Consider the following 72,089-nt stretch of genomic DNA (forward strand, 5'->3'; position numbering starts at 1 on the left):
ACCAGTTGTCGTGTTTTTCATGGGTTAGGTAAACCACAAAATTTGGTTTACAGCGAAAAATAAAATTCAAATTATTCTGTATGGTAGAGTTGTCAAATCCACGTATTCTAGAATCTATAAACTTATAATTTTCCCTTAAACCACGAGAATTGGTACAACGAATAAAAACATTTTCCACAGCAAAACAATTTGCAGCAGTTAATAATGAAGATTAATGATTTACTGATACCTACATATATTAATAAGCGAACCCCTCCCCCCAAAAAAAAGCATTTTTGAAAATAAAATTTGCGACATTTTTTCCTCGATATACAATTATATTATTATATATATATATTATATATATATAATAGTAAATATCATTCCATTACTGTTTTACTTCATCCTAAGTCAGTCTATATACTACTCAGTTTGTTGAATTAAGATAAGGAATCATACAGAAATCTGATGTTTAAAACACTTCGAAGTCATCAATACATTAGTTTAATGGTCGTTATAATGAATTCGTGGGTAATTACGGTGTTTCAATCTACACCATAAAAACCGATTTGTCCAATGTCCAGAGTTTTTCTGCCCTCTTACAAAGGTTAAAAAGATTGAATACTTAGTTGATCCTGAACCATATTTAAAACATATGATTAACTACAGTAAGACACCATCCATTTTGTAAGGTGAAAATAATATCTTTGGCTAGTTGTTAGTGATTTATGATGCATAGTTTGGTCATGATATTGACCGGAATTATCATCTATTATCATTTAGTATAAAATGTAGAAACAAACTGTGACTTGATTAACAAAATAATACTGATAATCTGACATCCGTTTCTATTAGGACAACTTAACTATTATCTCTAGAACGAAATATGAAATTGATTTTTCCATATACTGCTATAAGATAAGTACTGCTCTTCTGGAAACATTGATCATGAAACACATTTACATTACTCATAGTTTCACGATTTCCTTTTGTCCTCTTTTGTTACAATATGCACTCTAATATTAGAATTTTTAACCATTAGTACGAAGACAATATACTACTCTGTAATTCTAGATGTTGTTTAACAAGACGTAAAAAAAACAATTTCTTAATAAGAGTTCAATTATAAATAACGTACATTGCCGAATAGACTCTCATTATAACTGTGCGCATTTCACTCACTATAAGAATGATAAAATGGAAAATATTGTATAAATATGATCTAACAAAAGATGATTCAAAATGTACACTCAATTGCATTGAATTATACTTTTTATATACAAAGAGTCATGAATGACAAGTTCTTAGGAAAAGGGCAATTACTGCTGTAGTTTGTGGTTAATGCACTTTTAAAACAGTTTTCACTAAAGCCCTTATTACCTGTATAGAAAGGGTCAACATGATTATCGTCAGAATGATTACGTCCACTGTAAACACATTGATCCGGTATCTGTCCTGTGTCAATAAACGGAAATCATACATCGTGAATAACTATTAGTTCATGCTTTTATATTGATTTAGATGTGTCGGATTACGAGAGCACGAACCGGTTTTTGTTTTGATTTTAGAAAATTAAAATTTTGCACAGTTTGATGCAAGTTATACACCATGAATTTATAATGGCCATCTATAATTCATTAAAAAATCATATATCATCCTTTTGATTTTGACTTTTGTATTTACCACACACACACACACACACACACACACACACAAACACACACAAATATCAAAACAAAAACAAATGTATGGAAGGATAATATACAGCTGTTAAGTTTTTTAAATTGTTATTAACTATACACAGTAGTTATACCGAAATAGCAAACGGAGTATATTGCTTGAAATTACAATACAGGGGTAACCTAAAAACCTTAAATACAGTTGTAAAAGTATTCCAGGCGACAGTAAATGTACTTTTTACCTTTGTTTAGTAGTAGTCGTTATAAATTACTAGTCGGACAATATTCTAATAAGATAATTCTATTTTTTGTTTATCAAAGCATTGAGTCTCAAGCAAACAAGTGTTTTATAGGAAACTCGTTTAAAGCTTAATAAACTTATCTGGTCCCAACCGAAACACGGAAGTTGATACTGCATCAAACTTTTGAAAATGGTTTACATAAACGACTTCTCGTATGTGTTTTTCCCATTAAGTTACTACTTACATGGCATTGTAATTGGTAAACTATATTTCAAGTATGTTCTGTGTAGGGTTGTGATAAGGTTATACGGTATTGGTAATGAGATGTGATATAGGGTTAAAGATAAAGGATTTAAGCAAGCACTTATAATGCTTATAAAATGTATTTTAATCTACATAATTTACATGATATATATTAATTTAGTTGCATGTACAATTCTGCCTTCTTGGATACATGCCGTCCTACTAACATGTACAATTCTGCCTTCTTGGATACATGCCGTCCTACTAACATGTACAATTCTACCTTCTTAGATACATGCCGTCCTACTAACATGTACAATTCTGCCTTCTTGGATACATGCCGTCCTACTAACATGTGAAAATAATATAATAGCCGTCAACAAAGTGTAAAAAAAGGTTAGCATTTCTATAAACTACAATTTGTTCCATTTACAATAAAATAGTAACAAACTTCATTAAAATACCAGTTAAAAGTACTGAGAAAACGGCATTAAGGAAATGTAGTTTTGGACTAATATTATGTTGTGTCATCTGCACCTGTAAGAACGGTTTGAACCAATAACGATCATTGTTCAAGTGAATTGAAAACAAAGAAAATACTAGACTAGAAAGTCACAAGTGAAGTTTTTCATTTGTTTCTTTCAGATTTGTACATAATGATCTTTGGAGAATTATTTTCAATTAGACCTATAGAATTGTTATTGCATCAGATCTGTAGTCAAATCAATATCACTGCTTCTGTTGACATTGATAACAAAATTGAATTGCATAATCTTAACATGGAATACACAATATAAATAAACTATAAACTGATCCTTACATTGGTATATAAATGAATAGCTTGTACGAAATAACAACGACATTTAAGTTGTTAACACTGTAGAAACTTTATTACTATAAATCTTGAAGTAATTTGCTCATTAATGTTCTTTCTGGTGAACGAAAAAAATATAATGAACGAGTAAATCAATCATTTTAAAAGTCGCTAATGACGTCATTAGTTATCAATTATAAACGTATAGTGTACGGATTCAAGATATACACTGCTGTTTTGTAACGTCTATCGGATACTTAATGTAAAGTCTTTGTTAGTATGTTGCGTCCTTCGATTTTCTCAAAAATAAACAAATAAATAAATAAGATAAAAAAAAAACAGTGATGGCGCCCATATCAAATGTATTTTTCTCTTTTCATCAGCATAATTATTTAAATTCATTTTACTCATAAGAATAAAAAAATGTATTTATACTTTTTTGAAAAGAAAATATCTCGGAATGATGAGTTAAAAGATTTAATATATTACAAAGCTCTACATATGTACTATAGAAAGGACATAAATTGACTTAAGAAAGGATAATAAAAGTAATTGCTTCTTTGGTTCTGTTTTCATATGTTGTTTTTTTTTGTTTTGTTTTCTTGTGGCGAAAAGGGTGTGTGTTTTTGTTGTTTTTTTTAAATATTTATTTTAATATGAAATAACTTTTAAAAAAATTCACTTAATGCAATATTGCTCATAAGTCAGCTAATTAAATGTGAAATTAAAGTTTAGACTGTACAGTGTATTGCCAGTTAAGTTAAACATGGTCATAAAGACAAGATACATTAACACGTTTGTTCAATTTAAATCAGAAAAAAATACAGATAATAAAATTAAGACTTTCAAAGAGAAAATAATATTCTTTGCTGCAATTGGTATCGTACCATTTTGCAAAATCTTGTAAAAAAAAGAAAAAAAAAAGACTGTAGTTGAGACAGTGTTCATTTCCTTCACAATTGTTTGGTTCGTAGTTTCCCCAGTGGGGACTGTCAGGTGGAACCACTTCTGATGTCCCATCCCATACAAACGTACCCTCCGTTTGCAAGTCTGTCGCTCCAATCCAAATGCTTGACATGTATATGCTATCTGCAAGTTCTCCTAAAAGCAAAGAAAAAATGGATAAAGTGTACTTTTCCTACTACTTAAGGAGGTAGACCTAAGGTAAGGGACATTACTCCTGAAATCAGTGATATGTTTGTACCATATTCAATTTCAAAGCCTGTCAAGTTTCCATTTGAAACAGAATGCAATCAGTCCATTACTTTGATGCTTACATGAGATTGATGTAAAATTCTAATTACAAACGTTCCAATGATTTGTAACGTTTGTGTCCATTACCCCAAGTCTACCTATTATGTTAGTTCTATTAAAAAAATAAAAATAGATATCACTCAACAATGCTACTACAGGTTATCAACGACAATAATCTATTTTGTTTTAAACCGTTTTCCTTGTCTGCGATTTCAAAGTTCACATATGAAGGAGGTAGACCTAGGGTAAGGGACATAACTGTTGGAATCAATGAAATGTTTGTTTCATATTCAATTGCACCAAATACTATGACGCTTTCATTTGAAACAGAATGAAATCTTTCCAAGTTATTTGATTCTACATTAGATTGACAAAAACAGTCATAATACAAACGCTCCAAAAATTGTAAGAGTTGTGTTCCTTATCTTAGGTATATCTCCTGAAACTGCTAGAAGTCAGAATGATTCAAAAAACACCGACACAACAGTAATACAGAGAACCGAATCGTAGGTCTCTGACACTTTTTTCCGAGGTTTTACCTGTATAGCGTAAAGTGAACTATATTTGTGATGTTTCGCCATTTTAGGAGGTAGACTTCAGGTAAGGAACATAACTCATACAAACCATTGGAACGCTGGCATTCAGCATTTTACATCAATGTCATGTAAGCATCAAAGTAATTTAGATTGATTTATTTCTGTTTTAAATTAAAGCTTGATTGAATATGATGCAAACACATCACTGATTTTAAGAGTTATATCCCTTATTCTTGATTTACCTTCTTAATTAGAAACTAAACTGTATAACTGTATTTGTCGAGTCAACAAAACCACGAATGTCGGTACACTGTGTACAACATTGCCTTCACAGTAAAATCTACCACAAACTAAAATATCGTGTAATCAAATACTCACGTTTGCATCTGTCCAAGTCTTTTTCATCCCGTAATATTTTCTGTAGCTTATATATTATATATGTCAAATCAACTGTTGTAAAGAGACAAACAATCTCAGATCATTGAATAAATTTGGATATCACAACGAGAGAAATTCGACTATCACAAAATTTCAAGTCAGGTAATATAATTTCAAATTTATAGCAAACAAGCCTCGGCGAGTTTGACATGCTACATAAAATGAAAAAAGCTAGTTGATATTATGCAATATTCGAATTTCACATGGATTCTATCAATCATTTATCTAAGACATCGACAGTTGTTACTCGAGGGAACTTTAGAATAGTCAAAGCATAGCTTTTGATTTGTTTGTTTGTTTGTTGGGGTTTAACGTCCGAGCAGCAATATTTCAGCTATATTCAGACAATGAACATGAAATGGATGATTAAATGAACATGAAATGAAAAAAAAAAAGGATCGGACACAAGGATAATAGGATCGACAAATTTTGATTGCCACTGGAAAAAGGGGGGATGGGTAAGGTCGGGCAATATAGCCTCCTGTGGCGGAGCGCAAAGGTTCCTACTCCTATCGAATACCACAGCAGGGTTCTTTAACGTGCGAGGAATGTGGCATCTTTCCCAACACGGTGCACCACTATGGTTTGCTGTCAGGTTTTCCGTATTATAGCCTGACAACCCCAGCATGTAACACGCCAGGGGTACCCCATTCCACCACCTGGGGCACACATCCCAGTTGCTCTGTGGGCAAAGCGTCCTAGCCCCCGGCTAAGGTTCTGAGCACTATTTAGTCGCCTCTTACGACAAGCTTAGCGATGCTGCAGGCCTATTCTTTTAACACCCGGACCTGCACGGGGACATAGCTTTTGAACAAACAGCTTGTTTTAGACAACTCACTTGTCCGTATGGTTTGTCCGCTAGAGTGAAATCACTAAAAAAGTAAGCCGCCAAAAATTGGTTTAATCGACCGAATCTTAGGGTAAAAGATAATTCATAATGATGGAACATAAATAAAATACAATAGTAAATAAATTGTGTGGCATAAAATATCACATTTAATTTGTTAGTAATAAAGATTGTTTTTTTATAGCATATGCTAGGAAAATTGTTTAATAGCATATTAAAATTTACCATCGATATAAATCAAAGAAAAACTAAATGATACACATGTAATTGATTGTTTCTAGAAAATGGTCGGAATGGAAATACCGATTGTAAATCCAATAGAGTTTTTCTACTGCAAAATTCACATCCAATCCTAATGTCGCTTAAAAAGTATTTATTCAAACTTATCAAACTAAATCTAATACATACGAAACAATATGAAGGAAATACCAGTGTTTTCCGATACTAAGGCACTGAATGATGTTTGATTGTTTCTAGAAAGAATCCAGAATGTAAATACCAATTGTAAATCAACGTATTTTGCCACTGTAATTTGTACATCATACGGATCCTTATGTCATTTAAAAAAGCTTGAATTCATTTAAAATTGTCAAAGTAAAACGTATACTTACAAAACATTCTGACGCAAATCCCAGCATTTTTTCAGACACTAATTATATAATTGAACACAGACTTTTCGGTGTCAAAACACCAAGTTGATTACTCTTTGGAAAGGAGGCCTTACAGCAGTCCTTGATAACACACAACGAAGCACACTTTATTTTTGATTGACAATGCATCCTCACTGAACTAATATTAGCGCTTGTGTTATATAGCAAAGTAAATTTTCTATCATTAACGTTTAAAAGGAAGACGTGTCCATGATTAAGAATATTAAACAAAACAAAACATCTTAAAGAAACCATTTCTTATGTTCTACACTGGAAACTAGAGTCTCTTAAAACGTTAATGATTTAACTACAAATGGAAACAATGTAATAATAATAGGACATATATCACACGTAATAAAGGCAATATGTGCAACAACTTGTTTCTTATATCATCGATTTGTTGTATCACATCGTCCAATGATGTAACATCGCAAATATCCAGCTGTCTAGGAAGGAAGTAGATAACACAACCAATTCATAGGTAATTGTTTTTTTTTATATTTTATTTTTTTTCCAAAATGGTTTCAAATTTTAACTTGACTGAGGACAAAATCTACTAGGTTAACTACATGAATGCACTCACACTTTCATTTTAACGGGATTTTCGGTAGATAAAATTTTCGCAAGTAGCTCAGCTTTTACTACATTGTACATGCACCTAATCAGGACGAGAGGAAAATAGATGCCAGAAGAAAACAAATATGTCTAGGAAAGTGCATCGATATACGGCAGACTCATGATGTTAATTCAAATCAAGTTGATACGTTTGTTTATCATACCTCCTTTCCCCGATATACGCGAGTGTATCCCCAGGTTATGCTCCACATAGCACCTCGCGTTTCAAACAAATGTTCAATTTGGGCTGACTTTCTCACAAATTAATTTCTCATTCAAATTAATATTTTATGCATAAATTTGGCAAAAAAGACAAATATATTTAGAGAAATAATGGCCGATTTTTAATTTATATTTTGGAGGTCGATAGCAACCCATCTTAAAAAATGTTTTCGTTTAAATTCAAGATAATTAGTTGAAAATAGAGCAAATGTATAAATATTTCCGATTTAAATGGAACCTTATTATTCGTAAAACTTTTATTAAAATTTAAAAAATGCAAATGTACATTATAATCCATTTCATATATATTTACATACTACCCTTTCATTTTAATAAACGTTTGGTGTTACGTTTTAGAATGATTTTATTTTCAGAATTTTGCGAAAAAGCAACTTCTGAATTATTTCTATTGTTCGGATATAGATTTTATTTTACGAATATTTCCAACGGTTGGCATTTTAATTTTTTTCCTTTATCACAATTGTTAGTTTCATAATTTAGTCTTTATTTATGCCTAAATTTCAATTTTCATCACTTCATTACTCATAAATAGTATAAAATGTAAATAAGTTTTCCTTCATTTATTTATTTAACTTATAATTATCTTATTATATAAAAAAAAAACATAAATATCAAATTAAAGTCCACCAAATTGGGCCGTCTGTGCGAGACCCGACATGGATAGTCAATGATGTTAAAAAAAATACTTCACTTTAATTGTGTGCTTTAAAACAAATATTAATTAAGGGAGGTAACTCAATCTGATTTTATGTCTAATTCGGGTACTATAGATACCAATTCGTATTATTTTCAAACCGTTTCTTTTGTAGTTTTAGCATCACCAGTTACAAGTTTGATTTGTAATGTGCATAACATACACCAGTTTTGTTTTGTTCTGTTTTGTTTTTTTGTTCATATTTTTGTAAATGCATATTGATCTTGTGAATTGATAGTTTTTACTAGTATCTGATGACGTATCAAACGTATAAAGATACCATACTGAATTATCTTTATAATATGTATCATATTAGACTACGTCAAAAATAAGTTATTTTCTTATATTACATTTGATATTTCTTCTCAAATTAAGTGGAATGTACCAATTATTTATTAATCTATGTATTTTTAATGTATGTTGGACTATTCCAAGAGAGAATTGCATGTATTACTGAATGAATTTTTCGGTGTGATTGTTTTGTTTTATTTCCTTTTTTATAATTAGGATAGGGGGCATATAAACCTTTACCAAACTGGTGCATGCGCCTGTCCACAGTCAGGAAATGTTGGAAAGTAATACGTCGTAGTCTTGCTTTTTTAATTTTGTATTTTAGGTTTGTTTAGATGTAGGTGTACTCCTTTCGTTCTGTTTTGTGTTTTTTTGTTTGTTATTGTTTTGTTGTTTTTGTTGTTGATTTTCGTTGTTTTTGTGTTTTTTTTGTGTTTTGTTTTGTGTTTTTGCCGTTAACAGCTTTGCACAAATACTAACATCAGAATTATTTTTTTTACAATATGTTAAATTTCAAAATCATTTTGAAGAATTCAGAAAAAAAGTAGCACTGTAAGAATAAAGAAAAATCAATGAAACCATAGTAAGAACAGAGATTGCGATTTTTATGAATATGACATGAAAACAATGAAAACAGACAAGACATCATAGATATCATACAAAGTTAGAAATCCAGACCCCACAAAGGTCTATAGATAAATACATATATAAAACACCTCTCTATCAGATTACATTTGTAATTTTCTAATACATGTATGGTCAAACAGATGTTGTAAATACAAATTTACTAAATGCATAAAAAACTACTATTCAATCTAGATATCATCTATAACGATCGCAATTACAGATATAACAAATAGGGTTTCCCCATCAGTTACCATTCATCAGCAGTGAAGGTAAGGTTTCCTTGACAAAAAGCGAACTACAGTCTAGATTTGGACGTTTATAAAAACTCCACAGTTTTTATCATGCATTTTATGATGTATAAATTGAAGTATGAAAAATAAAGTTTTTGTGGAGTGTCCATAATCGCTGTTTTCGTCGTTAAGTTTTTCAAGAAAGACAAACATTTACACTACTAGACAAACTAATGACTGACATGACCATTCATAGTCGTTTTTTGACTGAAATAAACAAAAAATGTCTCTATCACTGCATTATTTGTCTATACGAAATACATTTTGTCTACCACAACTGTAAAAATGTTGCATCAGTAATTTTTTTTGTCAATCTAAACTAAATAGAATGTTTATGCAGACACGTTTTATCTATGTCAACACTTTTTTGCGTTGTTGTAGACAAAATGTGTCCATCTAAACGCACAAAAACGTTATGATAGACATTTTGTGTCGTCCTCAACACTAAATTAACTTTGCTTTTTAGTGGAGTCCGATTTGCTCATTTACGTTTGTTACTTTGTATGTATTTTATTGTTATTTTATGTTCTATGTTATGTACGTCTGTTTTCCATGTCTGGTCTTTGTACCTTGGTAAGGGTTACATTCTTTTGATGCTCGGTAGAATCTTCGTTCCCTTGATAGCGCTTCCGTCCTATTTCGAGTTTTTCTCTGCACTTCATTTGAATTATTTCTTACTGTACAATTCACCTTCTTAACTGTTTATTAAAAATGTGCTTATGGCCGTAACAAAATCGTTTTTTTGTTTTTGTTTCGCCAAAATTGAATTTTATTCATTATTTGCAGATCGAAACGCCCCACACTTATACACTGGACATGAAATCAAGAATGATATATTACATCTTCCTAATTATTACAACTGTTTCGGCAAATAAAGAAATTGATTTATGTGAAGTTTGTGAATGCAAACAAAACTTTGCAGTGATCCGTTGTACTGGAAGTGGACAAACCAGCTTGCCGATTGGATATACTTCAGCTCCTATGTCAAAAACCATGTGAGTGTTTCGTTTAAGATATAAAAAATACCGGCATTTTATGCTTATATGGTTCATTTGTTTATTTGTGGTTCTTGAATTTTTACCAAGCTCCAAGCAGCGGCAGACGTTCGTTTTCTTATTTATAAACCGCTAGAAACAGGCTTTCAGAAATTCTCGAGCGTTATTCAAATCATACCTCGTTTGACATATTAGATAACGTCGCGTTAAATCAATCACTTCATCCCGGCTTTGCAAGATTCTTGCATTTTCTGAGAGGGCTGGCTGCAATGTATAGAATTTCGAATGTCAGACGCTGTTCGAAGCTTGGTTATTCACTATGCTTATCGCAATAAAGGTTTTTTGTACCAAAATATAACACAAACATGTCTTTCCCTGTTGAAAAAATTGTGTAAAATTATAAAAAATGACATTTTTATCATATATTGCAGAACTTATAAAAGATATAATATTCAAAAGATATCTGCCGAAAACTTTAAAGGTCTTACAAAGTCATCAGTAGAGAATTTGTAAGTATATATCGAGATGTTACAATCAAAATGCTGTAGAGAACAGCGTTTGTTTCAGTGTTTTTAATTAAAGCTAATAGATTAGTTAGAGGTTGACAACTTTATCAAAAACAACGTGTATTCGAATATTAAAGAAAATAATCCAACAGATTTTGCTTTGATATAAACTGCTTAAGGAGGTAGACCTAGGGTAAGGGACATAACACATGAAATCAGTGATATGTTTGTATCATATTCAATTCCATCAAAGTCTCTCAAGCTTTCGTTTGAAGCAGAATAAAATGAATCCAAGTTAATTAGATGCTTACATAAGATTGATGTAAAATGCCGAATACAAACGTTCCAATGATTCTTAAGGCACATGAATGCAAAACAAAAGCATCTGCAAAATAAGCACGCTATCAATCGTCAAATACAACGAATACTCCTCCATTTGAATGGTCCTTAGTACATTCGATAGTATAGAAACAGAACCATGTATATAGGGTATTGTCTAATTGTTTGGAAATTGCAATGCATTAGTTTGCAGCCATTGTTTATTTTTCCTTCAAATATGCATAATTAATCAATATGCCAGTATTATATATTGAACATGAACTGTTTTATTATAATTATTTTTTTTGAAAATCAATACAAATCATTCAATAAATGCAGATTTTTACATGCATTTAATTATTGTGGTTATAAGTTCTATGAAAAAACAAAACCACCACCTTTCATTGATTTTGAAGAAAAGAAACTTAAATACTACTATAATCTTTAAATACTTTACTGAAACGATGAATGCGTATTTATATTTCAGAATTCTAGCAAGAAATAATATAAGAGATATAGAACAATTAGCTTTTTCATCGATTGGCAAAACTCTCAAAACGCTGTGAGTTTACCCTTGCTAATTACTATTAAGAGGCGTAATTTGTATTCTGAATCTTTCTTGGTCTTGTTTAAGTTAAAGTATCCATTGTCAAGTCTGCTAGAACCTTGGTTACTTTTCTTTTTATATTTCTATTTTCTGAAGATATGTAAAGGTTAAAATGCAATGAAAATAATATATGTTGTTAAGTGGCTTATATTAAACACATATGAGAATAATGAAGTGAACAATAGCCAAGTTTAAAGGGTAAAAAGGGAATTAAAAACAATTAAAATACAAATAAAACTAAAAGATGAAAAGAATACGGGCCCAAATGTGTGTCAGGAGAAAAAGTATTCAAAGGAAGACTTACAACTGCCGACTGACACCACAGAGACATGGTGCCGTTGAAAATTGTATGTATTTATAACACTTTTTTCACTTTTATTTATTTCGTTTCTTTTTGTTAATCGTCTTATGTTTCGTCGTACTTGTCATCATTACCAATGTTTTCCCTTCTGAAACCAGCGAGTGAAATAAAGCACGGCGACAGAAGAAAGAAATGCATGGTTTGGCTATGGTGATGATACATTAATATGGTTGAATCGAGAAGTTTATAACAAGAAGTTTTAGAACTCTAACAAATAGGCTTCTGGAACAGGATTATGTTGCTACAAGATTGAAGTCATCACTACAGAAGTTATATGGTCGTCATCATGAACTCGTGGATCGTCATCTGCACCATGAAAACTGATTTATTCAACGGGTCATAGTTTTTCTTTCCTCGTTTGTCTACCCCGGACTTGACTTTTTATGAGCAACTCGGCGGGTGTTTCTAGAAAAGCAGAGGACGCTTACCCTACCGGTGCACCTGGTCCGTGCTCTCAGTTTTTAGTGGAGTCAAAGTTGCTCATTTGCTTTTGTTACTTTGTATGCATGATTTTAGCTACTTTATGTTCTTTTATGTGTATGTCTGTGTTCCATGTCTGGTCTTTGTCCCTTGATTACATTCTTTTGATTACCGCTATAACCTTGGTTCCCTTGATTACTCTTTGATTACCGCTGTAACCTTGGTTCCCTTGATTACTCTTTGATTTCCACTGTAACCTTGGTTCTCTTGATTACTCTTATATTACTAAACACCTATATCTTACAATCAATCAAAAACTAACCATTATTACAAAGATTCGTTAAAAGTTATCAAAGTTAAAGTTTGCTTTTCAGATCTTTGGGTAGAAACAAGCTAACTGATATCAACAAAGGTGTATTCAACGGTCTTGACAAACTAGAAAAATTGTGAGTAAAACCATAATATGCTTTATTTTTCATATTTGATTATACACGTATTCATGTGAACCTTTTGTCAGAACTTCCATGGAATGCCAACGGGGTCAAAATTCTTAATCCGTAAATTGTTAATTTGTAACTTCTTGATTTGTAAATTGTCAATTTGAAATTCGTAAATTGCCTATTTGAATGTCGTAAATTGTCTATTTGAAATTCGTAAATTGTCAATTTGTAACTTTCCATTTTGTACATTGAAAATTGTATATGCAACTTTGAAATACAATTTTTCTAACTTTGAAATTTTTCATTTGAAACTTCTCACTTCGTAATGCGTTTTCCGAGACTGGTAAATCATCAAAATATTCTTTCTTTGTAACTTTCTTTGAAATGGCGGACAATTTGACAATGTAATAAACCACGTAAGCTTGATATGTCCTAATTGGTAGTTCGTCCTCTGAGGTTTTGTGGCTTGAAACATGTCGATTCGTGGAATGTTAAATTATGCTTAGTTGCATTATATGCTAACGATCATTATGACGACAGATGGCGCTCGGGATTGGAAGACAAAATGCGGCACTGCTGTCCAGAACGGAAATTATACCGGTTGGCCTTAAAAAACAGGACGGGCATTTTTGATACATTTTTGGCTATAACTTTAGTTTCACTCAGTGGAATTAAAACAAATCAAAGTGATTTCTAAAGAATAATGAAAGTGCTTTAAATTGGTTGAAAGTTTTTTTTTCTTTTTTTGAAAATATTAACAAAAAAAAAAAGAAATAAAAGCGAAAATCTTGACAAGACGAACTTTATCTGACAAGAAAATGGCGACAAAAAGGGGGACATGTCGATGAATAAAGTTCATTATTGATGAATTGTGTCGTGTCACGTTTGTCCAAAAATGTCTACTTATTCTTAAAGCTTATAGTAAGAGGCACAATTTAATTGGAAATTATTTCATTTGGAGACGAACTGATTCTGTTACGTGATTTGTGTCGTTTTTTACGGGGGGTGCGAAAACAAAATACCAAAAACTTGAAAATTAATTCATGTCTGTCAAACGTCCTTAACATATTCTTAAGCTAAACTTGTTGCTTCATTTTGATAAATATGTTTTTGAAATATGTCCAGAAATAACTTCAAAATTTTGACAGGACGAACTTTTTCCAACATGAAATTTTCAATTGGGTATTAGATGTGGGAAAAAACTAGGATGTTTTTTTTCTAAGTTATAAATGTCTAAAAACATATTTACATATTCTTAAAGTCTATATTCAACAGTATATTTAAATATTTAATTTTGAGAACGTTAAAATGAGAAAATCTTGACAGGGCGGACTCTTTCTGTTTCGTGATTTCTGCCGTTTTTTTTACGGGGATATGGTAACAAAAAAATAAAATATCTGAAACTTATTCAATGTTCATCAAAAATATTTATCATATTCTTAAAAGTCATACATTTTGTGCTACATTTTGGTGTATAGATATTTGAAATTAATGTAGAGTTAAATCCATAAATAAAACTTAAAGATAAAATAATAAAATAAAGATAAAACTTTTTTTCGGGTGCAAAAATCAGTTATCAACATAATTAGGAGTAGAAATATAATACATAGATCTTAGTTCTAATCATCATTAACTGGTTTGTAAAACTTTTACACCTTGTTTATCTAATTTAGAGATGATTACACACACATTTCATTTCAATTAAACAGTTTCCACATATATCGGATTTTCAAGACACTTTCCTGGTATCGGTGTTTAACAATGAAAACCAATAGAGGTCATTGCACAGAAAATATTTGAAAGAGTCAGGCAAATCAGGTTCATTTGGTTGAATTTTGCCTTTCAAAGGCAATAAATTTAACAAGAAGTTGCCCAAAAATTTTGACTCAAGAAGACTTTGGTAGGACTTATCATCAGGATCATTTCACTAATTGAAAGTTTCTTTCAATCTACTATAGTTTTCAAGATATTGGTTGAAAACTGAATAAAAAATGTCAACATTCCCCCTTTCAAGGGCAATAACTCTCACAACTCTTACTCTTATTGACGAATGCCTAAAATATGAGTTCTACATTATTGGTATGGTGTGAATGTGAGTTCTGTTTGATACTGTGACCAGTTTTCTAGGGGTATGGATAATATTTTTACCCTTTTTTGAAAAATCTTTCTTGAAACGTAGTTTATTTTGTGGTTTATTTATGTAGAAAAAAAATTATCTATCGAATGATACCAAATTGTGGACGTTTCAGTTGAGCAATAACTTGAAGAGTAGAAGTTATGTGACTTTTACGGAAAATTCGAAAATTCCATTTTTTTCATTTTTGAATAAACTCTGACTACGAAAATCAGCAAAATTCATCAAAGAACTCCGGGTTATAAATTATGATAATACTAAACAGAAAATACTAAATATGCCATTTTTTACTGAAGCATAAATACTCTAGGGGTTTTGACATTGAAAAAATTTTACCCATAAACGCTAAGAGTTACCCCAACTCTTTGGATATCACTGGAAAACGGAGACATTTGGCTACATGATAATACCTAACTATGTTTAGTTTGTTCACACATGCTATCCAAGGAAGACTTAGATGGTCAAACAATTGAGTCACAAAAATCTTGGCTTTTTGACCCAGTAGGGTACAAATATTCGGTAATTGGAGGTATAAGAGTATCTAAAAATCACCATGAAGTTGATGAGTGGAGGGGGGGGGTACACAGTGGACCCTCCCAGCCCATGGACTAAAAGTCTATACAAAAATTTATATATTATATCATTTGGTTCACAAATGTTAAGTTTACAAATGGTTCGCAAACGTAGGACCAAAAAGTTCGCGAATGTAATATATGCTCCCCAAACCAAAACAGTTAAAACACAATTGACAATGGCCAATGTCATAATAGTAAATAAAAAATAAAAACAAAATTTAAATAAATGAAAATAATGAAAATAATTAAAGCAAGTTCAAAGGAAAGTTAAAACTGACATAATTTATTTTAGAAAGGAATACATAGCAAGTACGTATAATATAGTTCTAGGTCTATTTATGACGATAAATGAAGATTTTTCTGAAAAAGTTCGTACTGTCAATTTAACTCTAATTCAATTTCAAATATCTATACATCAAAATGTAGGAAAAAGTAAACGTTTTACGAACATGATGAATATTTTTGACAGACATTAAACAAATTTCAGATATTTTATGTATTGTTGCCGCACCCCGTATAAAACGACACATATCATGTAACAGAATAAGTCCGTCCTGGCAAGATTTTCCCATCTAACTAACTCAAAATGAAATAATATTTATATCGAAATGTGCCTATTACTATAAGCTTTAAGAATAAGTAAACATTATTTGACAGACGTAACACATTTTATCAATAATTAACTTTATTCATCGGCGTGTTCCCCTTTTTATCGCCATTTTCTTGTCAGAAAAAAGTTCGTCCTGTCAAGATTTTCGCTTTATTGTCTTGATATTTAAAAAGGACTTACAACCAATTTAAAGCACTTTTATTATTCTTTAGAAATCACTTTAAAGTTTTGAATTTCACAGAGTTAATTAATGTTATAGCCAAAAAAGTATAAAAAAAATGCCCGTCTGGTTTTAAGACCAAACCGTTCAATTTCCGTTCTGGACAGCAGCGCCGCATTTTTGTCTTCCAATCCCTAGCGCCATATGTTGTTATAATGATCGTTAACATATAATGCAACTAAGCATAATTTAACATTTCACGAATTGACATGTTTCACGGCACAAAACTTTACAGGACGAACTAGAAATTGTCAATCTGACGTGGTTTATTACATTGTCAAATGAAGAATGACAAAGGATGATTTGTCTGCTATTTCAAAGAAGGTTTAAAATGACAACTTACAAATTAAGAATATTTGATGATTGATAAGTCTCGAAAAACGCATTACGAAATGAGAAGTTGCAAATGAAGAATATACAGATTTTCAATGTACAAAATGGAAAGTTACACACTTACAAGGTACAAATTGACAATTTACGAATTTCAAATTGACAATTTACAAATCCAGAAGTTACAAATTAACAATTTACGGATTAAGAATTTTGACCCCGTTGGCATTCCATAGAACTTCCAGATACATTCAAACGAAAGTGCCATGATTAAATTTAACAAGAGAAGTACTTAGACTGGTGAGCATGCGCGATATACAAAAGGCTAAATTGAAATATAACGCGAATGGATATGGTGAATATGTCAAAGAGACTACTACCCAACCGGGCGAACAATGTCAGCTTAACAATGTCAGCTGAACAATGTCAGCTCAACAATCTCAGTTGAATAATGTCAGCTCAACAATGTCAGCTCAATGCCATCAATGAAGAACGGGGAAACCTTCACAGGCTGCAGCTGCTCCAACACAACATTATACACAAGTACAACAAAACAGTATATTCCAGCAATATAATACTAACACAGTTATTATACTTGATGCAGACAGAATTTCAATTGTTAATTCGCATTTAACCACATCCTCTTTTTAAAGATTATTTGCAGGGAAAATGTACAAAATACGTTTTTGATATGTTTATATACCAATTTGCGGTTCTTCTTTGAATCCAATATTCTTTTAGAAAAAAATACAAACATGAATCCTTGAAATCAACAGTATTTAAATGTCATTTGTTACTGAGTCGTCCAATATCGTATTCTCATATTGGGACTTATACATATTAAGTGTAAGTTTTTTTAGAATCTTGTAGATTGATAAAAATCAGGTTTTTGACAGTTCTTAGCCCTTGTAATGCTCATTTGCAGTGCATTTCATGAAATTATAACTCAATTTAAAAAAAAAATGATATGATAAATCTTGTCTTTATTCTCGATTCTGAGGGTGCAAATAGTCAAAATCAATTGTCACAATGAATGCATTTTTCATTCCACATTTCCACCACTGCATGATTGTTAGAGAAACTAACACTTAACGACCGGAATTTCTAGATAGTGTAAGGCTAGCGGTTACATATAACAATACCAAAAATACTAATATTGATGAATTTATTAAAACTTGCACTAAACATTTTGGATTCCAAAGGCAAATTTACTTGTAATTTGTTTCTTTTTTAGATATTTGATTGGATTTTGTTTTCCATTATCTAATTTGTGCGTGTTAGTAATGCTAACAAGACAGAAAATAAAGAATATTAAACATTATTGCACTTTTGCTACAGTGTCGTTTTCCTGCAACTGTGTAACGTAGACCGCTGTAAGAGGTACCGATAGAAAAGTTTTATTTATTGGTCCCATAATATTTAGTAAATATTCAATATTCCTCTGCCTCAGTACGCAAAGAAAGATGAACGTTGCAATGATATTCTTTCTAAAACTGTTATACAATTTATTCAAGCCAGTTTGCAAAAAGTGGCCACCTCCAACCCCTTATTTTTTCATAACTGCAGGTAAGCATGCACTTTGATGTTAATGGGCTCCTATTTTCAGGGACTTAAGAGGAAATGATCTTCGACTGGTTAAAGGTGAAGTCTATGCAGATCTGTTTAATCTTGGGACATTGTAAGTTAATTGTTTTTTGTAATGAGGAAAATTAATGTTGTAACGTTTTTTGAACGCCTTGTAATTTAAATCCGGCTTACTTTGCTATTCTTTGTTGGAAAAGAATGCTTCACCGAATAATGTCTGTTTTAAATGTCAGTGAAGTAAATTCGGTAATATCAGTCGTAGACTTTCTCCCCCCAAAAACGTTACATGTTGAATATCAATCCGCATATCACAAAATTTTAAAATTCATGTTGAAAATGTGGAAAAATTATTACGAAAATCTAATCATAAATAGGATAATCAATTGGTTATCGTGAATAACCAATATATTATCACGAGTGCCGAAGAACTCCTAGATTTTGGCACTCGTGATATTATTTTTGTTATTCACGATACCCCATTGATTATTATGTTTTTGACATAGGCTTTCTTCATAATTTATCGATATTTTCAGCATGAATTGTTTATTCAAAACTTTAATTTTGACAGGAAAATGACGGTTTTATAGATTTAATTAAAGCTGAAAAAAAAGATCCCTTAATTATTACTGACTGAGGATTCATGATAGTTATTCTTATTACCTCCAATCAATCGTCGTAGTCAAATGTCGTTAAATGTCTTTAATGTCTTCTTCCGTGTATATTTTTATAAATTATTACCAAATTTTCACCAGTATTCTTGGGGTATTTACTTGTCTGTAAAAATGTGTCAATTATATAGAACACAAGTAAAACATGGCCACAAAATTCTACAAATGCCAAAAGGAGTCTCCATATGATAAATGTTATACGACTTCTTGAAAAAAAATATAACTTGAAATCCGTAACTGATAAATAGAAACAATCATTTGATGACATTTTCGGTATGACAAGTCCTGAGCAGGTCACTTAGATCAAAGTCGTATGGAGACTCACTGTTTTAATTCATCGCTTACAAATTATAAAAAAAAATACTGGGAGTAAAAAATGTATATCAGGTCTCTATCATAGTATTTTCATTTAAAATGCAAACACATTTGATATTGTGATTAATAACTGATAGTTTGAAAATTCAAATAAAATACAAAAAAGAAGCTTTACCAAGGACGATGATTGTGATTCACTGTCTATGTACTGGATTCCTGAACTCCTCAAGAATCCATGTAAACAATGTTACATAGTTGAATCTGCAAAATGTACCACCAAACCTCTTTCAAAACTTTTAACTCACAACTGTCAAAGAGGGTCTGCAGTCCTACCACAATGCTTGTTACTCCCGTTGTGGTATTAATTCAATGTGGATTCTTCAAAAATCAAAAGATCATTTGGAGACATTCAGTTCAAGACTATTATCAGAATGGTAACAAGTCAAGTCGCCTCCGAGACAAGTCGTCCCCCGAGACAACTCGCCCACTATATAACTTCAAGTTATGTTATCTTGTTGGTTTAAAAAGTTTACTCAAAATATGAAATGAAGGAATATTTCAAGTCTATAGATCTCTAATTTTTCACATCATTATGTGGTTATTTTATGCAATTGTCCTAGATTGTATCGTGTTATAATGTCATACGTGTAATCATGTTCATATGCTTCATTGTAATTCTTATCTACAGTGGTTGACGGCAATTTTGTTTGTGCCGATCTGTTCTATTTTCTATTTTTTCATTATTTGTCTTTTTGTTCATAGAATAAGGATTGATAAATCATTAGTTTTCCTTTATTTTCCCGATTAAATTTAGAAATACCCCGAAAGTCAAATCTCTGGACGGTCGGCTTTGCGGCGTCGGTTTACTGTTCGGACGACGTTGTTGTAGTTAGGTCGGGCATACTCTGGTTCTCTTGGATCTGCTTCTTCTTCGAGTACCTGATCCACGAGAGTTGGTGCTGGAGTAAAGATGTCATTCTTTGCGGTTTCGATGATCTTCTTTGTCATGTGCATTGCAAACAGAATACCTTGTTTCGAGTCTTGTGTGTGCTGTTTCCCATTGGTGATAAGGGAGTCTCCTCTCTGGGTTACTGTTAACTATTAATCAACATATCAACATATAGATGGACATAAACAAAAAAAAATCAACTATTTATCAACATTCCAATACAAAAAAAAATTTGGAAAATAAGGACACAATAATTATTATATCCAAATCATGCGAAAATAATAAGTTTAAATTACTTATTGTAACATAAAATGCATTTATATTTTGATAGGGCGACTTGTCATTAATGAGGGGGGCGACTTGTCTTTATGAAGTGGACGACTTGTCTTAATTAGGAGTGGGCGACTTGTCTTGAGGACGACTTGACTCGCATTCATCAGAATATAAGACTATTATGATAATATGATAGTATTAAAACCTATGATTTTTCAACACTGTATACTTCTATTCCCCATACTCAGTTAAAATCCCGACTTAAAAACATTATACATCGTTGTGTTTGCAAAGAAAGATGGTACACTTTGATATAAATATATAGTTCTTGGTAGATATTCCTCATACTTTGTAAGAAATAATTCCTAATCATCTTCCAAATATATAAAGGAAGATGTTTACAAAATGCTGGAACTTTTAATCGACAACATATTTGTCCAGTGTGGTGGCCTTTTTTTAACAACAAACGGTCGCATTGCAATGGGAACTTCTGGAACAGGGTTATGTTGTACAAGATTGAAGTCATCACTACAGAAGTTTTATTGTCGTCATCATGAATTCGTGGATATAATGTTCTCAAGAGTACAGATCAGAATACAGAAATAATATCCGTTATGTGAAAAAAAAATAGCATATGTAAACAGAAAAAAGTGTCATTTATTAGGTGGGTTTTTCTACGCTATTAATGACTTTTCCATTTGTATATGAACTGTTACTGATATTGATTACGACGAACATTTTATAGGGTCCTTGTTTAATGGTATATTTGTCTTTTTTAATGCATTTGAAAGGTAAAAAAAGACTATTTTTAACCAGTTGATTGAGCCAGGCTCTCTTTAGTATCTAGTATACATTGTAAGGAAAAACAGATAAAATTTGAACCGTATAATAAGGTGAAAATATAATTTTAATGTTCACATTGAAAACGGAATTCGCTTATTCAAATAAACATCTTTAATTCTTTGACTTCATATGTATCTCTTTTTTTCAGATTGTTAGAAAATAATCAGATTATAGGCATCGACGCTTTTCCTCCACTACTTAATCTAACATACTTGTGAGTAAATCTGTCTTTTCAAATTAAATTCTAGACGTATTGACCTACGTTGTGGTTCATATTTCTTTTAATATTTAAACGTATCAAATGTAAGAGAGCTTAGACATTGTAGGATCTGGGATATAGAAAAGCAATTTCAAAAACCATTTTAATAAATTAAAAATTAATAATCAAGACGAAATTATAAAATCCAGTTGGCATAACCACTATTTCATGTAAAAAACCCAAAACATAAAATATTGTAATATTTTATTGTTTTTTTTTGTTTTTGTTTTATTTATCCTCAGCACTGTTAGATAAATCCTCATTTGAAACAATATGAATTTTTAAGTACCAACACTGCTTTAAAACCAGACAGAAGTCTGTAATTAGTGACTTATGCATTTCCTTATCTCAAATTTTGTTTGTTTATCGTAAATCTTTCAGTGGGTCAAATAGAAACTGTATTTAAATATAAAAGTGTAAATGAAAAACAATCAGAAAAATAATATAACAGTCATTCCGTATAACCAGAAAAAAATGATAGAACAGTCATTCCTTATAATCAGAAAAATAATATAACAGTCATTCCTTATAATCAGGAAAAAAACGGTTGATAATCTAGCAATCACATTACAAAACTTGTTTATGCAATGATGGCCATTTTTTTTTATCCAATTATAAAGGATGTAACATCTGGAATTAAACTATTTCACAATATATAGCAGATTCGCCATATTGGACATGGGAAGCAAATGTATTTGAACATTATATTTCTTTTCATACCGCAATCATTATTGGAGCAACCAAAATGTGTTGACTGTGTATCTGTTATTGATATACGGTCACTGATAGTATATAACACTTAGGCCCTGCCTACCTTCCTACTCCTGCATGAACTTCCTGTTGATCGTAGCGTCACTATCGCAGGCCACATGTAGGAAAGAAATGTAAGACAAAACACATCGTATAGAATAACACTCGCCATAAAAAGAATATAGGGATTGTGGTATAAAAAATAAATACATATTGACTGGAAATTAAAACGACGTACGAATTCGAAACAAATTGGAAAAGAACGCTCGACGAGCCTTGCGTTTTACACCAATTCTAAACCTCATCCTATATTGTCTTTATTGTTTTTATTTCTAGTCAATATCCAGTTATTTGCTCTATCTAGAGATATATTATATCATTCCCTGCCTCAAGTTCGAACAGACAAATACTTAACTTTTCGATTCGAGAATATCGGCTTATTAGAAGCTTGCTCAATCGTATCTTACAATGACAAATGACCTTTGAACCAAGTGTAATGCAAGTAGCTATTGCTGTTTTCATTCAATATGGAATAACGCCTTAGTCATGTTAGTAGTGAATGATTTCTTTTTAACTTGCAGGGACTTAGATATTAACGAATTGAAGACCATAAATAACAATAACTTCAAATATCTACAAGGTCTTACAACACTGTAAGTTACAATAATGTTTTAGGAGAGCTTCCTATTAAAATTTAATTTGATAAAGTACATATTTGATACGAAATATGCAATGGAAATTCTATATCGGAATTGGGGGGGGGGGGTTTAATTGTTAAAGGAGATGGGAATGCAGACAATTGGGGATTGCGAAGGGAGGGTTGTGATAAATTGTGTGAATGGGTAATTTACACTATTCAAAACCTGTAAGTGCTGATTAAGTCCCTTTAAGACCTACACGAATGTGCTATCATATTTCTCAATAGGTTAAGGGTCTGAAAAATTCCAAACGATGTTAGAACTGTCAAATTTGCGGTTCAAATGTTTGGTCGTTCCCTCAACAGGACTTGAATTTATACCGCTGTGACATCTATGGCAACACCGCCTGCACAAGTCCAGCGTCCTAGACCACTCGGTCAGGTAGGATATATAACAAATATAGCTTTTGTTGGCCGGTTATTTCCCCTTGTAGGATTAATCTAGGGCTGTAACTAAGTACATGATGTCTGGTAGTACGGGACAGCTCATTTTGGTGTTATTATACAGGATAGAGGATCAAATTAATGATACATGTCACAACAAATCAATATTATACAAACGTCTCAGAATGTGACGACTCTATTCGCTTCACTGCTGCATCGGATCAAATTGATACAGGGTAGATATTGTAAACTTATAGAAGGGTCTGAAAAAATTCAATGCAAATTTCTAGTCGTTTCCTCCGCGGGCCTCGAACTCATACCGCTGTGACATCTATGGCAACACCGCCTGCACAAAATATATTTTTCTTTCTTTATAATTGTGTTTTTTCAAAAAAAGATAGGTGTTCAAGAATTAAAAGATATCTTAATTGGAGTTGATGAAATTTAAATGGACACCCATATTTTGTGATATTGCACAGCTGACGTAATCTGACTACATTATCACTGTAAAACTATCCGTATCAGAGTCAATGATAATTAGTGAAATATCTTTTTGTAGGTATTTCCCTTGATTTGTTTTTAAGAGGAAACCAAAATATGAATACATAAAAAATACTTGCTTTACGTACTCCATTCGACCACATTGAATTTATACCAATATATTTGTTTTCAATATCAAGATGCAGATTAACTCACTAACAGAGTGGGATTTTTGTTTTGCTTCAAAGAAATATGATAAACAAAATAGGCTTGAGTCAAGCCTTCTTTCAAGTGTTCCAAAACATATATCGCATGCATTCAGAAGCTAAATTGTATAATATTGAATAATGCTAATCTGCTCAGCCGTTTCAGTTTCCGATGATAATTAAACAGTATATGTAACTAAGTATTCGGTTAAACATACATATTCTATTCGATTTCTTTGAGTTCCCTGAGAAGAAACAAGATATCAAAGATTGCCAATGACGCTTTCATTTCTAATTTTGAACTGACTACACTGTGAGTAGTTATATAACCTTTTTAGTCTTATGTTTTGATTTGTTGTAATATCAATATAAGTAAGTGACATATTTGTAACACACACATACAACACACAAAGACAAATTGAACATAAAGCGTAGAGAGGGCAGTTTACACTATAAATCATCTGGAAAAAGCATGACCTTTTTTTTGTTTTGTTTTTGTTGTTTTGTTTTGTTTTATTTTTGTTGTTTTTGTTTTTGAGTTTTTCGTTTGGGCAGTTCATTTTGCGGCATCTTATGACGATAGTAAGTTCTTTAGAACAATGCATTCTCTAAATGTACGTTCTTTCTACTTTACTTACATGTATCAACGTTAAAAGTACCTTGATATTATTTCAGGGGGCTAAAGGACAACTTCCTAAATTGTGCCTTACCTACATTGCAAAACTTCTTTAAATGGATAAGAAGTACACATATCAATGTTGACGTCACGTGTTCTGGACACAATCTTGTATCTCAGAAATAAACGAGTTCGATGTTCTGATTAATAAATCATAATAATACAGCTTGTTGCTTTGAGTTATCAATTGCCCTTACCACAATGACAACTGAGTTTTTTATTATTATTTTTATCTTAAATCTTGAAATTTATTTGTTATATGAGCTTAGTTAAATCTTTAAGCTTTCTTTGCAGGAGGAATTGAATGTTGCTTATGAAACTCATTATTACTAATTGGTAATCATTTGAATCACATAGGTTTTTTCAATATTTATTTTTCTGTTTTAGATGTTATAATGTGCAATTTGATCAGAGTGAGTTGGAAAGTTGCATAGCCCAATAGCTCAAGTACATAATTTATTTCAAGTGTAAAGTATAAACTAAATATGAGACATAATATACAGGTACATGAATCTTTATAATCTTTATACATGTAACAATGAGTATAAAGAGAAAAATGCATGGTATATATGTCAAAGAGAGAACAACCCCGCCAATTTCTTGCCACTGTTAAAAAATAGACAAACAAACACACCTAAAAAACAGATGTTAAAAAAGTCCTTTGTTGCAATGGAATAAAAAAAAAAACTGAATATTTGTTAAACAAATGTACAAACTAAGGACTGCCAATAGTAAACTGATATTCAATCTACATACCAGTTTTAACCATAAATACTTTGTCCCCATCATATATAAAATCAATTCCTATTCTTCCCATGCTGAGTCTAGAATCACGGTACGTCATACAATGCGGACACAACACATGTCATGCGAGAAGCTGCTTTCGAATATATTGTTTAACTTTCTTTGTGAGGACGCTTACCCTACCGGTGCACCTGCTCCCGTTTTCGGTGGAGTCCGAGTTGCTCATTGCTTATGTTACTTTGTGTGTATGATTTGGTTCTTTCATGTTTTTTGTACTGTGTGTCTGTTTTCCATGTCTGGTTTTTGTCCCTGGATAACATTATTTTGATTGCCGCAATAACCTTGGTTCCCTTGATTGTACTTTTTAAAAACACTTTAAGCAAATAAAGTAAATACAAAAAAAGGAGTTTCTAATTGGAACGTGATAATTGAAGAATGAATATAATATATTTGTTGTGTAAAACAAATCATGCAAATGTAAGAAGCATGTTTCCTTTATATAGGGATTGTATATGTCCTTCGAGAAAATTCATTAACAATAATAACATATTCTTTTATTGTTGAATAAATTTGGTAATATTCTAACGGAATAGTAATTTTGTTTTTTGTTTTGCTCTCTTGTAAATAACAAATCCTCTTGTACTTTTATGAGTTTTACTTATACAAAAATATGCTTGCAAACACACATTATATGCAGTAAATATGTTCATGTTAATAACAGATCAGACGGATTAATATAAAACTTTAAGTCTTGTTTCTTGAATCCTGTAATTAATTTGGTATTGATCATTTCATTCTATTGTTTTGGCTTGATGTTAAAATATGCAAATAAAATGTTTAAACTTTTAGTGGGTGCAAGTTGATAGTTATGTGTTTAAATCAAATTCAATCAACCAATTGATTTACCTTTCGTGTCCTGAAAAAAAAAGGATGAAGATTCACATAATACAACAATAATTTGGCGAATTATTTGACGCAAATAACAGAAAATAAGAGCAATATCGAATCAAAACGTTAAACGGAAAAAAATAGTAAACTGTTGATTCTTCCGCAAGAACATTCAAAGCAGATTATTTTCCCGAATTCATTGGATGTACCTTTCAAGTATTTTTAGTCTTTATATTTATTGTAATGCATATACATGTACACAGTTAAAAACACAACAACATACACATAATTAATATTAAGTTAAATTCAGAGCTACTTTTCTCATGTTTAAAGATGAAATATTTTTGAGGAAAAAAATGTACCACCTAACGAACAGTCATGTCCTAAGTAAAAGTTATTGAAATCAAAGAGAGGAGTATTGGAAACGCAGGCTAGATACTGCAATACCTTACGAGTGACATGACAACATCAAAAGTAACGGAAACCATTCAAGCAAATATAACAATAGCGTAAATTTGATTTAGTTATTTTGCAAAAATCGAAGACGGATAAGTAGACGGGGCCATGGCTTCTGTGCATCACATAAAAGGCATGATGACCCTGTAGATAGTCTTATATTCATACAAAAATATCTTGGACCATCGCATTCGAAAAAAATCTATCCTTTACCCATCACATAAAGGGAAATACCACCTTTGCATTAAGTTAGGCCCTTATGATAAATCATACCAACGTAAACGAAAATAAATAATCTTTAATGCAAAATGCGCTTTCATACAATGCTCAAGGCTATGCAAAGTTCGAAATCCTTGAAATATAAGTGGATAGCCGTCTTGCAGAACTCTCCTATCTTGAGGAAGATCATAGTCAGACTTGTGACGTCACCAAGGCGGTTTGGTACTGATACATGTACATGTACTGCAAATAATATGTAAACTAAGAATATTCCGTAAATATTTCTACGATCCTGTTTATCTAATCACCAAAACATGATGACTTGTCAAGCTTACGATTGCACGATTGATAACAGAAAAATGTTCTATTTTTTTTACCAGCAACATGAACATTCGTCGGAAGTAAACATAAGATTTCCGTACAAATACTAGTCATCTGGCTGCAAATCGTCAATGTCCGTTGTTCGTCAATGATGTCTGACATTTGCTTACATGTTGTGTCTATATCTCTTCTTCTATTTATTTTGGGTTGAAATTATAGGGAAAAGTCTCAAATTTGCGATTTCTTAGGACATCGTTATCAATTATCTATTCACTTCCACTTTACAAACCGACTTTAAATTTTTGTTACGGTTGTGGTAGATAAATGTTTTTCTCGTAGGCAGATCAAGTGTTGGTTGAGACATTTTTTGTATCTATGAGTATGTGTATAAAGAACACCTTTATGACATTATATAACATTTGATAATGAAAATTGGGAAATTTCCAATTTTCTTTTGGCAATTTTGATAAAACTCAAATTCGCATTACATTTCTAAAGAACATTTCCGGCCAGTTATTTCCATTTTGAACGACGGTGTATGGTTTTCAAACCCTATTTGCTCATTGAAAATACATACGTTTGTCTGATTTTTTATGATGACAGAAAAGAATGTTGCGTGTTTCAGGTTTGATCTACCTTTATGTCACAGTAATAATAATAAAACTAAAACCGATTGTCGCATTTGTATCAGAACTGATGTGAGATACATCTACCCACCAGCCTAAAGTTTAGTAAAAAATAAACTTTGACCAAAACTACAAAGACATAATACTAAATATATTTCACCATAACAGAGTTCACCATACTGATTGGTAACAACGCTTAATAAATCAACAATCCTTTAATTTTTGTGGCTTATTGATTAATTTGTATTACTTCAGCTAAAATATATTTTTTTCAACCATTTTAGAATAGTTCACAATAACTGTCGAAGAGTTTAAACATCAGATTTCAAAGTAATGCATTATCTTAATTCAACCAGCGGAGTTGTATATGGAGTTTCCAATGACTGACTGAGACTTAAGTTCGACATTCGTGTAGTGATATAAATTGTTATATTATACAATAGTCATAAAGCAACCTACAATACGATATTTGTATATCGATGAAAAAAATTGCAAAATTGGACTTTCAAAAACATTTTTAGGGGAATTCGCTTATTATATAATTATCAGTATATCATTACTCTGCACGTATTCAAAGAGTTGTACGCCTTCCACTATTCGTCCCTCGAACCAGCTTCCATTATGAAAGATTGATTGATTGGTTGCTGGGGCAATATTTGAGCTATATTCAAGCGATATTATGACGAAGAATAGTCCCTCGGTTAATGCCTTTAAAAATAGATAAAACTGTGAAAATCCTGGAGCTACTGAGTACTTAAACATTGGTAACATATATGGAATATATGGGTTAGTCAGATAAAGTAGGAAGCCTGAATCTGCATCTTCATCACTTGGGTGATGCCAACTATGGAGACTCCATAGAAGATAACTACCACTTCTTGATATCGTGTCGACATTATCACCTTCGAAGGTGGTCGGTGCAGAGTGTCTGTATGGAATTGCAGGTCCATTACACCTTGCAAAACTTGCGTTTTGGAAAAGAACATTTACGTTGAAAAAAAAAACATAAAAAGTATTCAAATTTCAGTATTACATATTGATTCATTTACATAAAGCTGATGGTAGTTTCAGATGTTGACAGTCTTAAATCTGTATATTTTTTGCTTTTATATAAATTTAAAATAACTCCAATTGATATTGCTATTAACAGTTGGAAAGAGACGGAAATATAATTCAGTTTACAAAACTGATAAAATACACATAAAACATTTGGAGGTTTCTTAAAAAAAAATAAAAACTCAAATTTCATTTCAATTCTTGTGAAGAAGTGTAATTATAAAGTATATTTGGTAAGAAATGGCCAAGATACATTTTTCCCAACTGCGATGAATGATATTCTGAGTTCTCAATGATATCTTATCTAATCCTTTTTTTTTTAACTTTTAAATTTTTCAAAATAGATTGGACTAAATATTTGTGATAAGAATAAAACAGTTCATATTTTATTTACGTTGAAATTATCTTTCCAACAATAATGTAATAGAGTTACCCTTCTTTATATGTATATGCATTCGTTAATTGCATGTTCACTTATTTTATGTTGCCTTGTATGGAGCGGATATATATAGGCTGTAAGCCTGTTATCCAAATCCAATTCATGGTATTGACTGATGTGTTTAAAACAGATATGTGTTATGTTGCAGAACTGTTTTATGAGGTGCTTACTTGTTTTAATTCTGTTATACAATGTGTATTAGGGTATATATTTACTCTATAGTTATTGCACACTTATAATATTCTATCGAAAGAGCTTATATAGCCAATGCCTTAAACATAGTCAGAGAATGATCACATTATCCCCATATTGACTATATTGCTGTTTGAAGTATTAGCTAATAGTAAGTGTTTCAGAGTATTAAAGGGAACCACGGTAATAGCGGTAATCAAAAGAATGTAATCCGGGGACAAAGACCAGACATGTAAAACAGACATACACAACAAAGAACATAAAGTAACTAAAATCCTGCATACAAAGTAACAAAAACAAATGAGCAACTCGGAGTCTCCTAACAACTGGGAGCATGGACCAGGTGAACCGGTAGGGTAAACGTCCTCTACTTTTCTAGATACACCGGCCGAGTTGTTCATGAAAAGGAAAGTCCGAGGTAGATGAAAGAAAAAAAGAAAACCATGACACGTCGAAAAAATCAGTTTTCATGGCGTAGATACACCGTAACGATCCACGAGTTCGTGATGACGACCATAAAACTTTTGTAATGAAGACTTCAATCGTGTATCAGCATAACCCTGCTTCAGAAGCCTATTTGTTAGAATTCTAGAAATAAAAAGTCTCCGTAGTCTCGGCAAGCTCTGGCATAACGTATGAGTTGTAATAGGAATGTTTCCATGTTTGGTCTTTGTCCCTGGATTACATTCTTTTGATTACCGCTATAATCTTGGTTCCCTTGATTACTCTTCCATACGCAGGTGCTTAAGGGATGTTGCCACAGATGAAAGGAAAATTGACAATTTTGAATGAAAAGTCATTACGTTTGCCGTAAAGTTTTCCTTTACCATCGATTTCTAAGTGTAGTTCAAGATATAAGGCTGCCTTCACAGTGTCTGTAGTATCCGTTATCTCAAGTTCTCTGGGGTAGATTCGATGTATCAAATCCCCAAAATTAGGATTGTTTAAAGATAATACTTCATCTATAAAGCGAACTGAGGATAAAAGATCTAGCTAAACGATATTCTTTCTTTCGGATCAGATCAGCTATAAAGTCAGCCTCATAAGAGTTGAAGAAATAAGTCAGCACGTAGAGGAGCACAAGTTCAAGAATTGAAAATGATAGTGTATTTATCAATGTTTAAACCCAAGTTTTTTTTTATGTGCCACGAAGATGATATAGATGTATGTTAATATCGCTTTAAATACCATAGAGTCGATGATAGGACAATTTTTATCATGATTTTAACGTAAAAGCAGGAAACAGAGACGATTTACACACAATGATGTTTAACAACAACTAAATACAGAAAATAAGTCATCACTAAAACAATCTTAAGTACTGGTAATGTGGACACCATCTATAAATAAAAGATTACGCACGTTTAACTTTGTAGTACCTGACTTGATACTATGACGTCATTAACGTCGATTGGCCAAAAATCCATGTTTTAAATTATATCATTATATTAGAATAATTACACATGAAATTATAAGGAATGTTTTCAATTTGAGCAAGTTATACGTAACCGGGTTTTCGGCACAGGACTGGTTGTTTTTTTTATATAATGACCTTAATATTGCCTGTAAAATCTTACAGTGATAAAATTTATTTTTTTGCTGGAAGTAGCTGATGATTTCCAATTATAACAAATATCAAATATAACTTTATCAAAAACAAACAACCAAATTAATCAACTCAGATTAAGTAGTACAAATGCATGTTTCTATGTTTTGTACATTTTACTATATATAGCCTGTTCAAGAGGTAGAAACATTTAGGGATGGGAAAAATAGCAACATGGTACAAATGATTTGAAGGTTGACTTATAAAAGAATCGAAATAAAGACAATGTTTGTATAAGTTGCATATAATTAAGAACAGATTCGTAAAAACAAATAATGATACAATCAGTTTCCTGATACTCACTTCTACACATTTGTATCCAAAGTAGGAAACAATGTATTCGGCTTTTAGTTTAATTTGGTTATTTAAATAGAAAATCCTCCGAGTAGATCGACCACAATATCAAATTGCATGTACTATCTATGTAACATAAGTCGAACGTTGTCATTACTCTTGTTATACCAATTTATTTATTTTTGTAAGCTTCCTCGAGTTTTTCCTTGCTTTTATTGTATGCAAGGAGATGATATGATATACTTAGCCATGCTTGGCCGAATTTACTGACTCTTCCATCTGAAAATCCTAAAACAAATGAAAGTAATTGATATTTGGTCAGCCAATTCTTCCATTGAACGTGACATTCGATTATCATGTTCAAGAAAAATATTGTAACGCTTAACGGAAAAGATGTGCAAAGAAATGTATCGAATTTAGATGATTTCCCATCTCTTCTAATTAATTTATACCAGAGAAATTTGTAGAATTAAATAATATTGCTTCGGACGTCTTTCCGCCTACATCTTGACATCGTCTGTCTGGTGTATTGTAGTAGCTATACATATTACTGGACATGATTTATTTACACAAATAAAATATGACGCAGCGAGCAAGACGTGCTTACATTTTAGCACATAATGTCAATTCCAGTTTTTGCCAGGGTTCATATTGCTGTGGCTGATTGAGTGATGGTTTTATCTTTAGTTTGGTTCTTTATTTTACCTTTATTCAGTTCTATATATTGTGTAATTAAATCGCTTACTGTTTGAAGGTTTTGGCAATGTACTCGTGTATTTAAATTGTACCAGTTTTCACGATTCCGAATATAAGATGTGAATATTTCTTATCATTTTCTCATCTTTATAACTCCGGATTTGTTATGTCGTATAAGCAAACTCAAACTGCAACTAGGCCAAACGTGTTTTTAACTTTGAAATGTACTTAGTTATGTCCTATCGGTTAGGGCAACTATAATAAACTAATGGTACAATCAATATGCAGAATCTTCGATAAAACAATATCCTTTTGATAACCCAAAATTTGGTCTTTATCATTGTAAATAAGAAAATCAATCCACGACAAATGTTCGTAGAACAGATTCTGTACACTTAAAATGCTAAAAAATAAACTGTAAATAAATATATATATATATATATATATAAACATCAAAATACGTATAAGACGAATAAAGCAATAAATTCTGTCATAAACAATTAAATGAAACAATACAAATAGTTCAGTTTACTACTTTAAGATAACAAAATAAATGTCGCTATATGAAAATTATTTTACAACCAAGACGGAAAAAATGAAACCGAAAAATCATTACTAAATATGATAATTACACATAAGACATAAAATATATCTCATTCTATAATGCGCTCATTTAGCATCACACGTCTGATTTTTTGTAAATATAGACATAAAAATTACAGAAGTTTCAACAATGGAACAGTTAAACTTGATTTAAATGCAAAGTTTCAAAATGAATGTAATTTTATACAAATCTGAATATAGGAATGAAAAACATGCAACATTTAACAACGTGAGAAACACTGGGTATGAAACCATTGCTCCTAAATGGTAGGTATGTCCTGTTGCACCAGCAGCACTCACCGTATTTCAAGTGGATGTAATTTGACAAAGAACTGTTCATTACAAAAAAAAAAAAAAAAATAAATAAATAAATGCCCACACTTATACACGTCATCTGACCGAACAAAGAAAATGGGTATGTCATAAAAATAGAACAACTCCACCCCGACCTATTCTATAAAACCGAAGATTGCCAGTTTATCTTTCCTCCGTTTTCACTTTCATCAACAACCAAAAAGGCGTGCATATAGATCCACTCAGATGGTATAACTATCATGATTGAAAAGTAGTATGTTGCTTAAAAAGGCAAAAATGATAATGTATGTAATATTCATTGAAATATGTTTTGTGCACTTATTTTGTAACGGTTTTCTTCTATTTGGGATAGATTTTATATCTGAAAGGGGAAAAACTATACTCGGCGTCACATAAATAAAATACTGTTAAAATTTGAATAAAAATATTTTCTACGACTTTATTGGCACCTATCTCGTTTAAATTGTCTTAAATGACTTGCTCATTCGTTTAGCCAAACGGCTTCTTCCTAAACCTTGAATCGTTAAATTTCGGTGAGGTTTTAATTCTCGGTCTCAATATTTACATGATCAAAAGTAGGCCATGTTTATAGTGATCGGGTTGCTAGAAGATGTTGTTTACTTTTAAATGGTTTGTCCAAAAACCGAAGAACTCAGAATGCATTTCGGTTATCTCAGATTTATTCTACGCGAACATCGTACAACACCGAGAAGTTTGATCAAGCAGACGATTGTCACCGGAGTTCGACGGGAACTTACGAACTTCGTTTGTAAACAAATCGTCCTGTAGAAACCAACATGGCGGATATTAGTATGGGATTTTCCCGTAAGGATTTGTTACGCACGATTTCAGCGCCAATGAACGACTCTTTAGAACTATCACGTCATGCATATATGCGAACTATCTTCAGATTAAATAAAAGAGAGACAACTCTAGCGGTAAGTCCCGACAGTTTAAAAAATAGAGCTTCAAATCGAAAATGTGCTGTATGTGAGTTCGAGTATAGTGTTATTTCATATCCTTTTCTTAACCTAATTATACATCTAGATGTAAACAATACAACAGACGTTACGCTTTATTATACATTGACACGCAAACACTTATTTATATTTTACAAAACCAATTCATTTAAACCCAGTGCTGTCGATAATGATTCACAAATTTGATGCAATTGGCGAAGATTAGATTTGATTGAACACAAAACTAGGTCTTTGTTTTCTGTTTGATAACATTTAATTAAATATTGCAGCATTATTTTAACCTTAATGCTTACTTTGAAAAAAAAATACGTAGAAAATTGTCATACATTCTTCATGTTTACACAATCAAATTTTGACACCAAGTATTTGTAAGGAAGACCAATGTGCCCTATTAAAACGCATTACTTAAAAAAATTTGACCATGACACGTTTGTAAGTCGATTCGTATTTGAAATATTGTGATTTTCCTTAAAAGTTATACCAACTGTATCCGTATTGTATTTCGAAATAGTATTTTTTGGAGACTGCTTTCACGTCTGCTATCCGACACTTACTTAACTCCAACGAGTTCAGATTGAGAAGCAAACAACAAGACACAGGAAGAATGCTTGAGCTTAGTTTCAGGCAATGATTATGGTTCAGGCGACAAAAAAAAGTATCTAACCATTAAAAATAAAAAACGTAGCATCTGCTGTCTGTTATCAGAAATCGGTCTATTATGTTTCTAACGCTTATAAATGTTTTTATTCTAAAAAATTCAAACACTTTCTTCATTTGATTACCACTATATTCTTGGTTCCCTTGATTACTCTTTCATAAGGTATTATGCAGAAATAAAATAAAAACATTATAAGAATTATGTTTGATTCAGATTCATATATATTTCTTCTGATTTCCGTTCTTCATCCAGGTTTTCTCCTGAGGAAAGAAACATGAATTAACAGAAAACCAAAAAATCAACAGACCAAGAAGAATTACAATTTTATTTTATTTTATCAAATATCTGACAGTCCTACGGTGAAAGTACATTTGACATTTTTTAAACTATTTAATGATATTGGTGTTAAAGGAGTCATGTAACATTTAACAATGCATGCCAGCTGATGTATAAAAAATAGATCACTTTTTGAATAGTTTGTAAATATGCGTGTAGGATTAAATGTAATAGGACATATTCATCTGCAATATCAATAACCATGTGTCATGTACATGAAGCTATTATATTTTTTTTATAGTTTAAAAGTTTTTGTTTTTTGTTTGTTTGTTCTTTTGTGTTTTTTTTCTTTTTGTTTATTTAAATTCGCATATCGAAGATTTTTACAAAAGAACTAAGATTTCTTCTTAGTTAATATTAGTATTGGTTACAGGCACTTAGTACATTATGTTAATGCAACAACATAGAATTACCCCGCTCGGAGCATAAGCTGTCTCATATGCAATCTTTTGCCTCCAAAACTGCTGCCAAAGACGCCAAATCTATGACGTATCCATTCACAATGTATTCTACCGGTAAACAAAGCCATTATAACAAGTAACAAAATCTGGAGAAATTGAGAAATCTTCATCTTCTGAAGAAAAACAAATATACAATATAGATATAACACATCTCTGTGTGTTGTGTATGCAATAAGTATCCTTTGTGTTTTGGTTTCAAAAATTCTCCTAATCAGAAACCACTGTACAGAAATTAATGAAATTTGGGTATGATTGTTCCTTAGGGTATCCTTCATAAATGATTTGTATCCATGAAAAAAGATATTGCATGTAAATTATTTAAACAAGTTAGCAATTAATGTGCTCTAGAGCCTCTAACTTGTTATTTTATAATAAGTATAATTGATGTAGGTATTGTGAAATACTCATTTACATACGGGTTGGCCGGCCTTAATACTATTTACACCGTTAACACAATTTTTCTTTACAGCTTCAAATAAAATGAAATTAAAATTCTTAAACATTTAAAATAATATTGTAAAATGACAAGCAAATTTCTTACCTCTCTATTAATATCACGCTGTGATAATAGGAAGAAAAGTTTTCGACGTTTGGGTTATTTCAGTTATTTAAATTCTCTGAAATGGATCAATAAAAAATGAATGATGACCGTCTGTTGTATAACACGATATATACCTAACGTTTTTGTTTTCGTTTTTGTTTTCTTTTGTTTGGTCTTTATTCAAACTTTTTCATGTCTAATGGAAATCTTCTTTCACTAGTTTTTTCTGTAGATTTTTTTAGGAAGACAAAATTACAAGCATAGCCTTCTTTTATCAAGTTTACTTATTTGTTATATTTATCTGTCTTAAGAATGGATGCTGTTGATTCGGCTTTTGTTAATAAATTAAATTTAATCACGTCGATGAGCAGATTTTCAGCGTTAGAAGGTAATTTATTTTCTGTGTCAAGGTAATTTTGATTATCTAAATTTCACTAGCATGTTGATTATAAATTTCCTTTGTTATATACCATGTAAATCGTGAAATGTTTCAAGAGTAATCAAGTGAACCAAGGTGATAGCGGTAATCAAAAGAATATAATCCAGGGACAAAGACTAGACATGGAAAACAGACACACACAACAAAGAACATACAGTAACTAAAATCATACATACAAAGTAACAAAAGTAAATGAGCAACTTGGACTTCACTAAAAACTGGGAGCATGGACCAGGTGCACCAGTAGGGTAAGCGTCCTCTGCTTTTCTAGAAACACCCGCTGAGTTGCTGATAAAAACTCAAGTCCGGGGTAGACAAACGAGGAAAGGTAAACCATGACCCGTTGAATAAATCAGTTTTCATGATGTTGATGGATACATCATAACGATCCACGAGTTCATGATGACGACCATAAAACTTCTGTAGTGATGACTTCAATCTTGTAGCAACATAACCCTGTTCCAGAAGCCTATTTTTTAGATTTCTAGCGCGATACAAAAAGTCTGCGTAGTTTTTGCAAGCTCTGGCATAACGTATGAGTTATGCTATGAACACTCCATACACAGGAGCCGAAGGGATGTTGCCACAGATGAAAGGAAAGTTGACAATTTTGAATGAAAAGTCATCACGTTTGTCGTAAAGTTTGGTCAATAGTTTCAAGTTGATGATGCTGCATAGATATGAATTTCACAAGGAGTGGCTTTCTTTTTTTTATTGATGATACATATCTGTTTCTCCATCTTGACATAATGTGTTTGGAGGCTACATTGTTGTAGCCATAATCTGATGGAAGTTTACTTTGAAAAAAGGTAGTATTAAAATTTGCACAAGAAACGTTGGAAATACAAAATGTACATGTAGAGAACTTAGTTCAGTTTAGTTTTTTGTTATAAACTTCAAATATTTGCAGATGGTTGATTATGTTTGGAAACTTGTAGATTCTTGAAAAAAAATCGTCTAAATCATGACATACATGTACACTGTACAGTTAACAAAAGTATAGGTAGCAAATTTTCCCCTTGGCCAGGACCTATAATTTAGTTATTAGAAAGAAATCAAAATATTTTTCATTGAGGACTATAGACTTTTATTACATATTGATATAAATGTATCACCCATGTTAAACCATACAAGTTAATTTTAACATTTTCATTTTATTCTAATTCATGGATCTAGAATAAATATGTCAGGTAAAATATGAATGACCAGGACAGAACTAAGCTCTCGGGTCAAAATATACCCCCCCAAATTAAATTTCTTTTTACTTTAAAAAAATATTTCTGTCCGGTTTCATCATGTCCCAGCTCGTCGCACCACCATCTCCTAGAAACTGAACTAAATTAAACAAAATTCAAGATAGCAGCTACATGTACTACTATTACTACTCCCTTAAAAAATAGCATTTTCCAAATTATAGATGGGACAATCATGAATATATCAATCCACTTACATGTATCTCTTGATGACCTTTATAACAAACTATTTATTGGGATGAGATAACTAAAGCTCTAAAATCCCCCAAAATGGTAAATCTACATCTAGTGACCTCATATCCAAAGTAATGATTAAATATGGCATCCAGCAGCTACTTGAACCAATTCTTAAAGTCTTTAATTTTATCTTTATGAAAGGCCAATTTCCAAAACTTACGGAAGAAAACTACATCTACTTATACACAAGAAAGGAGATAAATCCAACCTGTCCAATTTCAGAGGAATTTCTTTAACTTCTAATTCAAGGAAATGATTTGATAAAATCTTACTCAATAGGACCATGAATATTGTCAATGATAATATACTATACTCGGCGTCACATAAATAACATACTGTTAAAATTTGAATAAAAATATTTTCTACGACTTTATTGACACCAACCGCCGTTTAAATTGTCTTAAATGACTTGCTCATTCGTTTAGCCAAACAGCTTCTCAAAAACAAGTCGCTTATTAGCTTAAATCATGCGTAACAAATCCTTACGGGAAAATCCCATACTAATATCCGCCATGTTGGTTTTTACGGGACGATTTGTTTACAAACGAAGTGCGTAAGTTCCCGTCGAACTCCGGTGACAATCGTCTGCTTGATCAACTTCTCGGTATTATACGTTGTTCGCGTAAAATAAATCCGAGATATCCGAAATAACGCCGAATTGCATTCTGGGTTCTTCGGTTTTTGGACAAACCATTTAAACGTAAACAACATCTCCTAGCAACCCGATCACTGTAAACATGGCCGACTTTTTACAATGTAAATATTGCCACCTAGAATTAAAATCTGACCGGAATTTAACGATTCAATGTTTAGGGAGAAGCCGTTTGGCTAAACGAATGAGCAAGTCATTTAAGACAATTTAAACGACGGTAGGTGTCAATAAAGTCGTAGAAAATATTTTTATTCAAATTTTAACAGTATGTTATTTATGTGACGCCGACTATAATATATGAAAATCAAAGAGACTTTAAAGAGAAATCTATGATAACCAAAAATATTTTTTACATTTAAATCTATAAATGAAACTTACAAATCTAAGACTAAAAATGTATTCACAGGTTTTATAGATCTAAGAAAAGCTTTTGACACTTTTGAAATGACTGTACCAAGTCAGGATAATTGCTGTACTAACAGTTCTGGTTGTATTATATAACATAAAACATTACAAACCTGGTCATAAAGATAACATATATGATAATGAATATCCCGTATAATACTGAGGCGTCAATATAATAACAATTCAGAAACATCATATCTAAATATATTGCCTTAATATTAACACGATCGGCATTCATAATGTATCGGGCAGAATAAAGTCAAATATCATATATAAACTAAAGAAATGAACAACAAGCAATCACCAAAACACTATACCACTACCACCCTCCAACAACCTGCGCCTCGAAAAAAGGTAGGCATGTCCTGTTTTGCTAAGGACTTCCGACACTTTTTAGGCAAGTAAATCGGATAAACTTTAAAAAGAAGAATGTAGTCCAAGACACACTCTGTAAAACACAGATTAATGTCTTATTAATAACAATGGAGCATCTCCATGTGCGATTAATATTTATGCAATTTCGTTTAATCTAAAAGGGTTCATGATTTTAATAATATAGAACAATTACAATTTATTAAAGGTAGACCAGTGATATTCGGATGATCGAAAACTACCTTAACACATTTGACAACATCTCAAATGTCGAACAGCTGATCCTGAATTTGACAAAGTAATATAAAAAAAAAACAATTGCAGAGCCCACAACACCCATTAGAAATAAACTGATGTAATGATTATAAAGTTGAACAAATAGTAAATAAAATAAAAGAAGGCTATGTCTAATTTTATCTTCCTACTAAACAAAAATTCTAAACATGGAAAAAAAGTCAATGAGCTTTTAAACTAGACATGAAAAAAAAATAACGCTAATTTTGGGCAAAGATTGTGCTATACAACTGGCATTGAAGCAACAGATGGTAATTCATTTTTTGATCGATCCAATTAGAAGAATTTATATTTAAATAATCAAAATGATCAAAACGTTGAATACTAGTCTTCCTGTTTTATTATTATAAATGTAAGAAATTTGCTTGGTATTTTTCAGGCTTTTTTTAATGTTAAAGAATTTTAATTCCTTTCTTTTCGAAACTGTTAAGATACCTTAAGGAAAAATCATACTGATTTTCATTGAAATTTTGTAAAGTTGTTTCTGAGTAGAATTTTATTTTAAAGTCAAAACATAAAAAAGTAGTAACAGAAATAAAAAAAAAACTGATATTGAAAATAATAAATATTTAGAAAAGGCAATAACTTTAACAGGGATATATATATTTTCTCAATGATTTGACTACACGTAGATATCGTAATCCTGAACACTTTTACCCTATATCAGAATTGGGTTAAATCTAATTATTTTGGAATTTTACGTAAAAACTGCTCTCTTACCCCTATTTTTTGTTACAAAGTTTCATTTCATACGATGTTCACATATTTACAAAATGGAAGACATTATTTGTAAACGATGCATTATGAAAGACATCATGTACAAGCATATGTTTTACCAATTCCTGATACGCTAGAGCCATAACTTCGAAATTAAAGGGAAAATACATGTGCTATTTTGACTGTAAACAAATCTTTATATTAGTTCTCTCAGATTAAGTCGGCATATTTTACTGTTATTCTTGTACGAATTTGAATACTGAAATCTCGCTATTGACGCAAGTAAAACAAATTGATTTTTTATTCATAAGGCTTTAAGATGCAGATGTCATTTTAGAGAACAAACGCATTTCGATATTCGTATATATGTATCGGGACGTAGACATAAAGGGGTTGGTTTTTAATCAATAGTAATACCATGGCAAAAGAGGCGTTAGGCAAATTGAATTTCAGAACTTATGCAGTAACTGTATTTATTTATTTGATTTTACTTACACTTTGAACCTTCTCTCACAAATGGGGTAATGTGCAGAATTTAGTCGCTTTATCAATAGGTCGAATTACGTTTGAATACATTCACTTATATACTTGAAAACAGCTACCATGGTTATTGTTCTTGATTAAATGACTGTATGTGTTTTCTTTTATACTAAGTGATGATGTTTGCAAATACTATTAGTAAAATATAAAGTAAAAATAGTTTGAATCGAACATACTAAATCATGCACACTAAAATGATTATTTTTGTTTTATTTGCAACAAATTATCCTATTGTAAATTTAAGTAAAACAAACAGAAACTCTATATTATCATTGTTTTACCACGGGCTGACCATCTTTGCTCCATTATTGTAAAATATCGATATAAATGTTCAGTCCGTGGTAAAAAATATAAACAAGAGTTGTCGTGATTTATTTCGTTTCTAATAGGAGCATACAGTTCTTTATATAATTTTAGAGACCTATTACGGCATTCTTAGACCTGCCATATGTGTCCATATTTGGCTGTTCAACATACGCTATATCATTTGAAGTTGTTGCTAGTGAAACTTTGTATTTTGGTATAATGAAGGAAAGGGTGAATTAAGTAGAGCGATGATAGATAAAGCAATAGTCGTTTACATTATAAGGTCACAGTGTTCACACATGGACAGGTACAATGTTTCATTCATTGACGATTGTTGTTGTTTGGTTTCGTACATAAATGAGCACGTGGCAAGTGACGAATGCTAACGAGTATGTGTATAAGTCATTTCTTACGGAATATAATATAACTTTTCTAAAACATAACGCTTAATAGTTTTATTAAATTTGAATTTGATGTTCATTCGCACTACTGAAATGAAAAAAAAAAATGTGACGTGTTTGTTTATTGATTGTGGTGGGCAGTAATCTACAGACACTCAAGCCACGTAAATAAGTCTCGTGCTGCTCATCTAGCAAAAAAAAATCAACAACAGTTGTAGTCTCAAATCCTGTTAAGGACGTCATATTACAATCTGCTATTTCACATTTTCAATGATATATAGTTTTCAAAAAAAAAAAAAAAAAAAAAGAAAATCCTTGTCAATAATTTTAACTATAAATACTAGTTCATATATATAGATACCAGCAGTGTCAACCTTAACTCATTTCTGTGTTCAAATATATCTATCATAACTCGAACGGAACTGATTGAAACTTGTATTATCTTTACCAACTTGTTCCCGAAAGACTTGTTGTCTTAACACAAATCATTCATTATATAGGAACACTTTAGCAGGAAATGTGACACACTTAATAAAATCAGCCAAGCGTTGAAACAAGGACACGATAGGACAATGTTTTGAGTCGAAAGCAAAATAATGTTGTAACTTAATGTCATTTGTTTACCACAATACGTAAAATGAATCAGTTATTTGTTAATAATAAAGAACAATCTGTCGCACTCCAATCGAACGTGAATAGATTAACAAATTTACAACTGTCTTCGTCATATATATTATTTCGCCCACACACGATGCGCCACACAGCAAACACATTATATAGTTCGTATTGATAATAACATTCACCGTAAATATTTTGTATTACAATATATATACAATATAGGTACATTGTCAAAAATTATTGAAGACATGTGATGAGGCGACGGAACGGGTTGGAAATGTGAGGCTCCACCGGGCTACAAAGGAACAAACACCGGTGGAGGAACTGATGGCAACAATTTTCGGGCACCAAATATGTTTTATTTTTCGTGAATTGCCAATGTTCCCCTGTTTGTGTTGCTGAGAATATGAGAAATTTGTTTATGTTTATTTTCGGGCATGGCATCGTAATTATTAACAGACGCGACATTTCTGTGTCCAGAAATTTGCATATTATCTTTTGCATCTATGTCATTTTCTCCTAATTTACTGACAAGATATTTTCGAGCACTATGATTTGTTAGTCTTGTCTTTGTTTAGTCCGGCTTTCTCTTTCATAATTTTCATCAAGGATGAAAGTTTTCTTTCCCCAATTTTTTGCCTGATGAACCAACATTCGGACCAATTGTTCTCCATTGAAATTGTTCTAGGTGCTAGATAAAATGGGTCATACGGTCCGCTACACGTCAAAGGTCGCTTTGACTTATAAAATTCATACAATGCAACAGGATCACGATCATTGAAGCTTTCGTACATTCGTGGATTTTTTTCTCCTGTTCTTGTTTCGGTCTGACGCTCATTCATTTCAAGATATCTGATACCGTCAGATCCTGTCATTAAACTGACATCACCCTATCTGGAATATAATATTTATTAGAATAAACTTAAAAATTAGTTTGGGACCATTAAAAACACAATAAGATGAGCTTTAATATTCAATGTAGTGTAAAATATAAATGAATGGTTAAAGTATTTTATTAATCAGAATAAAAATATATCTGTAATCTGAAAATCAAATAAAATGCATGTACTTTTAGTATTACATGTACAAATGTACACTGGATTGCTAATTTGGGAAGTGTAAGAATGGAATTATTAAAAATATATGTATATTACACGTAGTGCAAATATAACTGTGTCATTTAAGTAAATTGACAAATGATTAATTTTCTACAATACCAACTTATTTTGTGAATGTACATGTAAGAGCTGTAATTACAGAATATCCTTCCAAGCACAACCTATGGAAATCTTTATTTGAAAGTAGTGCAACATATCATACTATGTACATTTATGTTGAAGCTTTAAAATTTGTCATTTTATAATTAATAGATGTCCATGATACAATGTGATCATATTATTCACTTGGAACAGGCATTTTCTGTTTGAATTTATTTGAATTTGACATCATTTCACATGTTTAAGTTGTGAAAAGGCCCAATATTAACTAAAATATGTATTACAAACCTCAGACTTAGTGTTCATTAATACCTCTCAACCCATAGTGAACTGTATTGTTCAGCCATAGTGTGTTGATCAAGGCCTCTGGATTGGCATTTCCTAAAAGATCCTTCTCGTATAACATATTGATTTCCTCATCGGTAATTGGCTGTGATCTTTTGGGCTTATTTCCTTTCCCTTGTTTTTTAAGAATTTTTTGTTTTGCCATCAAAGCATTCCTTGTCAAATTAAACGCTTCATTTGTTTTTGGTCCTTTTCCCAAGAATACAATACCCATATTTTTGGCGTTTTCTGTACTCCCTATAATGCCACGTAAAGAGGAAGGTTCATACTCATCCCCATTTTTCTTTCTTTTTGTCAAAAGGAAGTTTGCTAGAAGCGGATCCAACTCCACTGGTGGTATAGTGTGTATTTCTCTTGTTTTATTTTTAATTTATTTTAGGGATTTTGTAAACATGGTTACTTCAATTAAAGTTTTCTTTTGTGTGTTTTTATTTTCTTGACCATTGATGTATTTGTTTATATCACTAACAGACATGTCAATGAAATCTGGATTATATTCCTTTTCAACATTTGTGTTTAGATCAGATTTATATTTTGTAGATTTCGATGGATGAACTGTGGGAGTGTCACTCTCAAGATGTTTATTATTATTATGCACATGATTTTGTGTATAATTTAATTCAGATTCAGGATTTGGAGCGGTTTCAGCTGGTCTGCGACGGGATGTAATAATGGGAGGTTGTGTTTCCATGTGTAGAAGTAGAAGCCGTCTTGTTCCTGTTAGGTATATGGCAGTAGATTTCAGGGTTGAGCACTAGTTTCTTTTGGATTTGAAATATTTGTTTGAGATTTTTGAAAATTGAAGAAGAGGAGGCAGTTGTATGGGCAGATCTATAATGTAGTATTCCTCTGATTCATTATCTTGGGGTTTAGGCAGTAATGAATCCAAGAGCATAACAGTTTCGTGGTCATTTATCTCTTCAAGACTTTTATCACATTGTAATGCTTCAATTAATTTAAGTGGGGACCAGTGTATGTTAAATTGTGACGGACACTCTGGCTCCGACATGACTGAAATGACCCGGGAAGTCGTCTGCAAACTGATAATGAATCAAATCTGGACGAGATTTGAGATTTGCCATATATATGACGGTGAAAAAAAAAATACATACAAAATCATTATTTGGTTTACATACAATCTTTTATTTCATTCAGCGAAAAAAAGTGAAAACGAAACAAAACAGCGAAAAAAAGATTAACCGGATACGCAATCGCAATTTGTTTATATCTTAACTATGATTGGGCCATGATTAATTTATGCATACCAGAAAAAAGTAGTTCCGCCGATCACGTGAGTGGAAGGAGCCAGAAAGTCGATAACCTGCTAATGTACAGATACAACAAAAAATAACCGTATACTTTATTCGTTTAACAAATAACCTCATTGCAGGATAAAAACGCAATGATATTCTCTAGACTTCAAAGAGCCACGCAGTTACCGGTTTCTTCGCCACATCCTTTTATTCCTCTTATGTGAAGTCAACAAGCTATCAAGGTCTGCATAACAATGAAAGTGTATAGATATTCAGTCATAATTATTCAGTATATGTTGCTGTTACTCTTGTTCGAATTTAATACAATGCCACTTTATATTTGGTATGTTGTACATTTTTTCTGATCTTTGAAGAAATCAGATCATTCAGTAAAACTTTTACTGTTTTGTCTGGTACTTTTATTTCATTTAGGTCGACTAGTCGAATATTTGAGAAAGTATAATATTTCAAAATTAAACAGTCTTGGTGAACACATTTATACCTTTTATTGTTGGATTTGATTTGAAATAAAGCTTTTTCTACTTTTTAAAAGAATATATGAAAGAACCTGTCCAATTGCTATGAACTTTCCTTAAATAAAACTTACATGTGTTAAATAATTGACCTAGATGGTCGGTATAAAGCAGATTTTCAACAAAAAAATGTTTTTTATATCTGCAACCAGGTGAACTAACTCCTTGAATCTTGAAAAATCAAAACCAAAAACCTCCTACCATATACAATTTGTACATACAACTTATCAGAAAATATTAAATACATGAAATACATTGAATTATAGGACAATATGGCATTTTGGTTTGATACTGACTGTCTCCAATAAAATGTCATGTATTTCTGTCATCGGTTTTAGGCGAAGTATAGAATCTGTTCAAAATGATACCCAAAATTATTTATTAAGGAGGTAGATCTAGGGTAAGGAACATAACTCATGAAATCAGTGATATGTTTGTATCATATTCAATTTCACCAAAGCCTCTCAAGCTTTCGTTTGTAGCAGAACAAAATGAATCAAAGTTGATTAGATGCTTACATAAGATTAATGTAAAATGCTGAATACAAACATTCCAGTGATTTTTTTAGAGTTGTGTTCCTTACCCTAGGTCTACCTCCTTAAATTCGGACTATGTTATCGGATGATCATTGATCGTGGTGATTTGTAATACGGTCCTGTTAAAATTTAGCATGTGCGTCAATTAATGAAACGATGTTACAAGAGATGGTTGGAATACTACAAGATTAGTTTATTGATTTTGTTTGTACTTTATTATCAAGGACTTTTTTTATTTTAAACTGACCGGATAATTCCTTGTATCAACTCCGTTGCAGATCCACGCTTTATTCACATTTACACATGAAAGAATATTTGTACAAATTGCCGAAAATGATGATATTATACAGAGAACACAAGAATGAAAATAATTCAAACTGAATTATATCTAAATGTTTTTGTTTGTTCTTTAGACGATGAAGATTTACCAATGTCGCCAGATTATGTTACTTGTTATAATGGTATTGTTAACCGGTAGAACACATTGTGAACGCAAATTGTCTTATGGTACTGGTGTTGGCGGCGTCTATGATGGCATTGCGGGTGGAGGGTTGCACATGAGGTAAATCTAGGATGTTCCATATATGTGATTTGACTAATATGACTAAGAGAAAAGTTTAGTTCACTTATGTTAATCCTGTCTGTGGGTAATCGAAAATTATTTTTGATAGATAAAAAAGAACAAACAAACAAACAACAAAAACAAAACAAAACAAAAAAAAAGACCCAAAAAAAACCAATAAATTTCTTTAAAAAAATTAATATAGTTTCATGACCAAAAAGTTACATCATATGTCCTGCTATGATAAATGTTACATTATTCCCTTTACAACAATCTATCAAATGGTCATTTCAACACAGGACCGATTAATATGTTATCGTGATTCTATTATTTGTTCTGAAATGTTTGTGTTTTTTTGGTTAATTTGTATTTCTCTTTTCAGAAGAAAATCTGGTTGAGGGAAGGAAATCTAAAGGAAAGTTTTTCAACCTTTCATAAACCACAATATGTATGCTTTATTTATTCAATCACTGCATAATACCTTAAACAGAAAGTGGTTTGAGTGTTTAAAGAAATACATCAATAGAATACACTTGAACAATACCGCAACTTTCAAACATGTATAAGTGATCGACCCATAATAGACCCTTTCCTGTTATCTGGCAACAGAAGTTTATTGATTGTCAAGGGTTCCATACATTTTTGGTTTTTGCTTGGGTCATTACAATTGCCTGGAACTAATCTCAGTCATTTTCACCGTGTCTTGCATCGTTGTTTCAATATCCACGTTTATTGCGCCTCAACTTGAATATATTGGAGCTTAGTAAGAATAGGGTAAGAGATGGTCTATAAAAACAAATGTTAATGTTCCGAAATACAATACGGCTATTATTGGTAGTTACATAAGGAAAATCATAAATACTGTTTTTTATTGTAAATCTTTCAGTAGGTCTAATGGAAACTGTATTTCAGTATAAAAGTGTAAATGACAGTTGCCAACTGGAGATATTAAAACTAAAATTTGGTTACCTTTAACCAGGGAAAATCTCACGCTACAATGTTTACTCTATAAACAGTAAAAAAAATAAGGAATGACTGTTCGGTCTATGAGGAAATAACATCGATCACGTGTTGCACATTAAATAACCTGAATAGTAGGTTATTTTCAACTGTGCACCACGGGCTTTGAAGCTATTAAAACTAGACCGAAAAATAATATAACAGTCATTCCTTATAATCAGCAAAAGACTTTGATAATCTAGCAATCACATTACAAAAATTGTTTATGCGATGGCAATTTCTTTATCCAATCATAAAGCGTATAAAATCTGAAATTAAACTATTTCACAATATATAACAAATTCAAGGAATTTAATATAGGTAGAGTTGTTATTGAGATAAACCAAATGTATTTGAACAGTATATTTCATTTTATACTGCAATCGTTTTTGGAGCAACCAAAATGTGTTGACTATATATTTATCAGTGATATATGGTCACTGACAGCATATAACTCTTAGGCTCGCCTACGTTCCTACACTTGCATGAACTACCTGTTGACCGTAGCGTCACTATCATAGGCCGCAAGTAGGGAAGAAATGTAAAAAAAATAGGTCGTATAAAATATAATTTGATAAAAAATATAAGGATTGCAGCATAAAGGAAATAACTGTATATTGACTGGAAATAAAAACTATATACCAATCCGGAAGGAATCAGAAAAAAAACGCCCGACGACCTTCGCGTTTTACACCTATTCTAAGCCTCATTCGTATATTGTTTTTATTTCTAGTCAATATCTAGTTATTTGTGGGGGGGGGGGCGTATTTTTTTTGTTGGGGGGGGGGGTTGCAGCATCTTGTTACTACATTAAGTTCTTTAGAACAATGTATTCTTTAAATGTATGTTCTTTTTACTTTACTTACATGTATTAACGTTAAACAATGCCTTGATATTTTTATCAGGGGGGCTAAAGGTACACTCCTTACATTGCAAAACTTCTTAAAATGGATAAGAAGTACACATATCTATGCTGAAGTCACGTGTTCTGGACACAACATTGTACCCCAGAAATACACGATTTCGATGTACCACTAACTGATTACTAAATCATAATAAAAAAGCATGTTGCTTTGAGTTATCAATTGCCCTTACCAAATTGACAACTGAGTTTATTGTTATTAGTTTTTATCTTAACTCTTGAAATATATATATGTTATATGAGCTTAGTTAAATCTTCAAGCTTTCTTTGCAAGAGTAATTGAATGTCTCTTATGTAACTCACTAATACTTGATTGGTAATCTTTTGAATCACATAGATTTTTTAAATGATTTTTAGATGATCAGTTTTAGATGTTATCAGGGCAATTTGATCAGAGTGATTTGACAATAACAAAGTCCAATAGCAAAGTATATAATCTATTTCAAGTGTAAAGTACAAAAAAAAGATAGAACACATGGAACATAATCTACAGGTACATGAAACTTTATAATCTTTATAACAATAAATATGAAGAGAATAATGCATGGTATATATGTAAAAGAGAGAACAACCCCACTGGGATGAAAATGTTAGCACAAGATCACCCATAGCGCCAAAACATCTTTATACACGAGTACAGCGAAAGAGTTGCCCCTTTACTCAAGTAACGTAAGAATAAACTAAAGGTGAAACATGCCATACAGAGGCCAAACATTCATGACTTGGGACAGGTACAAGAAATACTGCGGGGTAAATGAACTTTGGCGTGATCATCACTCTTCCTACTCTAAAATTTTGTCACTGTTGAAAAAAAATATATTAGACAAATGAACACTCCTAATGAAATTTAAAAAAAAGGGAGAAGTCCCTTGTTGCAGTGGAATGAAGAAACTGAATATAAATTACACAAATGCACAAACTAAGGACTACTAACAGTAAACTGACATGCCAGCTCCAGACCAGTTTAAACCTACAAATAGTTTTGCCTCCATCGTATATACAATCAGTTCCAATTCTTCTCATGCTTAGATTAGAATCACGGTACATCACAAGTCTTACAATACTGACACAACACATGTCATGCGATAAACTGCTTTTGAATATATTGTTTTAATTTCTTTGTAAAAACTCTGAGCATATAAATGCAAATACCAAATAATGATATCCATAACAGTTTGCCAACAATATCATAACTAAACAAACATGTTGCCTTTGGAATATAGGCTATAAAAAGAGCTTCCAGTTGGAACGTGATAAATTTAAGAAATGAATATGATATATTTGATGTGTTTAACATATCATGCAAATATGTATGTTTCGGATTACGGCGTGTAGGAAGCATGTTTCTTTCATAAAGAGATTGTATATGTCCTTCGACAGATTATAGAAAAAAATAATTAGCAGTTATAACATATTCTTTTATTTTCGATTAAATTTGGTAATATGCTAACGGAATAGTAATTTCGTTTTGGTCTCTTGTATATATAACAAATTTTATTGTACTTTTATGAGTTTTACCTTTACAAAAATATGTTTGCAAACACACATTAGGTGCAGTAAATATGTTCATGTTAATAACGGGTGAGGCGGATTGATATGTTTTTAAGTCTTTCTCCTGAATCCTTAAGTGATTTGGTATTGTTCGTTTCATTCTATTGTTTCGGCTTGATGTTAAAATAGGCGAATTAATTAACTAATAATGAGAGCAAGTTAATAGTTATGTGTAAAAATCTAATTCAAATAACCATTTGGTTTACTTTTCGTGTCTTGAATAAAAAACGACGAAGGTTCACTTTATAAAACAAAGGGAATTCATTTTGGATGGCGAACAATTTGTCGAAAATAACAGAAAATAAGAGCAATATCGAATCAAAATGTTTAATGGAAAAAAAGTAGACTGTTGATTCTTCCTCATGAACCTTCAAAGCAGATTGTTTCATTGGAAGTACTTTCAAGTGTTTTTAGTCTTTATATTTACCATAATGCATATACATGTACAAATGTAGAAAAACAACAACGGACAAAGAATTAATATAAAGTTTTTTTTGATCACGTAAAATAACAAAATTCGAATAAAATAATTACCATGATTTCTGGGAAACGGCTACACCACGGTTTTTCTCGTGTGTAAATTTACTTTTTTAAGTGTACCTATGGGTTGATGTTTGTATATCATGTTAACTCAGTTTATATTATGAAATATTTGTCATGTTTCACTTTAATCGTTTCAGAAATACATTCAGTTATAATAACAGTGTAATCAGCAAACATATGTATGATTATTTATATATTATATTGAAATCTAATAATTAAAATTTTGTTTTTTTGTTTTGTAAAACGACATCTTGGAAATTAAACGTCTGCTTTATGTCACAGTCTCATATGTGAATCTTGGAATAAATTTGTATTAAATCATGCATGTTACCATATGTTATAAACTTTTAACGACAAGGTTCAATATATAAAATCAAGCATAGATATCATTTTGATTTAACTAAATTCATTACCCCACCTAATAACTGCCATCAACACAGTAAATAATTTTGTTTTTGTGTTCAATCTTATGTGAAGATATAAAGACAACAAAACCTGTCATAAAATGTCATAACAGTTGTTGCTCCAAATGTATCAATATAGACCACTGAACGTAGGTTGTCAAACAATTTCCGGTCGTCGTGTTTCGGAGGACACACAATTCTGGTAAAATAGTCAATTTAGAATTTTTTCTGGTGCTTATTATGAAGAAAACTAGTACGATCTCAGGACAAATAAATTGTGCATATAGACATAACGTAATAGATGAAACTTCCGTAATCCTGAAATTAACATTATATGAGCAAATTGGCGGGTTTTGTACAAAAGTGAGGACGCCCATCCTGATATCTTTTCTTTTATTTTGTATCAAATAAGACTTACCTTTAAGGATATAAATAGATTAAGAATTGTTCAGTGAACAAATCCATCGTTACGTCGTCTTTCTTCAGATTCCAACCTCATTGAAAATTTCCAACGGGCAGGAATAATATTAAACATTTGTAAACATTACTTGCAGAACGTTTTTCTGAAGGTACTTAAAGATCGAGGGTGTAAACAAAATCGTATTTAAAGTAAGGGAAACAATGCAGCATGTAAAAAATAACAAATAAATGCAAAGTTTCAAAACGTTACGCAAAACCATACACGAACATGTCCTGTCAAACAAAATCGTTATAGGATGATTAAGGGGAAATGTGTTACTAATAACACGGCGATAGTCATGAAAGATTTATCTGCTGTTGAAATTATATTCCTACCAACAAGGTTGCGGGAGAAAATTCTTGAAATCGTATGAAATGATTCTCATCACCATAAAGCCTGATCCCTATATCTCCAAATTTGTTTCTGGTTTCTCTGATTGATTTTAATAGATTGGCTTTTTTTTCACAAAATAAAAAAAAAAGATGCTTGGATACAAATATCTGTCAAAAGTTTTCTTTACCAGTCGTTGTCCGTTTGGAAATATGTTACAATAATGTATAAATTTCACAATTAACTTGTACGCAGTACTAAATGTTGTGTCTTCCTTGAACGCCATTAATATCTTCGTAACACACTGTTGAATCAAGGGTACAGATGTATGAGGGAGTAATCAGGGTAACCAAGGTTATAGTGGTAATAAAAGGAATGTAACCCACGTACAAAGATCAGACATGGAAAACAGACATCCACAACAAAATAACTAAAATCATACATACAAAGTAACAAAAGCAAATGAGCAACTCGGAATCCACTTAAAACCGGGAGCATGGACGAAGTGCACCGGTAGGGTAAGCGTTAAATGCATCTCAAAAGGTAATTTGCCAAATTTCTTTTTAGATAGCAGTCCTTGAAAGAAAAATACTTATTTTTCTCTAGAACAATGAGTAATAATAGCTATTCTTGTGCTAAATTGACCACTGAATTACCAATTATGATACTATAACATGCAAATGCTGTTTATTAACCACGTTATATCGATAATGCAATAGAAGCGAGAGGTTTGATGCGTTGTAAAAACATTTACACCCCATTTCGTTTAAACTGCCTACACCAATAAAGAACAATCGGAGTACCAGATACTCCGGTGTTGTAAAATATATTTTGTCATTTTTGATATGGACTTGACTAGATTATTGATCGGTTAAGTGCTAGGTTATTTTGCATGTTGTAATACATGTATCTGAACTTTGGCAAAATATATGCACTTAATGTATAAATCTCTTGTCAAATACAACTCTTTGTTGATAAAGCCAGGTATTGTGCTCAAGAGGTTTCTAGTATCCACCTTTTAAACATAAAACTTGTGTTTCTAGATAAACAAAAGTGTCTGGAAAATTCCTGGTTTAATCAAATTTTTCAAAATATATATTTGTGGTCGTTCCAGTTAACCTGTGAAGGAAAACTTTCCACTTCCAAACAATCAGCTGATTCATGGACATCTAGATCTTTGAATTTAGTGACATTACTTGTTTCAATTTTGACAGATAAACTGTTTTTTTCTAAAATATTCAAAAATGATCAAACTACAGCATTTTATATTCATGATTTTATGCATTTTTACCGAAGACTTATCTCTTCAAGTAGTGTCCTTTCATTCTGCTTATAATTTAACAGCCAATTCATTACAGAAGAATTTTGGAAATACAGTATCGTTTCCATTTTCCTTCGTACTATCACGTATTTCTACGGTAAAACACTCTTGATAGTTAAAATTTCAAAAATCTTATCTTTGATAAGTTGCAATTTGCTACAATTTAGGAGCATAAGGACTTTTGAGGTTTAGTCGTCATAAATAAAAACACATATCAGGTGCTAACATTTGCTTTTACATAGTAAAACTATACACATTGTCTCTTTTGGCTATTTACATATTCCAGGTGTAAATGAACCAACAAAGGCCAACACAATTTACTTTTTGCGTTATTCATATATTTTAATGACTTGGTCATAGAGAGCAAATAGAACATTGAGATCATGATGTTGACAAACTTATATTCTCGCCTAAAAGTTGTGTCCCTAACAACAAGAAAGCAACGAATCTGAAATTCATTTTCTCGATTATGTATAAATGTATGTACCAGTATAGATATACTTACAAATATCTGCTATTAAATTCATTTGAATGTTTCTCGTCAAATCGAACGCCTGTTTTAACAATGTACACTAGGTCGATAGCTTTATTGCATGTTATAAAGTTCTATACACAATAACTTTGTATAAAAAAATCTTTTTGTTATTGAACATTGGTAAGTTTTAATCATACAATTAACTTGTGTGTCCAATGATTTATATTTCCCCCACCTTTGTAACAACTTATAGCAATGACATTAAAACAAGTAAAGGGAGTATTGTTTTGAATGTCCAAAAAAAAAAAAAAAAATACAATTGTTAAATAGACATCCCCGTCGTTACGTATTGTTCTGGTGTATTAAACTGTAGGCGTTCCGTTATGTCAATAACATATAGGCGAATATTTTAACAGCTGTTGCCCAGAATTCAGTTATATATGACAAGAAATTAAAAAAAACAGTTAATGTTGTCTTGGTTGAAAGGATGCACTTTCTGTTGAGGTAAATAATGTAATTGATATATTTGTATTTAAAAAGTACACAGGATTGTTTTTTTTTATGTCTATTAAACAAATTAGACTTATCATATTCATTACATGATCTTTCAGTTTTGTAACATTTTTTTTCATTTGGATATTCGTTCATTTTATGGTGAAACAAAAATTAGATAAATTAGGCTCATTTCTGATTTATATTGTTTATTGTTCTGTAATCTAATAAATGTGTGGAACGTTTGCGCAAATATTACTAGTTCCAATCTAATTAAAATATGCCGTTTGACGTGTATTATGATTGGTTGTTCACTTTTTACGAATTCAGGGATATTGGTTTTAACAATAGTGTAAATCAATGTGCATATCGTAAACAATATCTCTTCTATCGCTTCGACAAACGAAAGAGACGTCTAGAGGCTTAAACGGTTTTATCTGCTGTAGTCCATTCATTTCAGGCATGTAATATGTTACAGTTATTCAGAAATTGTAATGGTTTGCAAAATAATAATCAACATTCAACTAATACGACTTGCAGCATTAAGATAGTATGTCATCGATGGGAAATAAAAACAGTCAATATCGATTTGAATAAATAAAAGCACAAACATTATGAACAAACAATTTTCCGTACATTTCATATGCAAACATTAAACAATGCCTTGCTTTAAAAAGACAGTAAAGGATAAATTTAACTAAGACACAGATTGTTTTACGTAATTACACATGCTTTTCGTTTCGTTTTAAAAAAAATCTTTCACAAAAATGCGTTTAAATCTCTAAATGTTTTTTATTTTATTTTATTTTTCAGATATGCAAATGTTTCAGTTTTTAAAGATTGTGATGTTTTTTATTATGGCATTCTTCCTCGGACAAGCTAGTTGTCGACGTAGTCGCCTGTTGAATCGGGCTGTCGAATCGTATGACAGGCCTCCAAATGGGTAAATTGAATACATCTTTTTACTAAAGTCCTTGTATAGAATAAACTTTCTATGCTGTAAGTTTGGGGGGAGGGGTAAATAGACGTTGACAATGATAGCGGAAGTGTTAAAATTGGGAATATTGAACCTATGTTAAGTATTGGGATATCAAATGGGAAGATTCTGGATATTAGTTTTATAGTTTGTGTTATATTCAAAATTATGGCTATTTCTATAAAAACAAAATATTTTTTTTAATGTGAACAATGATATTATATCAAAGTGAAAGGGCTTTGATATCTTATTGTGAATTGATAGCTTCCTCTAGAAATGGGACATAGGGAAAAATGAAACTGAATTAAGGGTTGTTCTTTGTGTTAGAGGAAAGCTAATATAACTCAAATGCTTTCGCCTCTTTTGTCAACCAACGCTGAATGTAATAACAACAATAACCGAGCTGATCAAACCTAGGCATATTCAAAATGAAAGTCTGTAAGACAAATAACAATTGCAGAGTAACAACGGGAATTTTTTAGAAGTTTTAAAGTGGGCTAAACCTCCCGCTTACATAACGGCTCATTCATTATTTTAGATGTATATTTTATTTCAACTCAAATGGGCAGTATAAAATTAATACCAGTAAATTTTGGTAAAATTAGTAGTCAAAACAGTACATATCAGATGAGCAATAAATAATTAATAACCAACATAACCAAATGCAATAATAACAAGTAATTAAAAAAAAAAAACAAAACTTCAAATAAGGTATTTAACTTTGTGGGGAAGATGCGTAAGTTCTAGATAGAAAATAAAATACAAGTTAAATACAAATCAAAGAAAATTAGGATTGTTTCTTAGACATTTGGAAATTTCTTATTTTTGTATATAATTGTTAGAAATGGCATATTTATATGAGGAATCAAGGAAAACCAAGGTTCTAGCGGTAATCAAAAGAATGTAATTCAGGGATAAAGACCAGACATGAAAACTGACATTTATAGCAAAGAACATATAAAGTAACTAGAATAATACATACAAAGTAAATGAGCAACTCGGACTCCACTAAAAACTGGAAGCATGCATGGTACATGGTGCACCAGTAGGGTAAGCGTCCTCTTTTTTTCTTTTAGAAACACTCGCCGAGTTTCTCGTAAAAAGTCAAGTCCGTTGTAGTAGAAAGAGGAAAGGAAAACTATGACGCGTTGAGCAAATTAGTTTTCATAGCGCAGATGGACACACCGTAGCGATCCACGAGTTCATGATGACGATTATAATACTTCTGTAGTGATGACTTCAATTTTGTAGCAACATAAACCTGTTCGAGAAGGCTACTTGTTAGATGTCTAGCACGATATAAAAAATCTGCGTAGTTTCGGCAAGCTCTGGCATATTGTATGAGTTGTGATATGAACACACCATACGCAGGTGCTGAAAGGATGTTGCATAAATAGGATATGGATATCGGTAACAAAACGTTTAAGTCTGCGTATAAGATTAATTTTATTATAAGCTTGAGTCCAGAAAAAAATGTTTGTAAGGCAACGGTGGTGACATAAGCAGTCGGAAAAGTTCATACTAGCTCTGACATAACGTAAAAACTGATAAATTAAACACCATATGCAGGGGAAGCTTGTATATCACTGCATATAAGAAAACAAAATTTAAATCAAAGTCGTCTCGTTAGTCTTACATCAGTTGTACTGAGATGATTACTGTTATTAATTTTGGTATTTGAAAACAAATCACCCAGTCGCCAATACAGTTTTTTCCTCAACAATTGTTAGAGGAACTCAAATTTATAAGAACAAAGAAACAGATAGGCTAGGAAATCCACAATTATTGGCCATTTGGAATATATAATATTATTGTTCTTGCTGAAACTCATTCTTTGCTCAACCTTTCATTCGCTGACTTGTTGAAATGTTTGCTTCTTTTCTCTTTCTGGAAAATAAATGCGTTGAAAGTAAAGAATTACACGAAATGCAGATCATTTTGTCTCGATTAAACCTTTGAACAGATCCACGTTTCGTTGTATTATTGCACAAATAAAACATGAGTACATAATTGAAGTCATTAAAGCTGACAGAATAATAAGATTATAGATGTTCTTTGTTCATCTCTGTAAAGAAGTAAGTTCTTTTGATTGTCAAGTGGCCAATGTCATATAAAACAAAAAAATGTAAAAACATAAATTTAATAAACAAAACAAACTAAAGTAAATTCAAGATAAATGACATCATGAAATGAATAAACATAAATGTAACTAAATATACACGCACAAGACAGAACTAAATATAATGGAATGAAATAAACACATAAACTAAATGATTCGCAGTCTCAACACACCACCATTTTTTTTGCACACCTCCCGGTAAGGTCGAACGTTGCATGTACTGTAAAATTAACGAATGAAATGGGTTGTTTCCCTTGGACTTTTGTTATAACTATAACTGGACGAAATATAGACTAATTTCACACATTTTTTGTAGATTTCTATATTGACGAAGAGAACACCAGTTGATATATATTTCACTATAATGCTGTATTCAGTAAGCCATGACCGGTTAAACGAACATATCTAGCACGGACTTCTCGGTTACTTTACAAATTAATATAACGGACTTTGTGCTTCAAAAATATTAAATTCCTAGCTTTCCAACGGTTTTTTTTTCACCGACATTACTACACCGAATCTAGGCGTTATTACACCATCTCGGGAACATCAGGTTGATAACCATTTTATCACCGACAGGTCGACGCTTCTAGGTATGTGCAAGACGCACACCAAAACCGGGTCTAAAAACCCCTGTAAATGGACATTGAACCCAAAAATTACTTACAACATCTATACCTTTGCATAATATGGCAATTTCTCGTACATTCTGGACCGCGAGCAAGAAATATCATCTCGACAGCAAAATAGACTATAATTTACCATATAAAATTAATTATTAACTTACCTGAGTATTGTAAACATTAGCCTAGGGATATCCATGTCCTGAATTGACAATTATAATTCCCCACTGCTACTTTACCAAACTCAATGCTTCACTCAATGACCATGTGCCGCCTGATATAAAACTCACCTGTTAAATTTCTATACGTGTACAATCTCGTGATTTCACAAAAGGTCTACTTGATTCGATTTACCGGTGTTAGTGGTATTTAAAGCTAGGATAGTTTAAATAGTCCTGTATGGAAAAAATGTAAACGACAATTAACTGAAGTTTGTTACAATCTCTAAATTTAGTGTATGTTACCGAAAAAAAGAACTAAGTTCAAACTTCTTGGACACCAAGCAAGCTAGTGGTTTTCCCAAGACCACCTACATCAACAATTCCCGAAAATTGCATTTCAAAAATTTAGTGTTTACAATTCATGCAGGAGTGCTTTAATTTTATATTCCTAGTTTCATACGTGAAGTATGTCAAAACGTATTTTTGTTGCATTAATACAAATTATGTTATGTACGAAAGATTTTATGGACAAAAAAATTCAAAACACCCCACCGTCTTTCTAAGAGTTAAGTAAAATCGGAAAAAAAATCAGGAACATACGTGACAAGAACCCACCGTTCTGACTATATATTTTCGCTGAGGGATGATTTATCTTTTTATGAGTAATCCGGGGAATCAAGATACTAGCAAAAATCAAAAGAATGCACTGCAGGGACAAATATCAGACATGGAAAACAGAAACGCACAACAAAAACATACGATAATCAAAATAATACACACATGCACATGTGACAACAGTAAATTAGCAACGTCTCTAAAATAGGAAACACGGGCCAGGTGCATCGGAAGGGTAAGAGTACTCTGATTTTATGGTACATTGTACTACTATATGATATATACATCTCTGGATTTGCCTTAAAACATTGTAGAGAATTACACAAATGTCATTACATAATCACAGAAGAACGAGAAAACATATCTAAAATTTAAACAATTAAGAATATACCTGATGTGGTTTATTAATCGTTAATGTTACACATAGCAAGTAAACATTGCCCGCGTCCCCCTTTCCATGGTAATGCCAAGGTTCCCCCAATGAAAAACTATTTCAAATAAGATGACAAAATCACAGAAAAACTAGGAAACATATCTAACATTTGAGCCATTAATATGTACCATATGTAGAGATCATTAATCGTTATAGTTACACATATCAAGTAAACTTTGCCCCCCCCCCCACCTTTCAATATATTTGATATATGCATGGAATTATTTGATCATATGATCATATGATCCCACTTTCGATTTACCTTTGTATATTTGAAGCTACATTGTACATTTTTGTATCAGGTGCTTCATATTTTTTTTAAGTACATATGAAAAGTTGATCCAAAAAAATGAACTTTGAAGCAGAAAAACCAGGAAATATTACGATAAAAGAATGAATATTGTCGTATTTTTGCATACACTTATTTCAAAGCACACAAGCATTGATTTTATTGGTTACACATTGTGACTTGCAGCAATGACAATGCCTACATTCAACAAAACACCACAAATGTACAATGATGCATTATGATTGTCATTGATTGTGACATACCTTTCATCAGCTTTGTCTGATCTTTTGAAACATTAACCAGGGTTATTAATATTTTCATTAATACTCTGTATGTGACTGTCTATCTCATGCAATGAAGTGAGTACACGTACATGAGTGGTGCGAGCGTTTGTGGAGAACTTCACAGACAATCAACACTATGCACACATATTCACTCAGATACATTGTACATGTATTTGTTCCTATCTGTACTAACCGGCATGAATGTAACATTCTTAAACACACTCAAATGCAGTTCACCTAAAAAAAGAAAAAAAATGTACATGTAGCATGCACATTTCTATACTGTAAATAATTATGGATTTAAGCAGAAAAATTTTTAAGAAATGACTTAAATAATTAAGACAAAGGAGATAATTAGTTTACTGTTGACGTGTTAGCGGAGCCAGATTTTGAAATTATATCGATGACAACAAATCTTCAAATATAATCTCGATTCTAATGCAAATATTCAATATATTCATGAATATTCTTTACAAAAAAAATCTGGAAATGCATCAAAAATCTATGTCAGTCATTCGCTGAATTGACTTCCTGAAATATTTTGAGCTATTTAATGAAATTCCTTGTTACGAAGAGTGTTGCTTAAGAACTAATGGTTAAATATATATTCAGTATACAATATACATTTTTATATCATAAAAAAATAATAATTTAAAATCTTTTTAAATACATGCACATGTATATGCATAAATATGTGAAATAAAACAAAAAAAAATACGTATTTTGTCACAATTTAAATTTTACAGTGAGAGAGTAAAATGTTGATTTTGTAAACTCTAGACGCAACTCTTTATTATCCATTTTTTTCCAACTCGTCTGTCTGTTATACAAAATGTATGTTGCTATGATTAAAAAAAGGTTCAGATATATGGCATGGGTTACACAAAACATCAGCCCTTCCAATTTCAGACAGGAATTAAAAAGTTGCGTAAGTCTGGTGCCTTTTCGGTAGAACACATCCCCTAAACACTACAGAGAAAAAAAAACTGTTTCAGTTGGTACTGAACTTTGACAGGAGGGGCATTGAAAATCAACGAGCATTCACTGCCAAAACAATGGTCATTAAATGTGTTGATCGTGGCGAATTTACGAATGTACATGGAGATGGCTGTTGGTGAGATCACCAGAAACAACTATGGTGATGGCTGTCAGTGAGATCACCAAAATCAGCAATGGTGATGGCTATCAGGGAAATCACCAAAATCAACAATGGAGGCTTAGATGAAAACCAAAATGCTATGCATGAATGAAAGCTAGAAAGTTGGTTGCTCTGCTGTCGTACTTTAAACATACTTGGCAAAAAGAAATTCTTCCTTAGAATACTGTTTCTAACAAGGCCGTACTAAAAATGATATGGTACACTTCAAGGCCTTGTGGAAAAGGGGTCTTGATCAACATGTTAATTAAACCATCAAAAGGTGCTGATTTGGTTATAATTTACACAAATCATTGTGCCAGGCCAACAGCTGTTAATATTTTAGCTTAAGCAGGGGTTGTCAAGACAGACACTGGGCAATTCTACAGGAAAACATGGAAAAAGAAGTATATGTATGTCATTACCAAAGCCTATAATTTCTATACCAATGACATCGGAATCCGAAGAAATGCCAATTTGATTGACGATGAAAACACTCAGTCAGGTTACATGAAGCTTAACATCACGAATATCTACAATTTACGACAAACAGTTTGAAGTTCACAACTCCGCCATTCGTAATTTCAATTAAAGTGTACCTTGCAATCCTCTACAGTTATGTACTTTGTCAATATATACCTTCGAATCATGTATGTGGAGCCATGGCCATGTCACTTACTTTGACCTTATTTGTCAACAGGTACCCGTCAGCTGATAATCATAATTCATTTCATTTAATTCGTTAGGAATTAATATTACTAAATACCAAGGTAAATAAAATTGTCGATGCCTTTGAACGAACTAATTCCTTTGCAGTAGGATTCTGTATGGCGGACAATCTTTGGTAGATGTAGGTCAACGAGAACTCTGAATTGAATGAATGAAAGATATTTTTAACGCTTAATGCCTTATGTGAGATAATTGCATTAAAATAGAGATACGCGTGGCCAAGGTAAACTCAATTTGCGACAGTAAAACTACAGATGGACATCCGCAAACTTCAGATATAAAACAATTATATCTGAATAAGTGTATACAGAAACATACTGAACTGACTCTTGTTTACTACTTTATTTAAATAATCCACAATCACCGTAACTATGGATACTGAACACACTAAACATACCTTCAAGTAGAACATACAGACTGAATACACTGAACATACAGACTGAATACACTGAACACGACATGAGTAAATTCGCCCAAAAATTTGCACTGAATCACAAAATAACACTTTTCATATTTTTTGTTCAGTAAATCCAGTGTGTGGTCAGGCATTTTGGACTTTTCAGTAAATGTTTGGCTTACTATTGCATACATAAGTAAGCAAATGGATTAAGAACATGCTAGGAGTGATTTTATTGCTCACCGGATTTTTAAAGTGTATCTAAAATACCCAGAGTGATTTTAAATGCACCATAGAGTATAAAAGTACATCTAGGTTATGAAGAAGATGAAATGATTGCATATTGCATTAGTAGAGATATCCACTAAATTGACAAACGAGCGGACGGACCAATAGGGCTCGTCTGTTTTGTTATGTTGAATGACCTCAATTGTAGTAAAACTAATATTCAAACTAAGATTTAACTCATTTCGATTTCATTGAAATTATAATCAAAATCAATGTAATGCCTCTACAAACTGGGCTTTTTATATATTAGACTGAAAATCGAGTTAATGATATCATACGTACCGTTCGTTCGGTTTCGAAGAAATACGTATCACTAGGATTATCCCTTAGCTTTATTTCATTTTTCTGATAGCATTTTAAATATTACTTATATTTTATTACATAACCAGAATAAAAGACATACCTTAAATGTATTGTGATTTTCTAAACTATGCATTTTTATTTTTCTTTATTTTTTTGCAAAATATTTGCAAAAGCTACACATCATTTAAGCATTATAAAGGCAATGCATTTAAACATTATAAAGGCAATGGTACGGCAGCTTATATAAAAGGTTATAAATTTCGTATAGTAAATTACAGTTCTTCCGTAGTCGTACTTCCAAGACAGATAAATTGTAGAAACCGTTTGAAATATAATAAAAAAGAAAAAAGTGAGGAAACCTTCCAAGATCTGGTAGTATAGGCCTATAAATTGCAGTCCGAGTTCTTTGGTCAGATATCCCGATCGATGGGCTCCGCTACCAACACCAGTTGATTGCTGACTAATGTAACATTGACCGTTAGAGGCCTGTATTGGTATTCAATGTCGTTAAAACTCGCAATCATCAAATACGATTACAGTTACAGATGTCCAATAACCATTGACTATAGCTTATGGATTTGAGCATGTTACAGTCATTCCCGCCCCAAATGAATTGTTGTGTAAAAAGGTTTAAAACTGGTATTTTTGACAGGGGTATTTGGTAGTTTTGTAGATATACATACCTTTGTAGAGTAGATTCGGTGAATTACTTCTTTGGTACTGAATTATTTCACGAAGGAAAGTATATCACCCGAGACAAAGTCCAAATATGGCGACCTAGTGCATGTAGTGCAATCAATATGTGTTGTATTATATTACATATCGACATTAAGTTCGTGTTCTGACAAATTTTCAAGAATTTGTCAGGATGTATTTCCGAAAACAATATTCTCTCTCTCTCTCTCTCTCTCTCTCTCTCTCTCTCTCTCTCTCTCGCTCTCTCTCTCGCTCTCTCTCACCAAAGGGAAAATAACTGAAGTCGTTACATTTTGGGCAAAGAGTATATATGATCTGCACTGTATATTGTTATTTAGTGGAGCGGAAATGGCCGAAGATTTTCATTTACAATAAAGATCTTATAGTTACCGGAATCATTAAAAATAACAGTCACATTGAAAGAGGAACAAAAAGTACAATCTTCAGTTGTGATGAGCGTAAACTACTTGACAAGTAACAAACAAAAATGAAATAACAAAACAAAAGAGTCATAACTAGCTTTAAAAATTTGAATGTAGAGTTCGTGAAAAATCAAAATTTCATACCAATTAAATTATTCTACCCAAGATTTAAGGAATGGGGCGTTCGCCCGTTACGACTGTCCTTTGATCCGCGCCTGAATGCATTACCTAACACTTTTTTTGTTTAAACTCTCTTATCTGCATGGATATGTATATTCAGATATGATACTCATAACTTTATTGTACACTTAAGTACTAGTGAAGGACATTAGCGTGCTAAAATTAACTGCATTTTTGATTTAGTCACCCGTATGCTGACATTTAGCATTCAGAAAGATCGAGGTCTACAACAAGACTTTTATTTTGAATTATTTTCTGACAAACATGTAAGGTAGACATCTCGGTATTCAGACTAACAAACGTTTACAAGTCGTAATTATAGTAATATAGCAACTGTTAATGAAACAAAACTCTAAAGAGAAAATAGTGTAACAAAAAGCGTCAAATCAGATAATAAAACATGGAATAGTTTTTACTTTGGTCACGTCATTAAACATTCATTTTTAGAGAGAGCTACCAGTAGCTAGTTGCGCGTTTACTTTGTCATATTTCAAGTTATAATTGTATGTTTGTACATACAGGAACAGTATAAATACCATAATTCAATTCCAATCTTAATGTTGAAATGTATTATACATACTACTTTAGACATACATTTATTTTCAATACTATATCTCAAATCTCGAAATATGAGGTGGAGCGATTGAATTGCCATTGGACGTTTAAAAAGTGACATAAGAAGTAAATTGACTTCAGCGGCATTTAAGAATTTGCATACGGTCATTGAAAGGGACAAAATACCATAAAAATGTGCTTTATTCCATACAACATAACCAATTGACTTCAAAATTTTTCAATATGACACTTATCCAAAACTTTCAAGTTTAGATAGTTTATGTGTCTATGAAACGCACTCAAGCTTTTATGCATTCGAACGACATTCGGGGCGATAAATGACTATATCCTAGACTGTAACTAACATGACTAAATATCTGTGACTTAAAATACGCATAGCAGTGGCGGAGCCGGAGGGTGTTCGGGGTTTGGAAACACTTAATTATTTGAAGAGTTTGTAAACTTATAAATTAGGAGAAAACAAGCTATTTATTGCCTTGTATCCCATTTTTTTCTCTCGTCATGCCCCTGTTTTTAATCACTTTAACCGCCCCTGCTGTCGCATTTGTCTGCATATCGGAAGAAGTGCACATAATATGAGATCTCTGATAAAGCTATGAACTGTGAAATAGATATGAATGGTTCTACGATTTTCATCTGCACTAATTATAAATTATCTCCCCTGTCCTTCATGGTCGATCTCATGAGGTTCTGTTAGGGCGAGTTTCGTTGAGTTGCGTTCGTTTACGGCGAGTTCCGTCAAATTAGTGAAAATCTCTGATAGAGTGTATCAATATTATCAAGAGAGAAATTTTAAATACACATTCATTAAAGAATACAAATGAGATATACAATACATCTATACATTTATGATACAAAGAGACTGATTTCATATGTACACCGGAGTATTAAATGTGAAATATGCATGGAATGATTTTATATGCAACTTTAAGTATAAACACATGTATCTGTAATAAATGGAGAGTATAAATATAAATTATCCAATATTATTTAAGAATACAGATGGAATTATTTCATACACACTAAAGTATACAAATTCATCTGTAATATGCATGGAGTGATTTCATAGAGGACACTTACCCTACCGGTGCACCTGGACCATGCTCCCAGTTTTAAGTGGAGTCCGAGTTGCTCATTTGCTTTTGTTAATGTTTGTTTATGATTTTATTTACTTTGTATTCTTTATTGTGTATGTCTGTTTCAATGGCTGGTCTTTGTCCCTGGATTACATTCTTTCATATGCACATGGGACAGGCTTTTTGCATTTTCTCTTGAATATGAAGGGAGTGACTTCTTATGCTTCTCACTGCAGTATTAAAAGTGTAGGAATCTACAGATCATGAAATGTGCTAAAATTTTGAAAACATTTTCGAAATTTTGATATTCTTTTCTGGACCAAACACGAAATGATTTAAATACATTCTTGATTACATGTAAACAATTATCTGAAATGTGCAGGGATTGATTTCATATGCATTTTACTTGACATTTATACGAATTAAATTCCGATTTCAAGCATAAAATATTTCAATGCAATTTTATTCTTTGAAAACTTTTCAAATATTGGATATATATCTATCTAACGGACAAATAGCGACTTTGAAGTAACCGGAAATTCCTTAACAAACACACTTTTGGGCTTACGGAGGTAGACCTAGGGTAAGGGACACAACTCTTAAAAATCATTCAAACGTTTGTATTCAGCATTTTACATCAATCCTATGTAAGTATCTTATTAACTTGGATTCATTTCATTCTGCTTCAATCAGAAGCTTGAGAGGCTTTGGTGAAATTGAATATAATACAAACATATCACTGATTTCATGAGTCATGTCCCTAACCCTAGGTCTACCTCCTTAAGGGTTGTGTGAACATAAATGTCAATTGTTGGATTCCACATTTAAAACTTCAATGTTTAGGACAGTGTTTTTGAGTTATGTCAAATTAATGATTTCTGCCTGGATTTTGTTTATAAATATAACAATTGTTTGTAATTGTTGTTTGAGGTAAAGGAAAAGAAAACTGATTTGCTCGATGAACCAGAGGATATTTTATATTAGAACACGAATTATCAGTTAAGAACTGTCTATCATTATTATATTCTTTCAGATAAGTTCTTGGTAACAGGCATGTTAATAAAGTTTTTATATTGTGTTGCATTTTTTTCGCAAATATAATAAAAGCAAACCAGAGATTAGTTTAAAGGTTTATTCAGAGCAAAACAAATCAGCAATTCATGCGATTCTGTACTTTGTACGAATTTATTTTCTGAAAAAAGAAATCAATGGATTGTACAAGAGGAATCAAGGAAACCAAGGTTATAGCGGTAATCAAAAGAATGACATCCAAGGACAAAGACCAGACATAGAAAACAGACATAAAGATCAAAGAACAGAAAATTACTAAAATCATACATACAAAGTAACAAAAGCAAATTTTGTTACTCGGACTCCACTAAAAAGTGGGAGCATGGAACAGGTGCATCGGTAGGGCAAGCGTCCTCTGCTTTTCTAGAAACACCCGCCGAGTTGCTCATAAAAAGGCAAGTACGGGGTAGGCAAACGAGGAAAGGAAAACTATGACCCGATGAATAATCAGTTTCCATGATGCAGATGGATACACCATAACGATCCACGACAAAACTTTTGTAGTGATGACTTTAATCTTGTTGCAACATAACCCTGATCAAGACGCCTATTTACTAGAGGTCTAGCGCGATACAAAAAGTCTGCGTAATTTCGGCAAGACCTGGCATAACGTATGAGTTGTGATATAAACACTCGATACGCAGGTGCTGAAGGGATGTTGCCACAATTGAAAGGAAAGTTGTCACGTTTGTCGTAAAGTTTGGTCAATAGTTTTCCTTTACCACTAATTTTTAAGTGTAGGTCAAGATATGAGGCTGACTTCACAGTGTCTGTATTATCCTTTTTCTTAAGTTGTTTTGGGGTAAATCCGATCTATGAAATCCCCGAAATTAGGATTGTTTAAAGATAATACGTCATCTATATAGCGGAAACTGATATTAAAGGATCTAGCTAAACGATATTCTTTCTCCCGGGTCAGATCAACTATAAAGTCAGCCCCATAAGAGTAAAAGAAAAGGTCAGCAAGTAAAGGAGCACAATGTTCCCGTTTGAATGCCGACCGTTTGTTGAAAAAGACGTCCACCACACTGGGGTCTTCAAAAACTGATGTAGCCTTGGCACTCATTGACCTACTTAAAACTTTCATTCGTCTCAAAATTAAAGACCTCACGGTCTTTAACCACTCTTCTTTTTTCTCGTTTTATCCATTTTCTTGCATAGTCCTCCAAGGCATCCATAAGAACTTCAAAGTTATACTTCCAATTTATGGAGCGTGGTTCATGGTATTTGGGACCTTTAGAAAGAATATAACGCAGATATTCGTTTTCGATGATGGTTAAATCTCCTGTAACGACGTGACCAGAAGGACCATATTTGAATGGAGAGGTTTTTCAAGAACAGTCGGATGGTTTAGCCTTGAAGTTCTCAATCTCGAGTTTCTTCAATAGCCTTTTATAATTGAAAATTTTTGATGCAATGGGTGAAGTATAGGAATATGAAATAATTGGTATGGATTTATCTTTAAAATATTGGGGAATTTTGTTGGTAACGTTTTTGTGATGGAGGATGTTCGGCAAAATTAATTGCATCTATATCTTTGTGGACAAACGGTAGTGGAAGAAATGATCGTTTTTCTTCATCTTGACTTTTCACACTAACTGGTACAGACAGTCTGTGGAAACCAATATCCAAAATGATGACAAGTGTGTATAATGATGAGATGGGGTCAGAAACAGGAGTGTCAAGACTTGATTTGTAAAGGGAGTGTAGTAAAGTGAGAGGTATAGAATAAAGTTTGGTTCTGATGTGATGAAGTCCAAGAGGTTTCTGTATGAAAGGAAGGAGACCATTTATGGAGACATCATATAACTTAGGTGACGTATAGTAGCGATGGCCATGACTCCTTTCCAGTCTTGGATTTTTGTCAAATTATTTCATCACATTTATGCTATTGTTATATTGGCTTGAAAGGTTTCCTATACTTTTGATGTTGTCATTGCATCCGTAAGTCTGCGTATCCAGTACTCCGCTCTTTCCCTATGATAGTTTTTACTTAGAACGGGACTGTTCGTAGGATGGTAAAATTTTTCATAGAGAGGATTGAAGTGTTGATAAACTGTTGAGAATTTGATGACGATGACCGCACCTCTTTTGTTTAATCGTTCTTGCGTTTCTCCGACATATACTAAACCACATAAGTTGCATTCTAATCCATATATTAAGTTGGTTAATTTGCAACTTAAGTCATCGTGACTTCTTGTATGGAAGGTTTTGTTTGTACGGGAACTGGAGAAGTAAGAGTCGGTTATAAGAATGTTGCATGTTTTGCAATTTTTAATACCACATTTTGATATGGAACAACGTGGTTCGTCATCGTTGTTGTCAAATATATCATTTAAAGTGACGGAACATTGTTTGATAATTTTGAAATATAAAATGTACAACAAATCAACAGATTTAAAATTGAAAATAAAATGTGTTTTAACTAGAAAAGAAAAGTTATTTATTGACGTTCACTTATTTTTGTTTTGACTTTACTGAAATAAAAACATGTTTTTTTATCGTTTGTTTTATCATATTCATGTATCGTTAATACACAAAATAAAAAGGAAAACATTTTCCGACGATGCATGCTTCCAAGTATTAAAATCCTGCAACAAAGTTGGATTTTTATAGCATTTTTGAACGTCGGAAATTGTAAGAAAATACATGTACATGTGCGCTAAGTATCTATATAAGGTGTAATTTTCGGTTTATTAATTTCATATATTTAATATTCAAACTCATGCATACGTGTCAACATTCTACATTTGCAGGTAGATGTAATATTAGTGATAATTAAAAGGTTTTGTATCCTGAAAACTTTCGAATTACCCCATCAACCACCCCTCAATCTACAATTCAATGCCCCATTTCCCGTTCCAAATAGAAATAGCCGTATATCCAATAGAATCTCAACGCATTTTGCAAAAATATTTTTGTACACTAACAACCAAAATCTTATACTGAAACAATGCAAGGATGTTAAGGTACTTCCGTGTATGTTTTTGCAACGGAAAGACAACTCTGACAAGACGTCAATTGGTAACCATAGAAACAGCAACGTCATTACCGTCTCTTCGTTCATAAAGTGGTGTCTTTTCAATATTTTACGGTTCTTTATATCTAAGATTTTGTTTGCATTAGGTTGAAATAAGTGTTAACTATTTAATTTTGTATGTAAGATAAAAGAAAACTCTATTTAAAAAGGAAAATATGTCGTTTTGTGAAAGTGCATATCGTTAGTCATGGGCGGAGCTTTTTACCTAATATGAAAAACGACGTTAGCGAAAAGCTAGAAATTTTTCTGTCAGCTGATTGCTCGTTGTTCACAAAAAGGAAGAAGGAAAACACGCAATGTACCAACGTGTAAAATGATAGATGCAGGTAATGTTTTTACAGTGTAATTATCGATTTAGTATTATTTTTGCTCATACGCATGACGAATCATTACTTTATTCTGTTACTTGGATCAAAATAGAAATCATGCATATTCTATTGGGCTATAGCTCAGGAAATTTCAAATACTGGTTGCATCATAGAAATATAGTGTCTATGCATATACATGTAAATACTTGTATTACAAATTTTCTTATCTGTTCTCTGTGACCATTCACTGTGTTTACAAAGCAATAACTTTGCTTTTTTGTACAGGCCTACACGGGGACTTAACCATTTCATTCAATATCACAATGATATGTATAATTTCAATAACTGACACTTATAAATGGTCATTTTATCTCCAGGGGTGTGTTTCCAAAATGTAATGACCCCACGTTTTATTAGAAATTCCTGCGAAATGTTATGTGCCTAAAATAGTTATAATTCATTTAATTTACAAAAAAAGATTAAATTGGTATTTCACATTATCTGGTGAAACATGTGGGGAAAAAGCATAAATTTATTAATTATCACACTACTTACATGTATTTAGATGTTAATTTTAAAATAATTAATCTGTCTTCTTTGATATTTTGTACATTTTTTTAATGTACGACATTAAAAGAGTTTTCCCTTGGTTTCAATAGTGCAATAAAGAAAGATGTCAATTTTATTGTCAAAATTATACTTGAGTGTCAGAATGATTTGCATTTCATACTGAATGCTTGGATGACATATAAAATTTGATGTCATTTTTTGTTTGTTTTTGGTTCAAATGTGTTCAAAATTGGAGATAATCTACCAATTGTTATAAGCTGACAATATGTATAATTGTTTTTTTTTTTATAAAAATGTTAAATAGGTATTTCATATCAACTTCTTAAAAAGGTCATTAAAATCCTAGATTTATTCATTTATTCATTTTAAAAATCTATTGCCTGATTAAATATTAATTTTGTGTGAAATTGCATGTAGAACGCTTGATGAATGAATTTATATGCAGCTGACAGTGTGAAATTACATGTAGAATGCAGGAATTTTTTTTTATGTGCAGGACAGTGTTTGAAATTGTTTTTAGATTGCTTGAGGAATGACTTTATGTGCAGTAGAGAGTATACAATTGCATGTAGAATGCATGAGGAATGAAGTTATGTGCAGTACAGGGTAAAGTGATAAATTATAAGCAGTAGAGAATAATATTGCAGATAAAATACATGAGGAATGAATTTATATGTAGAATTGAAAGGATTTCTGCAAACTTTGGAGACATTCAACTAGTAAATGTCAATTTTACTTTAAAAACTATACCTGAGTGTCAGTATTTAGTTCATGATAGATGCATGTATTTTTTTTATTTATATGATGTATATAAAGTTTACAGTAGAAAAATGTAGATAGGATACATATTAAGTTGAAACTAAGGTACAAAAATTCCTCTCGTTGTTCAGGGAAAATTTTATATCCAGACTTAGGCAAACATAGCAAATAGAATACACAGGAAGTAATTTTATTATAAGCAAATTGAAGTATAGTACTGTGTTTAACGTACATCTCTCTATTTATACATATATGTATGCTGTCCCACCCCTGGCTGATCCATATGTATTTTTTTCCAATTGTTTAGAAACTGGCAAAATATTATCAGCATTTCTGTATCATTATTTTGCTTAAGTTGGTAGTTAGGTTAAAGTCATAAAACAGACAGA

The 72,089-nt window shown here is 31.8% G+C and overlaps 1 protein-coding gene and 2 long non-coding RNA genes across 4 annotated transcripts; 2 read left to right on the plus strand and 1 right to left on the minus strand.

Annotated features, from left to right (window-relative positions):
• Nucleotides 1-10,234: 10,234 nt before the first annotated feature.
• LOC148597867 (extracellular matrix protein 2-like) lies at nt 10,235-25,168 on the plus strand. Its single transcript, XM_088562126.1, has 9 exons — nt 10,235-10,437; nt 10,869-10,946; nt 11,749-11,823; nt 13,012-13,095; nt 18,565-18,636; nt 21,739-21,804; nt 23,181-23,252; nt 24,608-24,679; nt 25,042-25,168. Exons 1-9 carry the CDS (start codon nt 10,259-10,261, stop codon nt 25,166-25,168), a joined length of 825 nt encoding a protein of 274 aa, XP_088418252.1. The 5' UTR covers nt 10,235-10,258.
• Nucleotides 25,169-35,276: 10,108 nt separating this feature from the next.
• On the minus strand, nt 35,277-36,549 carry LOC148597868 (uncharacterized). The gene is made up of 3 exons (XR_015918663.1): nt 36,474-36,549; nt 35,885-36,045; nt 35,277-35,395 (listed from the first exon to the last, which is right to left on the minus strand). It is a non-coding gene; the product is annotated as an uncharacterized LOC148597868 (long non-coding RNA).
• An 18,003-nt stretch (nt 36,550-54,552) lies between these two features.
• Nucleotides 54,553-58,237, plus strand: LOC148597869 (uncharacterized). Of its 2 annotated transcripts, none has more exons than XR_015918652.1 (3): nt 54,553-54,662; nt 55,464-55,593; nt 56,703-57,590. It is a non-coding gene; the product is annotated as an uncharacterized LOC148597869 (long non-coding RNA). The 2 variants fall into 2 exon arrangements; XR_015918651.1 differs by lacking the exon at nt 56,703-57,590 and adding an exon at nt 58,062-58,237 and having other exon boundaries at nt 54,554-54,662.
• Nucleotides 58,238-72,089: the final 13,852 nt, after the last annotated feature.

This window comes from Perna viridis, chromosome 14 (assembly GCF_037379345.1).
Source record: "Perna viridis isolate PV_CMFRI_1.1 ecotype Kerala chromosome 14, ASM3737934v1, whole genome shotgun sequence".
In the NCBI taxonomy this organism is placed as follows: Eukaryota; Metazoa; Mollusca; class Bivalvia; order Mytilida; family Mytilidae; genus Perna; species Perna viridis.

Coding starts and splice junctions, on each gene's coding strand:
- LOC148597867 (XM_088562126.1), top strand. CDS start 10,259: ATGAAATCAAGAATGATATATTACATCTTCCTAATTATTACAACTGTT. Junction 10,438..10,868: donor GCTCCTATGTCAAAAACCAT/GTGAGTGTTTCG, acceptor CATATATTGCAG/AACTTATAAAAGATATAATA. Junction 21,805..23,180: donor CTACTTAATCTAACATACTT/GTGAGTAAATCT, acceptor TTTAACTTGCAG/GGACTTAGATATTAACGAAT.